General features: G+C 34.4%; 2 protein-coding genes across 2 annotated transcripts; one reads left to right on the top strand and one right to left on the bottom strand.

Annotated features, from left to right (window-relative positions):
- Window positions 1–15341: 15341 nt before the first annotated feature.
- LOC148945208 (protein CFDP2-like) lies at window positions 15342–16448 on the bottom strand. Its single transcript, XM_089098974.1, has one exon. It carries the CDS (start codon window positions 16446–16448, stop codon window positions 15342–15344), a length of 1107 nt encoding a protein of 368 aa, XP_088955100.1.
- A 15198-nt stretch (window positions 16449–31646) lies between these two features.
- Window positions 31647–70976, top strand: LOC148945207 (methyl farnesoate epoxidase-like). The gene is made up of 7 exons (XM_089099392.1): window positions 31647–31667; window positions 34003–34254; window positions 38500–38915; window positions 41881–42001; window positions 63059–63239; window positions 66444–66706; window positions 70676–70976. The coding sequence occupies exons 2-7, from the start codon at window positions 34050–34052 to the stop codon at window positions 70858–70860; spliced, it is 1371 nt and encodes a 456-aa protein (XP_088955518.1). The 5' UTR covers window positions 31647–31667; window positions 34003–34049; the 3' UTR covers window positions 70861–70976.
- Window positions 70977–72089: the final 1113 nt, after the last annotated feature.

Here is a 72089-nt window from a genome sequence, read left to right as displayed (position 1 = left end):
ATTTGACCTATCAAACAAGTACAAGTGGTACCACTATCGGAAACGTATGCCTGCATTGTCATGACAGTAAGGAATTAAACTTCTTAGGAGTACCAAAAAATTCAACTCTTATGATGATAGATATGCGAAATTGAGATCCCCGAAGATGATTGCACACAAAGAGAATGCCAACATAAAAGTAATAGTTGATGAAGAGGGGCATCTTCTTACTAGTGCTTGTTGTAACATGTTACCCAGTGTTAAACCATATCGTCAGCTTTCGTATATTAGCATTCAAATGAAAGCAAAAAGGAAAAGAAAGGCCTACTCTTCTACTAATGTCATAAACCATATCTTGTCTACGTGCCAAAACTGTTACATGTGTAAAAAATAATGTTTTAATATACAGTGAAATTGACGGAAAAATAAAAAGAGCAGTTGTAGAAAATATCACTAAGGAATATAAAGATGAATTGATAAAAAAAAAAAGTGCCAGCAAACGTTACTACCATTGATCAAACAGTCAATGAACCTAATAATACCAAAGACGAAACGCATATTCAACCTGTCGGTGATACACCCGTAACAATTGTGTATGGCTCGAAATGGAATAATGATTATTCTACTGATTATGAGCTAAGAGAAGACAATAGCTAGAATATCAAGAGAGAAGATGGTGAACTATTTTATGGAACAGATTCAAAATGTCCAAAGTTAATCATTGATATTAATAATGTATCATAATATATTTTTGTATTAATATTCTACATAACATTATTTCATTAAAAATATTACATTCTTATGTATTCATTATTTTTTAGAGTAAGCTAACATATCAAGCGATTAAAATGTCTATTAAAACATCGGCGATGTAAGAAAAGGAATTTGCGTACATCTATTGTCAGACACATTGGATAACATTGTCAAAATCTAGGTATCAGAATGAATAAATTCTTCATCAACATCCATTGTTGGATATGTCATTATGAAAAAATTGTAGGTAAGTAAGTAAGCAAGTAAGTAAGTAAGCAAGTAAGTAAGTAAGTAACAAAATCTTTCTTGGATTCACCTCTTTGATACACAATACTGAAATTTACACGCACACAGAGACAACCCACGCACACACACACACACACACATACACACACAAATAAACACACACACACATACACACATACACACACACACAAACATAAACACAAACACACACACACACAAAAAAAAAAAAAAACAAACAAAAAAAAACACAAACACACAAAAAGAAAAAGACAGACACACAAAGACACACACACACACAAACACATACAGACACACACACACACATACACACACACACAGATATACACACACACACACACACAAATACAGACAAATACACAGACACACACACACACACACACACACACACACACACACACACACACACACACACACACACACACACACACACACACACACACACACACACACACACACACACACACACACACACACACACACACACACACACACACACACACACACACACACACACACACACACACACACACACACACACACACACACACACACACACACACACACACACACACACACACACACACACACACACACACACACACACACACACACACACACACACACACACACACACACACACACACACACACACACACACACACACACACACACACACACACACACACACACACACACACACACACACACACACACACACACACACACACACACACATCTTTATCCACATCTTTTGTCATATACATCGGATAAAATTGAAAAAATCTAAGTATTAGAGTGGACAAATTCGTTTTCAACGTCTTTTTCGGATACATCAGATAACATTCATAAAATCGAAGTTCTATTCATTTTGACTTTATGCATCGTTACTTTAGTTAATTTAGTTAATTTGGGTTAATTTAGGTTCACTTAGAGTGGCGCGCCACTCTAAGTCAACCTAAATTAAACCAACTTTTGTATATCTCTCTCATTATGACTGTGTGTCTGAGCGGGTGTGCTGCCATCTATAACCAGTCTAACCTAAATTCAACGTAACCTTGCATCAAGTCAAAACAAATAGAGCTTGGATTTTATGAATGTTATCTGATGTATCTTATAAAGACGTAGAAAACGAATTTATTCACTCTAATACTTAGATTTCGTCAATACTTAGAATACTATCTGACGTAAGATGTCGATAAAAAAAATTGTTCACTCTGACATTTAGATTTTGTCAATTTTATCCAATGTATCCAAGAAAAGGATGTTGATATAAAATTTAATCACTCTGATACTTAGATGTTGTCAGTTGTATCCGACATATCCGAAAAAGAATGTTGATAAAGCATTTATTCACTCTGATACTTAGATTTTGTTAATTTTATCCTATATACCCGGGAAAAGTATGTTGATATAGAATTTAATCACTCTGATACTTAGATTTTCTCGATTTTATCCGACATATCCCACGATGGATGTTTATAAAGCATTTATTTAATCTGATACTTGGATTTTGTCAATTTTAACCAATGTATCCGTGAAAGGATGTTGATAAAAAAAAATTATTCACTCTGGCACTTATATTTTATCTATTTTATCCTATATATCCGAGAAAAGGATGTTGATATGGAATTTAATCACTCCGATAGTTAGATTTTGTCAATTTTATCCGATGTATCTGACAAAGGATGTTGATAAAACAGAATTGATTCACGCTGACCCTTACATTTTTTCAATTTTATGCGATGTATCTGGCAAAAGATGTTAATAAAAAGAAAAAAATTTTTTCACTCTAACACTTAGATTTCGTCAATTTTATCCTATGTATCCGAAAAAAGGATGTCTATATAGAATTTAATTACTCTGACAATTAAATTTTGTCAATTTAATCCGACATATCCGACAATGGATGTTGATAAAGCATTTATTCACTCTGATACTTAGATTTTGTCAATCTTATTCGATGTATCTGAGAAAAGATGTTGATAAAAAAAAAATATTCACTCTGACATTTAGATTTTGTCAATTTTATGCGACTTTTTAGGATATATCATATAACATTCATAAAACCCAAGTTCTATTCATTTTGACTTTATGCATCGTTACTTTACTTAATTTAGTTAATTTTGGTTAATTTAGGTTCACTTAGAGTGGCGCGCCACCCTAACTGAACCTAAATTAACCTAACTTTTGCATGTATCTCTCATTATGACTCTGTGTCTGAGCGGGTGTACTGCCATCTATAACCGGTCTAACCTTAATTCAACGTAAAGATGAATAAAGTCAAAACGAATAGAACTTGGATTTTATGAATGTTATCTGATGTATCTGACAAAGACGTTGAAAAAGAATTCATTCAATCTAATACTTAGGTTTTGTCAATTTTATCCGATGTATCTGACATGAGTTGTTGATAAAAAAAATTATTCACTCTGACACTTAGATTTTGTCAATTTTATCCTATGTATCCGAGAAAAGGATGTTGATATAGAATTTAATCACTCTGATACTTAGATTTTGTTAGTTGTATCCGACATATCTGAAAAAGAATGTTGATAAAGCATTTATTCACTCTGATACTTAGATTTTGTCAATTTTATCCGATGTATCTGGCAAAAGATGTTGATAAAAAAAATTATTCACTCAGACACTTATATTTTATTAATTTTATCCTATGTACCCGGGAAAAGAATGTTGATACAGAACTTAATCACTCTCATACTTAGATTTTGTTGATTTTATCTCACACACCCCCCAATGGATGTTGATAAAGCATTTATTCACACTGATACTTAGATTTTGTCAATTTTATCCGACGTATCTGAGAAAGGATGTTGATAAAAGAAAAAAAATTATTCACACTGACACTTAGATTTTGTCAATTTCATCAAATGTATCTGGCAAAAGATGTTGATAAAAAAATTTATTCACTCTAACGCTTAGATTTCTTCAATTTTATCCTATGTATCCAAGAAAAGGATTTTGATATAGAATTTAATCACTCTCATACTTAGATTTTCTCGATTTTATCCGACATATCCAACGATGGATGTTTACAAAGCATTTATTCACTCTGATAGTTAGATTTTGGCAATTTTATCGAATTTATCTGTGAAAGGATGTTTATAAAAAAAAAATTATTCACTCTGACACTTAGATTTTGTCATTTTTATCCGATGTATCTGGCAAAAGATGTTTAAAAAAAAATTATTCACTCTAACACTTTAATTTTGTCTATTTTATCCTATGTATTCGAGAAAAGGATGTTGACATAGAATTTAATCACTCCGATACTTAGATTTTGTCAGTTTTATCCGATGTATCTGACAAAAGATGTTGATAAAAAAAATTGATTCACTCTGACACTTAGATTTTGTCAATTTATCCGATGTATCTGGCAAAAGATGTTGATAAAAAGAAAAAAAATTATTCACTCTAACACTTAGATTTCTTCAATTTTATTCTATGTATTCGAAAAAAGGACTTTGATATAGAATTTAATTACTCTGACATTTTAAATTTTGTCAATTTTATCCGACATATCCGACAATGGATGTTGATAAAGCATTTATTCACTCTGATACTTAGATTTTGTTTATTTTATCCGATGTATCTGTGAAAGGATGTTGGTAAAAAAGTTTATGCACTCTGATACCTAGATTTTGTTAATTTTATCCTATGTACCCCGGAAAAAAGGATATTGATACAGAATTTAATCACTCTCATGCTTAGATTTTGTCAATTTTATCCGATGTATCTGAGAAAAGATGTTGATAAAAAAAATTATTCACTCTGACACTTAGATTTTGTCAATTTTATCCAATGTATCTGACAAAGAATGTTGATCAAAAAAAATTGATTCACTCTGACGTATCTGATGTATCTGACAAAAGATGTTGATAAAAAAAAATTATTCACTCTAACACTTATATTTTGACTATTTTATCCTATGTATCCGAGAAAAGGCTGTTGATATGGAATTTAATCACTCTGATACTTAGATTTTGTCAACCTTATCCGACATATCCGACAAAGGATGTTGATAAAGCATTTATTCACTCTGATACTTAGATTTTGTCAATTTTATCCGATGTGTATGTCAAAGGATGTTGATAAAAAACAAAATTTATTTACTCTGACACTTAGATTTTGTCAATTTTATCCGATGTATTTGGCAAAAGATGTTGATAAAAAAGAATTTATTCACTCTAACGCTTAGATTTTGTCAATTTTATCCTATGCATCCGAGAAAAGGATGTTGATATAGAATTTAATCACTCTGATACATAGATTTCGTTACTTTTATCCGACATATCTGACAAAAGATGTTGATAAAGCATTTATTCACTCTGATACTTAGATTTTGTTAATTTTATCCGATGTATCTGTCAAAGGATGTTGATAAAAAAAATATTCACTCTGACACTTGGATTTTGTCAATTTTATCCTTTGTATCTGACAAAACATGTTGATAAAAAAATTTATTCACTATGACACCTAGATTTTGTCAATTTTATCCGATGTATCTGGCAAAAGATGTTGATAAAAAAAAGTTTATTCACTCTAACACCTAGAAATCGTCTATTATATCCGATGTATCCGAGAAAAGGATGATGATATAGAATTTAATCACTCTGATACTTAGATTTTTCAGTTTTATCCGATATATCCGAGAAAAGGATGATGATATAAAATTTAATCACTCTGATACTTAGATTTTGTCAATTTTATCCGACATATCCGAGAAAGGATGTTGACAAAGCATTTATTCACTCCGATACTTAGATTTTGTCAATTTTATCCGATGTATCCGAGAAATAGATGTTGATATAGAATTAAATCAATCTCGATACTTAGATTTTGTCAATTTTATCCGATGTATCTGTGAAAGGATGTTGGTAAAAAAGTTTATTCACTCTGACACATAGATTTTGTTAATTTTATCCTATGTACCCTGGAAAAAAGGATATTGATACAGAATTAAATCAATCTCATACTTAGATTTTGTCAATTTTATCCGATGTATCTGAGAAAAGATGTTGATAAAAAAAATTATTCACTCTGACACTTAGATTTTGTCAATTTTATCCAATGTATCTGACAAAGAATGTTGATAAAAAAAATTGATTCACTCTGACGTATCTGATGTATCTGGCAAAAGATGTTGATAAAAAAAATTTATTCACTCTAACACCTATATTTTGTCTATTTTATCCCATGTATCGGAGAAAAGGATGTTGATATAGAATTTATTCAATCTGATACTTAGATTTTGTCAACCTTATCCGACATATCCGACAAAGGATGTTGATAAAGCATTTATTCACCCTGATACTTAGATTTTGTCAATTTTATCCGATGTATGTGACAAAGGATGTTGATCAAAAACAAAATTTATTTACTTTGACACTTAGATTTTGTCGATTTTATCCGATGTATTTGGCAAAAGATGTTGATAAAAAAGAATTTATTCACTCTAACGCTTAGATTTTGTCAATTTTATCCTATGCATCCGAGAAAAGGATGTTGATATAGAATTTAATCACTCTGATACATAGATTTCGTTACTTCTATCCGACATATCTGACAACAGATGTTGATAAAGCATTTATTCACTCTGATACTTAGATTTTGTCAATTTTATCCGATGTATCTGTCAAAAGATGTTGATAAAAAAAAATATTCACTCTGACACTTGGATTTGTCAATTTTATCCGATGTATATGACAAAAAATGTTGATAAAAAAATTCATTCACTCTGACACCTAGATTTTGTCAATTTTATCAGATGTATCTGGCAAAAGATGTTGATAAAAAAAGTTTATTCACTCTAACACCTAGAAATCGTCTATTATATCCGATGTATCCGAGAAAAGGATGATGATATAGAATTTAATCACTCTGATACTTAGATTTTTCAATTTTATCCGACATATCCGAGAAAAGGATGATGATATAAAATTTAATCACTCTGATACTTAGATTTTGTCAATTTTGTCCGACATATCCGAGAAAGGATGTTGATAAAGCATTTAATCACTCTGATACTTAGATTTTGTCAATTTTATCCGATGTATCCGAGAAATAGATGTTGATATAGAATTAAATCACTCTGATACTTAGATTTTGTCCATTTTATCCTATGTATCTGAGAAAAGGATTTTCATGTAGAATTTAATCACTCTGACACTTAGATTTTGTCAATTTTATCCGATATATTCGACAAAGGATGTCGATAAGGCATTTATTCACTCTGATACTTAGATTTTGTCAATTTTATTCGATTTATCTGACAAAAGATGCTGATAAAGCATTTATTCACTCTGACACTTAGATTTTGTCAAAATTATCCTATGTAGCTAACAAAAGATGTTCATAAAAATATTTATTCATTCTGACACTTAGATTTTGTCAATTTTATCCTATGCATCTGAGAAAAGGATTTTGATATAGAATTTAATGACTCTGATACCTAGATTTTATCAATTTTATCTGACATATCTGACAAAGGATGTTGATAAAAATTTTATTCACTCTGATACTTAGATTTTGTCAATCTTATCTTATGTATCTGACAAAATATGTTGATAAAAAGAAAAATTTATTCACTTTAACAATTAAATTTCGTCAATTTTATCCTATGTATCCGAGAAAAGGATGTTGATATATAATTTAATCACTCTGATACTTAGATTTGGTCAATTTTATCCGATGTATCTGACAAAGGATGCTGATAAAATACTCTAACACTTAGATTTTGTCAATTTTATCCGATTTGTCTGAGAAAAGATGTTGATAAAAAAATTACTCTGATACTTAGATTTCGTCAATTTTATCCAATGTATCTGGTAAAAGATGTTGATAAAAAAACATTTATTGAATCTGACACTTGGATTTTGTCACTTTTATCCGATGTATCTGACAAAAGATGTTGATAAAAAATTTATTCACTCTGACACCTAGATTTTGTCAATTTTATCCTATGTATCTGGCAAAAGTTGTTGATAAAAAAAAAGTTTATTCACTCTAACACCTATAAATCATCTATTTTATCCGATGTATCGGAGAAAAGGATGATGATATAGAATATAATCACTCTGATACTTAGATTTTGTCAATTTTATCCGACATATCCGAGAAAAGGATAATTATATAAAATTTAATCACTCTGATACTTAGATTTTGTCAATTTTATCCGACATATCCGAGACAGGACGTTGATAAAGCATTTATTCACTCTGATACTTAGATTTTGTCAATTTTATCTGATGTATCCGAGAAATAGATGTTGATATAGAATTAAATCACTCTGATACTTAGATTTTGTCCATTTTATCCTATGTATCTGAGAAAAGGATTTTGATATAGAATTTAATCACTCTAAAAAAATTATTCACTCTGACACTTAGATTTTGTCAATTTTATCCGATGTATCTGACAAAAAATGTTGATAAAAAAAAATTGATTCACTCTGACGTATCTGATATATATGGCAAAATATGTTGATAAAAAAAATTTATTCACTCTAACACTTATATTTTGTCTATTTTATCCTATGTATCCGAGAAAAGGATGTTGATATAGAATTTAATCACTCTGATACTTAGATTTTGTAAACCTTATCCGACATATCCGACAAAGGATGTTGATAAAGCATTTATTCACTCTGATACTTAGATTTTGTCAATTTTATCCTATGTATCTGAGAAAAGGATGTTGATATAGAATTTAATCACTCTGATACATAGATTTTGTTACTTTTATCCGACATATCCGACAACAGATGTTGATAAAGCATTTATTCACTCTGATACTTAGATTTGGTCAATTTTATCCGATGTATCTGACAAAGGATGCTGATAAAAAAACTCTAACACTTAGATTTTGTCAATTTTATCCGATTTGTCTGAGAAAAGATGTTGATAAAAAAATTTATTCACTCTGACACTTAGATTTCGTCAATTTTATCCAATGTATCTGGTAAAAGATGTTGATAAAAAAACATTTATTTTTATCTGACACTTGGATTTTGTCACTTTTATCCGATGTATCTGACAAAAGATGTTGATAAAAAATTTATTCACTCTGACACCTAGATTTTGTCAATTTTATCCTATGTATCTGGCAAAAGATGTTGATAAAAAAAGTTTATTCACTCTAACACCTATAAATCATCTATTTTATCCGATGTATCGGAGAAAAAGATGATGATATAGAATATAATCACTCTTATACTTAGATTTTGTCAATTTTATCCGACATATCCGAGAAAAGGATAATGATATAAAATTTAATCACTCTGATACTTAGATTTTGTCAATTTTATCCGACATATCCGAGACAGGACGTTGATAAAGCATTTATTCACTCTGATACTTAGATTTTGTCAATTTTATCTGATGTATCCGAGAAATAGATGTTGATATAGAATTAAATCACTCTGATACTTAGATTTTGTCCATTTTATCCTATGTATCTGAGAAAAGGATTTTGATATAGAATTTAATCACTCTAAAAAAATTATTCACTCTGACACTTAGATTTTGTCAATTTTATCCGATGTATCTGACAAAAAATGTTGATAAAAAAAAATTGATTCACTCTGACGTATCTGATGTATCTGGCAAAAGATGTTGATAAAAAAAATTTATTCACTCTAACACTTATATTTTGTCTATTTTATCCTATGTATCCGAGAAAAGGATGTTGATATGGAATTTAATCACTCTGATACTTAGATTTTGTCAACCTTATCCGACATATCCGACAAAGGATGTTGATAAAGCATTTAATCACACTGATACTTATATTTTGTCAATTTTATCTGATGAATCTGTCAAAAGATGTTCATAAAAAAGAATTTATTCACTCTAACGCTTAGATTTTGTCAATTTTATCCTATGTATCTGAGAAAAGGATGTTGATATAGAATTTAATCACTCTGATACATAGATTTTGTTACTTTTATCCGACATATCCGACAACAGATGTTGATAAAGCATTTATTCACTCTGATACTTAGATTTGGTCAATTTTATCCGATGTATCTGACAAAGGATGCTGATAAAAAACTCTAACAATTAGATTTTGTCAATTTTATCCGATTTGTCTGAGAAAAGATGTTTATAAAAAAATTTATTAACTCTGACACTAAGATTTCGTCAATTTTATCCAATGTATCTGGTAAACGATGTTGATAAAAAAACATTTATTGAATCTGACACTTGGATTTTGTCACTTTTATCCGATGTATCTGACAAAAGATGTTGATAAAAAATTTATTCACTCTGATACCTAGATTTTGTCAATTTTATCCTATGTATCTGGCAAAAGATGTTGATAAAAAAAGTTTATTCACTCTAACACCTATAAATCATCTATTTTATCCGATGTATCCGAGAAAAGGATGATGATATAGAATATAATCACTCTGATACTTAGATTTTGTCAATTTTATCCGACATATCCGAGAAAAGGATAATGATATAAAATTTAATCACTCTGATACTTAGATTTTGTCAATTTTATCCAAAATATCCGAGACAGGACGTTGATAAAGCATTTATTCACTCTGATACTTAGATTTTGTCAATTTTATCTGATGTATCCGAGAAATAGATGTTGATATAGAATTAAATCACTCTGATACTTAGATTTTGTCCATTTTATCCTATGTATCTGAGAAAAGGATTTTGATATAGAATTTAATCACTCTAAAATAATTATTCACTCTGACACTTAGATTTTGTCAATTTTATCCGATGTATCTGACAAAAAATGTTGATAAAAAAAAATTGATTCACTCTGACGTATCTGATATATATGGCAAAATATGTTGATAAAAAAATTTATTCACTCTGATACTTATATTTTGTCTATTTTATCCTATGTATCGGAGAAAAGGCTGTTGATATGGAATTTAATCACTCTGATACTTAGATTTTGGAAACATTATCTGTCATGTCCGACAAAGGATTTTCATAAGGCATTTAATCACACTGATACTTATATTTTGTCAATTTTATCTTATTAATGTGGCAAAGGATGTTCATAAAAAAGAATTTATTCACTCTAACGCTTATATTTTGTCAATTTTATCCTATGTATACAAGAAAAGGATGTTGATATAGAATTTAATCACTCTGATACATAGATTTTGTTACTTTTATGAGACATATCCGACAACAGATGTTGATAAAGCATTTATTCACTCTGATACTTAGATTTGGTCAATTTTATCCGATGTATCTGACAAAGGATGCTGATAAAAAACTCTAACACTTAGATTTTGTCAATTTTATCCGATTTGTCTGAGAAAAGATGTTGATAAAAAAATATTCACTCTGACACTTAGATTTCGTCAATTTTATGCGATGTATCTGGTAAAAGATGTTGATAAAAAAAACATTTATTGACTCTGACACTTGGATTTTGTCAATTTTATCCGATGTATCTGACAAAAGATGTTGATAAAAAAAATTATTCACTCTGACACCTAGATTTTGTCAATTTTATCCTATGTATCTGGCAAAAGATGTTGATAAAAAAAGTTTATTCACTCTAACACCTATAAATCATCTATTTTATCCGATGTATCCGAGAAAAGGATGATGATATAGAATATAATCACTCTGATGCTCAGATTTTGCCAATTTTATCCGACATATCCGAGAAAAGGATGATGATATAAAATTTAATCACTCTGATACTTAGATTTTGTCAATTTTATCCGATGTATCCGAGAAATAGATGTTGATATAGAATTAAATCACTCTGATACTTAGATTTTGTCCATTTTATCCTATGTATCTGAGAAAAGGATTTTCATGTAGAATTTAATCACTCTAACAATTAGATTTTGTCAATTTTTCCTAAGTATCAGTGAAATGGATGTTGATATAGAATTAAATAACTCTGATACTTAGATTTTGTCTATTTTATCCGATGTATCTGACAAAAGATGCTGATAAAGCATTTATTCACTCTGACACTTAGATTTTGTCAATTTTATCCTATGTATCTGTGAAAAAGATGTTGATATAGAATTTAATCACTCTGATACTTAGATTTTATTAATTTTTTCCGACATATCTGACAAAGGATGTTGATAACAAAATTTATTCACTCTGATACTTAGATTTTGTCAATTTTATCCGATGTATCTGACAAAAGATGTTGATAAAAAAAATTATTCACTCTTACACTTAGACTTTGTCAATTTTATCCTATATATCCGAGAAAAGGATATTGATATTTAATTTAATCACTCTGATACTTAGATTTTGTCAATATCCGACATATCTGACAAAAGATGCTGATAAAGCATTTACTCACTCTGATACTTAGATTTTGTCAATTATATCCGATGTATCTGACAAAAGTTGTTGATAAAAAAAATTATTCACTCTGGCACTTAGTTTTTGATAGTGCTAATTGACATTTCCGGCAAATTATGTTAATAAAGAATCTATTCGCTCTGATACTTGGATTTTATCAATTTTATCCCGAGCTCTCCAATAAGAGAAGTTGATAAAGATTTTATTCACTATGATACATAGATTTGGTCAGTGTTACCAAACGTATCTGTCAAAAAGACATTGATAAGCATTTATTCACTCCGATATTTAGATTTTCTCAATTTTATCATACATATCATGCAAAAGACGATGATAAAGAATTTATTCACTCTGATACTTAGATTTTGTGAATGTTATCTGATGTATCAGACAAAAGGAAGTTGATAAAGAATTTATCCACTCTAATACAGAGATTTTGACAATTTTACCCAACGTATCCAACAAAGGATGTTGATAAAGAAATTATTCAATCTGAATCTTAGATTTAGTCAATTTTATCCGATGTATCTGACAAAGATTTGGATTGAAAAATTTATTCACTCTGATACTTAGATTTTGTCAATGTTATCCCATGTTTCTGACAATAGATGTATGCAAATTCCTTTTCTTACATATACAAGGTTTTAATAGACATTCTAAACGTTTGATATGCTAGCATACTCTAAAAATAATGAACACATAAAAGTGCAATACATAATATATTTTTAATGAAATAATGTCATTTGGAATATTAATACAGAAAATATATTATGATACATTATTAATATCAACGATCAACTTAGGACATTTTGAATCTGTTCCATAAAATAGTTCACCATCTTCTCTCTTGATATTTTAGCTATTGTCTTCTCTTAGCTCATAATCAGTAGAATAATCATTATTCCATTTCGAGCCATACACAATTGTTACGGGTGTATCACCGACAGGTTCAATATGCGTTTCGTCTTTGGTATTATTTGGTTCCTTGACTGTTTGATCAATGGTAGTAACATTTGCTGGCACTTTGTTTTTATCAATTCATCTTTATATTCCTTAGTGATATTTTCTACCAATGCTCTTTTTATTTTTCCGGCAATTTAACTGTCTATTACAACATTATTTTTTACACATGTAACAGTTTTGGCACGTAGACAAGATATGGTTTATGACATTAGTAGAAGAGTAGGCCTTTCTTTTCCTCTTTGCTTTCATTTGAATGCTAATATACGAAAGCTAACTATATGGTTTAACACTGGGTAACATGTTACAACAAGCACTAGTAAGAAGATGCCCCTCTTCATCAACTATTACTTTTATGTTGGCATTCTCTTTGTGTGCAATCATCTTCGGGGATCTCAATCTCGCATATCCATCATCATAAGAGTTGAATTTTTTCTGGTACTCCAAAGAAATTTAATTCCTTACTGTCATGACAATGCACGCATAGGTTTCCGATAGTGCTACCACTTGTACTTATTTCATAGTTTAAATACTTCTCCTTGTCAGCATTCAATGCTATAATAACACTAGCATGTGAACACACTTTCTTAAAATGCTTTATCTTCACTTTTTCGAGACATGAGTTGTGTTCATCCACCCACTGCGTAAAAAATACGGATTTAATAAATGCAATAAACTAGGTAGTGTCGATAACCGGTCATAGAGTACCAGTGGGAAACCCGCATCGTGTCTCTGAGCAAGCATAGAATGCGATTGGTAGAGCCGTAAGTATATTTCATGTCATTTTAAGATACGTAAAAAAAAGTTGAATAATTTCGAAGTCCAAAAAAAAATTCAATCCATAAAAAAGTGCTACTACCAACATTATTTTTCTAATAGTAAAAGTCATGACTAACATATCTATACCATTCTCATTTTGAATTTGAAAAATATTAAATGTGATTTTCTTATGTTTTATGTATGTTTCATGTCATTCTAAGAGATGTAAAAAAAAGTTGAAAAAAATACCATGTTAAAAAAAATACAACTTAAAGAAAAAGTATAAAAAATGGGGGAAGGGGGCCAAAAAATTGGGGGAAGGGGGCCCCTTGGAGGTTGGGGGTATGGGAAGGCTTCTGAGGTTTAGGTCTTTGCTTGTTAGGGTTAATGGTGCTTACGGTCCTTGATGGCTCATACTCATAATCACCTCACTACTTGATTTCCAAGATTTCTAAGAATTGTTCTGAATTTCTTTATTAAAATTCTTTTCCTGGCATCTACATCTCTATTAGTATCAACTTTTTAGTATACTATAATGTTAGAGCACATTTTATTTTGACAACACTGTTCAAATCAAGGTTGTGCATTATACAGAACACATCGGAGAAGTAAAGATAGGTCAACTCACAAGGTCATCTTGTCATCGTTAACCATTTCCATAGATTGATGCTATTCAGAATTTATAATAAGTTGCCTGAGCTACCAACCCCTTTGGGCTTACCTTAACTGGTAATTAGTTTAACCCTTTTTTAGCATCTTCATACAATCCAATCACAAATTAAGATCATTCTCACCCCTATTGTTCAATCACCAATTAAGATCATTCATACAATCCAATTCGCAAATGCTATATCTTTTTTCACCCCCTATTATTCAATCACCAATTAAGATCATTCATACAGTTCAATTCGCAAATGTTATCACTTTTTTCGCAAATTGAGTTAGTTTACACGGATGTTATAACTTACACAGATGCTCAGAAAAATGCTCTCCCCAGCGTTCCATGCGTCCTTCTTCTGTTCGGATGAGTTCTCCGGACTTATCTTTCAGTGTGTCAACCGTTACAGGAGCTTTTCCTGTCGCTTCTTTCAGGAGTTTGAACATTTTCCAGCTGTTGTGGCTCCTGGACGCTTGTTCCAACTCATTCGCCAGATCTGACCAGTACTGTTCTCTGTCCCGTTTCAGTGACTGTTTAACTGCTTTGCGGGCTACTTTTAAGGGTTCTTTTGCACCTCCCACGAGGGGTCGCTTCTTCTCAACTAGTCCTATGGTGTGGTCAGAGATCCAGGCTCACTGTTTTTGTTTTGTTTGGCCAAGCACCACCTCAGCTATGTCATGTGTCGCAATTTTTATCTGCACCCATTCTTCATCGACGAGTGAGAGACAATTCAAGGTTTCGAACCGGTTGCTCAGCTTTAACTCGAAGTCGGCTTTGATTTCCGGACATCTTAGTTTCGAAACATCGAAGCGCTTCCCTGCCTTCTGTCGCTTCTGTCTACTAAGGTGGTGACGGACTTTGTAAGTGAGGAGATAGTGGTCGGATCCATTTAAAGATCCTGTGTCTGCTCCTCTGTATACCCGAGCATCTGTGCAGGAGCTCCTCCATCTTCTGCTGACTAAGATGTGGTCGATCTGGGCTGTTGTTACGCCGTCGTTCGAACGCCATGTAACGAGGTGGAGTCTCTTGTGCTCAAAGAGAGTGTTTGTGACGCATAGGTTGTTGTATCTGGCTAGCTGTAAGAGCCTTTCTCTATTGATGCATCTGTCACCAACGGTGTGGCGGCCAATAGCTGCTGCTGTGTCGGGGTCTACTCTGCAAAGCCGCGCGTTCCAGTCTCCAGCTACAAAGAGCATGTCACGCCTTGGTGTCTTGTCGATGATTCTTTGTAGGTCATAATAAAAGGCATCTTTGGCCGAGTCAGTACTGTCCCTTATCGGAGCGTACACGGTGATTATGGTTATATGGCTAATGTGGCCTCTCAGTCTGATCATGGCGATCCTTGGTGACACTGGCTCCCAAGAGTTGACGCATGATGCAGTAGGAACGTCTGTTAGAAACCCAACTCCTTGCTGGCCGGAACCATCATTGGGACCCGAGTTGTAGAACTGGAATGTGTCAGATTCGGAAACGGTTAACTTTTTGGACAGAACATCATTAAGTCTCGTTTTTGACTGACAACAAACGTCGATTTTATACTTCTGCAGCTCCCTTGCAAGGAGCAGTTGCGTGGATTCCAGCTTGCAGCTGCGAACATTCAACGCGCCAATATTCAGATGTTTTCTTGATCGGGCGGCTTGCATACTTGTCGGGCCAGGCACCACCCTGACCTGGCCCGCGTCGGCTATCGCGAACGCCGTAATAGTAGTATCTCTCTGCATTTGATCTTCAATATCCATTGGTGTTTCATGGGAATTGGCTTGACCAAAGGCTCTCCAGACCCTTGGCGCCCCGTTGCGTTAGCCATTCTATTTGTCGGGCTAGGCTACTAATAGAATGATTCACCACTCCACCGCTGTGAGGTGCAACTTAGGGCTCCTCCCGGCTCGCTAGGGACGGGGGCGTGAATCCTCGCTCCGAGGCCCCAACCATAGCTTGGGAGCACTCGTGCTTATCAGGCCCTGATTCCTACCTAAGAGGTCGGGAGGTTGGAGTGGACTAGGAGGTCGGGACGTTGGAGAGCTACACAATTAAAGTCTTACAAACACCAATATATTAAATTACATTATTAGAGGCGTGGTTCTGTCAGTACAGCGCTAGAGTTCAAATTAGATTATCATGTGTTCGATTCCAGCTTGGATTTTTTTTTCAATCATGGTTTGTCCCTTCTTATGATTCCTTTTCAGATAATCCACTATTTTTGTAAGTGTGATGCGCTCATTTCATAAGGTATATCCCGGGAAGGAAGATTTTAAACCTATTACTCATATCTAAGTGTTTTTGATTAATTTTACCATCCAAAAGTGCCATATAGCTCTAAAAACGGTACTTTTGGTACCACTTCTTAAGTGGAAGAGTATGGAATCATAAAACAGTACCGTTGCAATAACTATGGTCCAAATCCCTTAACTGGAGGTTTATAAGATCCCCTCCCATATACTGCACCTCCAGACCCTCTTAGTAAGTTTCATAAATCAACTAGTCATATTAAAAGTAAAAGATTATTGTGAAAACAAATTAACTAAAACTAAAAACTTTTCAACTAAACATCTACCAAAAATTAAGCTTGATTGATCAACAGTTTTGAATTGAACTATCAAACTTAACTCTGTGATGAAGCCTGTGTACTAGTTCTAACGGCAGTAATTGAGGGGAAGGAACGTCCTTCTCCCCTTAGTTTTTGCTCTTCCCTAGGTTTTGAAATCACCTTTTTTTGGTCAGTTAATTGGAAAAGGCACTTGTTTCATTTAGAAAAGTTGGGGAAACAACCGAAAGTGCACTTTGTGGGAATGTGCTACAGGTTAAATTTATAAAGAACGATTAAGTATAAATAAATATAAGCTTTTAAATGAGCCCTTAAACAGCTTTCTGTTGTTATGGATAATGAACTTTATGTTATAGACTGAAAGTTTTTCTTAGCTGTCAAGGTTGTTTGCACTATTTTTTAGAGCTGTCTTATCTCCCCCTAGATCGGTGATAATTGGAAATTACATTAAAAATACATTTTCAACTGAAACTAAGAAGGGGCATTAAAATTTAAAACCAACGTTCATTATTCCGTATAAATAAAAAGATAATGGCAGCGTTGTTTCTGCATTAAATTTAATCAAAAACGAACAAAGATTAATTTAAAAAAACAAAGTTTTTCCGAAGGAGGTGTAGAGCGAAGTTAAAACTTAAAACGGACAAAAATTATTACTTCACAGCCTTTTTAATATATATTAATAAAACTAGTACAAATAAACGCACTAATTATGTTTCCCTATGCTTTTATGATAATACAAAACTAGCGTTCTACTGAAAACACAAAATAATATAGGAGTTTTGGTACAATAAATGCAAACCAATTAAGGACACTTTTTATAGAATCTAAATATCATCAATCCCTTTTAAGATAAAGCAACAATCCATTTTAGGACAGTTTTTATTTTTGTACGTTTAATTTGGTATCACTTCTGCTCAATGGGTCAGTTCAATGACTGGCTCTCGTTTTGGTTCTTAAAGCGACATGTCATGATTAGTTTGTACACAAGTTCGAAGTAAGGCCATCTTGATAGTATCATGACTATAGACTAGCTTTAGAATTTGTATCATAGCTTCAAATTCACTCTTGTATAGAGAGAAATAATCGGATTTCCAGAGTTCATATTATGTCTTATTTGATCTTCATTTCAAGTGATAGTAAAGCATATTTCTTACGATTTAAGAGTATATATTACCCACTACTGGTATTATAGCTGGTGAGAGCAAAATGCTGCTTGATAAATCAATCCAATATTTCTATATGCTGTTCAATTACTTCGCGGCTATTAAAAAATATTTAGTTTTGCGCTTATGTTTTTAAGATAATTTTAATTGTATATTGAAAGTTACTAATGTCACAAATGGTGTAAGACTGTGAACAGCTTTATAGATACGTTTAGTGTTGTTAGGCTACATACTCACTTTTGACTCAAATCAATAATCCTGTTTTTTTATACTTGACTTTTGTGTTTTCAGTAAAGTGCTAGTTTTGTATAATCATAAAAGCATAGGGAAACATAATTAGTGCGTTTATTTGTACTAGTTATATTAATATATATTAAATAGGCTGTGAAGTAATAATTTTTGTCCGTTTTAAGTTTTAACTTCGCTCTTTACTTCCCTCGGAAAAACTTTGTATTTTTAAATTAATATCAGTTTAAATTTGACTATAGGACCATTGAAAGTAATATGTTCAGTATAAGTTCAATTCAAATATTTGAATTATAGCAGAAAAACGGGAATGCTAATTGAATTTTGAGTACAAAAAGATAATTATAAAAACAAGGAAATATATTTTTACTTTGAAATAAGTCGAGCTTTCTTGTCTGCAAAATGAACACGCAGAAATTTATTTAAGAAAATTATATTGTAACTTTTACAATTGCTTTTTTTAAAATACATTTTTTGTGAGTTTCTGTAGGTAGAAAATTTCTTAAGATTCTACCCTAACCTTAACCGTACTAACGGTGAAAATATATTGCCTTCTGAATTCAATGGTACAGGATTAAATACGAAATTGAACGTTAGCCCAATAAGTTTTATCAAACTGACCATAGTGTTAAATCAAGGAGGCACACTTGTGCCTCTATAAAGAGGCGACCCACCACAATGTTAAGCGATTTCAGGTCCTAGAGGTCGCAGAGAGACGGCGGTAATTGCATTTTGTAGCCCAAGCTCAAACTAAGAAACTTGCAAAATTTCATCCTCCTCCGACTTTATCTTCATGGGGTAAACTGGGCCGGAAGTTTGGACCCTCCCACCACAGCCCCCCTTAACGTTGTCCGATTGGGCTGAAATTTAGAGGTTAAGCTTTCCTAGGGCCCGGGAGCTTATCCTCGAAATTTCAGCTCAATCCGATCACTCCTTCCCTGTTTTCAAAAACCAAATATAGCCACTTAAAATTCATCTCTCTTTTTTTTTCTTAGCCACGCCTACAGGCCACAGTTGGCAACGGATCCGGTTGAATGAGGACTCATTCGAAGCAGAATTCGACCTGTTAGGGCCTTTTGATATTTTCAGACCGAAAAAATTATCCCCCGAATTTACATTTACGAAAAACCTCGTTTTCCTATATTAGCCCATGTTAATTTTTCCCTACACAACCCCCCCTTTAACGTTGTCGGATAGGGCTGAAATTTAGAGGATAAGCTTTCCTGGGGCCTGGGAGCTTATCGTCGAAATTTCAGCTCAATCTGATCACTCCTTCCCTGTTTTCCAAAACCACATATCAAGATTTTTGGGAATTTGCTTATGTCGAAAATACCTTCTATTTGCTAAACAACAATTACTATTGTGTTTGTATAGTCCAGCGGCTGAGACTTCAGACTTTCAGGCGGAAAACTCGGGTTCGATTCACCATCAGAGCAACTTTTTTATATACTTTGAAAAGAAACTCAGTTTCTTTTTTAAATTATTTGAAAAAAATTACGTTTTCTAAAGAGTTAAAGAGGCTGAGTTACAAGGTCGACCCTTAAAACGTACAGGGATTAGGAGGCACAGTTGGGGGGCTGTTAAAGAGGCTGAGTCACAAGTTCGAACCTTAAAACGTACAGGGATTAGAGGCACCCTGTACGACGTGATTTGAGTATTCAGGAATTAAAAGCCTTAACACAAGAATGTTCAAGAGCGGGGGTTTGGGGGCGGCAGCCCCCCAACTTTAACTCCTGACACGATCAGCTAACAGTTAGTCAAGCAATAATAAGTAATAAACTGTACAAAAACGTGCAGAAATTATTTGAAAAACTACGTTTTCTAAAGAGTTAAAGAGGCTGAGTTACAAGGTCGAACCTTAAAACGTACAGGGATTAGGAGGCACAGTTGGGGCTACCACCCCAAACCTCCCGCTTTCGCAGCCTTTAAATATAAAAAAATTTCTTTAAACTGAAAGTAAGGAGCGACATTAAAATCTTAAAAGAACAGAAATTATTCCGTATATGAAAGAGGCTGTGCCCTCCTCAACGCCTCGCTCTTTACGCTAAAGTTTTTATTGTTTAAAAAAAGAGTTGTGAGAAAGTCAAACTTTAGCGTAAAGAGCGAGGCGTTGAGGAGGGCACAGCCTCTTTCATATACGGAATAATTTCTGTTCTTTTTAAGTTTTAATGTCGCTCCTTACTTTCAGTTTAAAGAAATTTTTTTTTTATATTTAAAGGCTGCGAAAGCGGGGTTTGGGGGTGGTAGCCCCCCAACTGTGCCTCCTAATCCCTGTACGTTTTAAGGTTCGACCTTGTAACTCAGCCTCTTTAACTCTTTAGAAAACGTAGTTTTTTTCAAATAATTTGTAATTAAAGAGCGACTCAGCTCAATTGTAACCGAAACTCAAAAATGGAATGCTGATAACCGTTGATAAGAATTGGGTTTTTATGCATATTGCAAATATATGAATTTCATTACGTTTAATATCTACGCATCAAAGGCTCCAAGCCTCAGAAGAAAAAGGGATTTTGATGGATTAAGGGATTTTGAAAACAGGGAGCCTGATTTTTGAAAAAGGGAGAAACATCCCCCAAAATGTCAATAAATCATAAAGTAAATCAGACCTCTAGATTCAGCGTATTACAAAATGTTATTGTGAGGGTTATGATCTCCTATCTGCGCAAATGTGGAATTTATGTTTTTGCCAGAAGACTGATCACGGATGCGTTTCCATTTTTTGTTTTTTTGTTCTAGTGTCCTTTTTAAGAGACCGTAAAGATTGGAGGGCAACTAAACCTCCTCTCAAGACCTAATTTGTCTCTTATTTTGTTTTCGAATGTTATTATTTGAGATCAGTTTGACAAAAAAAAATCATCTCCTTCAACTACCTACAAAAAACAGTCTGATTGTGATGGTAAGTATTCAGTTTAGTTTATTAATAATTGATAACTTATGTCTTATGTTTCCCATAATGTTTAAGATATTACATTTTTATAAATAAAAAAAGTTTGTTAAAATTCTACGGTACTGTTCTATTAGATGTAAAACATGCAAGAAGTGAAGTTTGGTTAATGCTAATGAAATAAAACAGAATAGGATAAAAATACAATAGTTTTATAGATTTACACATTAGGGGGGTCAGAAGTAAAGCATAGCATATATTAAATACTTAACCTAACTTAGGTACCTTTTCCCCCCCTAAACCCCAAAAAACTAAAGTTTAAATATTGTAAACGCAGTTAGAAACTACTGTTTGCAATCCAATTCTCCGTTGAAAGAACCTGTTTGACTAGTTTCTTTTATCATCTATCTTGCTTGGCTTACAGCTAATAGAACAGTACCAATTCTACTTTAGCTACTCTTGGCTATCTTGGATAGGGGTTAAGATAGGAAAATGAAACTTTCAGGGATGGGTCTACAAGCTAAAGTAAGGGTACTTATGTACTATCTGGAACACACACGAAAAATGAAGTTTGGTCGATACTAACAAAGGAAAACGAAAGAGGATAAAAATATAATAGTTTAGAAACAAATTTCGGCTAAATATTTGCATATTAGGGAGGATGGGGGGGGGGGGTAAAGCATAGCACATATTAAATACCTAACCAAACATAGGAACCTTTTTTCCCCTAAACTCCAAAAAACAATAGTTTAAATATTGTAAACCCAATAGCAAACCACGCTTTACAATCCATTTCTCTATTGAAAGAAACCCGCTTGGAAAGAAACCCGCATCTTCCCTGTATAATATAACGCGTTTGTTCCAGATAGTACATAAGTACCAAAGTATGTCCCGGGAAGGTATTTTGAAGTACCTACCTCCACTCCTTCTCCCTCTAGAGGGTCCTTAAATTTGCCTACATGACAGGTAACTTATTGAAATTTTGACAAAACAACATTTTACCTTAATTTTCAGTTATCAGTTTCTTTTTCTCAAGGTTTAGTTTCAAAAATGCAATTCCCGTTACTTGAGTAGAGTTTTAAGCCATATCAATGTTTTTTTTCTCTTCAAATTTAGGAAATGTATTTGCATATGTTTAAAACCTTATAAATTGGGATTGAGCAAACTTTTGAAGCTGAAAACAATTTTGTGGTACTTCATCTAAGCAGAAAATTTATTTTGTAAGGTTTCAATTTTATAACACACAAATTTTATGAGGCAATCTGATGAGTAAGTCAAAGGTGTTCAGAAAAGACAGGATTCGTGGCATTATTATTGCAACCATTCAGCTCTGGAGGTAGAAAAAAACGGGGAAGTCTTTATTTTATTTGTGCCTCGATTTGATTTCATATTCATTTCAGGTCCTTGTGTCACTGTTTTTCTTATTGACAGATATTTCTTACTCAAGTGTCTTCTGTTGGTCTACTACTACGCCATTGATTTACTGATTTCCACCATGAAAATATTCAACTATTAAGAGGTTTCATATTATATGGGAGAAATTTGTTTTTGTAATTTTCTGTGTTTTTAAAATAAAGTAGATTATTTTTTTGGTATTTATTGATGCTTCAGAAAGACAAAGGGGAAACTGAATCTGAGAATTACATATTAGACTGTAGACCTAGGAAATTGAACAACGCTAGTGCTGCAAATCCAATAAAAGAACGGGAAATCCAGCAAACAAGATGGAAATCCAATAAGGATCATAAACTCCAAAATGTTGTTTTGCCAACAAACTGAAAATTCAATTCCGGTATGGGAATTCAACATTTTTGTTTCTCAACAAATTGGAAATTCAATAATGACCATGGAATTCCAAAATGGTCTCCAGTATTCAATTTCAGCTGTTGAAATTCCAATTTTGTTGTTGATAAACATTACAAACAATTTTTGTTAAATCTCAAACGATTTTTTTTTACAGCGTGGGGCTATTAGGCTAGCAGAACTTATAAAAGTGATGTTTAATGACTCATTTGAAAGCTATTGCTCTTATATACGTGTTTTTTTTTCGATTTTACAATAGTAAGTGCGATATAGCACTGAAAACAAAATTTATGGTGCCACTTCTTAAGTGTAAAAGCTTTGAAGTACAAAACCAGTATCATTATAATTCGTAGTTATGTTCCTGATCCCATAACTGGAGGTTCACAAGAACCCCTCCCGTACGTTCCCCTCCCAGTTCCCTTAGTAAGTTTCATAAATTGTCTGCTCATCAGTAAGCTACTGAATGTTTAATGGCTCAATTATAAGCTATTGCTTGTACTTACTAGGTTTTTAGAAATTCTACCATCTATTAGATTTCACAGATTTTAATGTTAACAAGTTTTTTTTAGGAGAATTTGCATTGAACTCTTTGTCATGGTTGAAGCATTAGCTGCAACCTAGTAAAGAGTGAGCCACAGCGCATAGTAACTAATAGTTAAAAAATATTAAAACGGCCAAGTTCAAGTTCTTTATTAATCAATAAAAAAATGTTTTGATAAAACTATCAAATTAATGACCCACGGGGAGAATAACTTGTGTGTGGGTTTATACACTCAACAATAAATAAATAATGCTATCTCCAGATACTGGAATAAAAAGATTGCTCTTCAACTCTCCATATGGTAACAACAAACAAAATCCGAATAAAAGCAAAATAACCAAATAAATAAAGTGAAATGAGGAGCATCAACCCCAGAAAATAAATAAAATTAATAATTACTGATTAAGTGATTCATTAATCTAATTTTATTATTAACCAACGATTTATTCAAATCTACAAAACTATGAAATTTATTCCAATTATATATAATACTATGCCTTGGTGAAAAACGGGACCTTTCAGATTTTATTAAAGCCTGGTGGACTACGGAACTGCCACGGGTCCAATATACATGCAAAACCTGATTATCATCCTGAAAATAATTATTATGCAAATAAAAATACTCAGGCAAAAGTCTTCCATTAGATCTTGACCTGTCAAGACGTTTTGTTTTGAAATAAATGACGCTTGCGGTTTTTAAGTGAAGACGCGATATCAGCCTTGTGAACTTTTCTTTATCAAGAACCAGTGCTAATCCTGGCTTAGGTGACCAGGTTTTAGTTGAAGATATAGCTTCTAATTCAAGGTCTGTCTCGTTTTTATTCCTTAGCCTAGAATGTCCCATCCTTGTAACGAATGCTACAGAAAATGTGGAACTGGGTCTTTCCATTGTTCTAAGTGCAATGCTTGGTTGCACCCTGCTTGTGCTGGCATAACAAAAAGTAATCGCCTTAAAAACCCTAATTGGTTATGCGTTCAATGCCGAGCGTCGATGGTTGAAAATGACGTGATTAATACCATTGATATTCAACCAGAAGTGGTTCAACCAATCGACGCTGTAAAATCCCCCATTATTTCGGATGAAGAAAATTCATCTATCTCCAACGAAAATCAACTTGAAGTGATTGTTCGAAGTGGTATTACAAATTCCCCTACTATACCTCGTGCTTCGAGAATGTCATTAATAGTTCTGATGGATCGATTGATTCTGCAAAATTAACCACAACCCATCAATCCCAAATTACCCCCCCAAATCTATTGTTCCAGTAAAGGTGAATCGACAAGCATTGCAGAAACGGCTAGTGTTTCGAGTCCGTCATCAGTAGTAAAACACTGCATATGTGACCGAAATATATGGTATTTTTTGTGAAATTTATTATACACTGTCTATTAAAAAGGATTTTATCCCTATTTTGAACTTTTATTTTATCGTCATGGAAAGGCAGCGTGGTCTCTGAAATTATCTAAATTTAAATATTTAGTTAATATTTAAACAATAAATATAAATCATACCTGTGAAGATAGCCAAAAAAAAGACGCGGAAATCGTCAATCTCAGGAAACGGATTACTAATCTTGAATTTCTTTATGATAGTTTATCTGATCTTTCCGAACGTCAGAAAAGTGATCTTTTCAAGGACAATGAAATCAAAATGTTAAAAGTCGGTTTTCAGCTAGCAATTTTTGATGCTATACATGCATTAAAATCTCATACATCGCCCAGCGTTTCTCCTTCAGCTGATACTTCTAATCCAAATATGCATTATCCAAATTCTTCAAGTTTGCGTTAAAACTGTAAAACCCTTTGAATCTGAAAACGTCACTATATGTAATCAAGCAAGTGCTAGTGAACTTCCCTCGTCAGAATTTTTTCAAGGGCTTAAAAAGGTTACGCAAACTAATCCTTCTGACCTTTTTTTAACTGAAGATAGTTTATTCTTGAAATCCAGTGGTAATGACACATCTTTAAAAATTGACAATGATGTCGAACTTACAAGCGGAAATTCTAGCCCAATGCAATCATATATTCAAAAAAATGAGTTCTGTGATCTTAAGTGTAATCAACCTAATGTATGCTTTAGATTTTTAGACAGTAGATGTATGTCTAGTAATGGTAAGTATCTACACATTTGTAAGTTTCATGTTTTTAGCCGTTGTATAAATAATCTGTGCAAATATCCCCATGTTGATATCTGCAAACAATTTTCAAGTGGAAGATGCTTTGGCTGTGCAAAATATCATATCAAATTGCCCATTAAGAGTCGTAGTTGTAGTGTAGTCGTAGGTGGCCATTAAGAGGCCACCTAAATTCTGCTAATCCTACTAAATATTTTTTAGACCATCGCTCACACACAAGAAAGTCCAAGAGCTATCCAGTACTTACCAATCGAGTACCTATCCAAAAGATACCCCCGTCTCCATATCAACTTCCCTACCCCCTTCCTTCTTTTCCAAAGATAAACCCACCCACCCCTCCGGCGGCGTTCCAACAATTCAAAACCATCTATAGATCATTCCCCACCAACATGCGTACCCACTCAACGGGGACTCTTCGTACCAGTCGCCTGCAAAAAAAGCCTCCTCTCTCTTGAGTCCTCCAGCTCACCCCAAACTCACCCGCTACTTAGTTACAGCTGTTTAGTCTCCGCTCGTACCTGCTCAATTAAATGCAAGTGTTTTTTAAAAATATGGATTTGATCCCCCTGTCCCTTGTTCTCACTATCCAAGTTTAGCCTCCGTCAAGAATTCCACTAGAACCTCTGACCCCATCTGTGATATAAAAAAGTAAAGTGTAAAACCAGTACCTTCACAAGTCGCTTTCGATTCCCCACACTTTTGTTGAGCAACGCCGAAAGCCTTAACTTTGTAAAACTTAATGAATTAGAAACCCTTTCTAAAATATATAGATTAGATGTAATCGCTATTACTTAAGTTCAAGCTCAAAATTTGCACGTGTTGAAGATTAACAATTTTTCTCAATTTATTAAACTCAGACCAGAAAACCACCCTCTGGATAAGAAAGGTGGCGGAATTCTGATCTTTGTCCGTAATGACTTGTACCCAAGTGAAATCTCAATTCCGTGTCTTGCTCCCTTTGATGATATTATGTGGGTGTGTGTTCGACCTAAAGTCTTGCCGCTTCCTTTTAATTTAATTGTCCTGTGTTGTTTTTATTACTCGCCTAATCAGAGATCTGCTGACAAAATAAATTTTATTAAAAAATTACATGCAAGTGCTGACTTTGAACTATCAAAATACCCAAATGCAGGAATTTTCCTGATGGGTGACGGATCAGTTTCCGTGTGTGCGCGCACGTAAGACACTTTAGACATTCAAACCAACAAAGACAAATTCTTGGACATGCAAACACCAACCCAGACATTGCAAACAAATAGAATCAGATACACAACAGAGAAATACAGACACTTTAGACATTCAAAGCAACAAAGACAAATTCTTGGACTTGCAAACACCAACCCAGACATGCAAACAAATAGAATCAGACACACAAACAGAGAAAGACGGACACTTTAGACATTCAAACCAACAAAGAAAAATACTTGGGCGTGCAAAAACCAACCTAGAAATGCAAACTAATAGAATCAGACATGTAAACAGAGAAAGAGAGACACTTTAGACATTCAAACCAACAAAGAAAAATTACTGGACTTACAAACATCAACCCAGAAAATAACTAAAATATAGTTAGGCACGAAATCAAATGAAATAGAATCTTTAAAGAATTCAACCAATAATGACAAATAATTGAACTTTAACATAACAGCCAAGACATGCAAACAAATAGAATCAGCTGTATAAACAGAGAAAGACAGACATTGTAGACATACAAACCAAAACATACAAAATTCTTGGACTTGCAAACACCAACCCAGAAATGCAAACAAATATAATCATACACACAAACAGAGAAAGACAGACACTTTAGACATTCAAACCAACAAAGACAAATTCTTGGACTTGCATACACCAACCCAGACATGCAAACAAATATAATCAGACACACAAACGGAGAAAGACAGACACTTTAGACATTCAAACCAACAAAGACAAATTCTTGGACTTGCAAACACCAACCCAGACATGCAAACAGATAGAATCAGACACATAAACAGAAAGACATACACTATACACATTCAAACCAACACAGAAATATACTTTGACACGAAAACAACAACACAGACATTCAAACAAATAGAATCAGCCACACAAACAGAGAAAGAAAGACTCTTTATAAATACAAAACCACAAAGAAAAATTCTAGGTATTGCAAACCCCATCCCAAAAATTAAAACAACTATAATCAGACAACAAACAAAGAGCAAGAAAGACAATTTGGATATTCAAAACAACAAAAACAAATACTTGGAATTTCAAACCCCAACCCTGATATGCAAACAAATAAAATCAGACACACAAATAGAGAAAGATAGACACTTTAGACATTTAAGCCAACCAAGATAAATTTTTTGACTCGCAAACATCAGCCCAGACATGCAAACAAATAGAATTATACACATAAACAGACAAAGATATACATTTTAGACTTTCAAACCAAAAAGAAAAATATTAGAACTTGCAAAAGTAAACCAAGACTCGCAAAAAAAAATAGAATCAGACACTTAAGCAGAGAAAGATATAAACTTTAGAAATTCAAACCAATAAAGAGAAATTCTTGGACTTGCAAACACCAACCCAGGCATTCAAACAGATATAATCATACACACAAACAGAGAAAGACAGACACTTTAGACATTCAAACCAACAAACACACATTCTTTGACTTTAAAACACCAACACAGACATTCTAAAATACATAATCAGACACACAATCAGACATACAGACACTGTATACATTCAAACCAACAAATACATATACTTGGAATTGGAAAAACCAACCCAGACATGAAATCAAATAGAATCAGACACACAAACAGAGAAAGACAGACACTTTAGACATTAAAACCAACAGAGACAAATTTTTGGGCTTGCAAACACCAACCCAAACATGCAAACAAATAGAATCAGACCCACAAACAGAGAAAGGCAGAGACTTTAGACTTTCAAACCACCAAATACAAATTCTTGGACTTGGAAACACCAACCCAGAAATGCAAACAAATAGAATCAGATACACAAACAGAGAAAGGCAGACACTTTAGACATTCAAACAAACAAAGACAAATTCTTGGACTTGGAAACACCAACCCAGAAATTCAAAAAAATAGAATCAGACACACAATCTGAGACAGATAGAAAATTTAGACATTCAAACCAACAAAGAAAGATTCTTGGACTTGCAAACACCAGCCCAGAAATGCAAACAAATAAAATTAAACGCACAAACAGAGACAGACTGACACTATCGACATACAAACAAACAAATACAAATTCTTTGACTTGCATACACCAACCCAGACATGCAAACCAATAGAATCAGACACACAAACGGAGAAAGACAGTAACTTTAGACAATAAAATCAAAAAAGAACAATATTTAGAATTGCATACATCAAATCAGACCTGCTAACAAATAGAAGCAGACACACAAACAGAAATAAAGACAAGGTATACATTCATAGCAAAAAATGAAGATTCCTGAACTTTCATACAACACCTCAGACATTAAATCAAATATAAGCAGACAAGCAAACAGAGAAAGACGGACACTGTCTACATTCAAAACAACAAAGACAAATTCTTGGACTTGCAAACACCAACCCAGACATGCAATCAAGTAGAATGAGACATACAAACAGATAAAGACAGACACTTTAAACATTAAAACCAAAAAAGAAAAATACTTGAACTTGAAAACACCAACCCAGATATGTAAACAAATAGAATCAGCCACATAAACAGAGAAATACAGACACTTTAGAAATTCAAACCAACAAAGACAAATTCTTGGACTTGCAAACACCAACACAGATCTGCAAAAAAAGAAAATAAGACACACACACAGAAATACATACACTTAACACTTTCACACCAACAAAGACATTTATTTGGACTCGCAAACACCAACCCAGACATGCAAACAAATAGAATCAGAAACACAAACAGACAGACAGACACTTTAGAAATTCAAAAAAACAAAGACAAAGTCTTGGGCTTGCAAACCCCAGCCCAAACATGCAAACAAATAGAATAAGAAACCAAAAACAGAGAAAGACAGACACTTTGGATATTCAAACCAACAAAGTCAAATACTTGGACTTGCAAACACCAACCCAGATATGCAAACAAATAAAATCAGACACACAAACAGAGAAAGACAGAGACTTTAGACATTCAAACCACCAAAGACAAATTCTTGGACTTGCAAACACCAACCCAGACATGCAAACAAACAGAATCAGACACACAAAGCGAGAAAGACAGACAATTTAGACATTCAAACCAACAAAGACAAATACTTGGACTTGCAAACACCAGCCCAGACATGCAAACAAATAGAATCAGCCGCACAAACAGAGAAAGACTGACACTTTAGACATTCAAACCAACAATGACAAATTCTTGGACTTGCAAATACCAACCCAGACATGCAAACAAATATAATCAGACACACAAACGGAGAAAGACAGACACTTTAGACATTCAAACCAAAAAAGAACTATATTTTGACTTGCATACATCAAATCAGACCTCCAAGCAAATAGAATCAGACACACAAACATACATACTGACACTTTAGAAATTAAAAGCAACAATTACAAAAACCTGAACTTGCATACAACAACCCAGACATGCAAACAAATAGAATCAGACAAGCAAACAGAGAAAGACGGACACTTTAGAAATTCAAACCAACAAAGACAAATTCTTGTACGTGCAAACAACAACCCAGACATCCAAACAAATAGAATCAGACACACAAACAGAGAAAGACGGACACTTTAGACATTCAAACCATCAAAGACAAATATTTGGACGCGCAAACACCAACCCAGACATGCAAACAAATAGAATCAGACATACAAACAGAGAAAGACAGACACTTTAAACATTCAATTTTTTCTCTCTATTTAGATTACGAGCGATATTAGAGAAATTTACTGTTGAGCAAATTTACAACTTTCCGGCAAAACACTTTCATTTTCTCAAGAAGAATTCACATGAAAAAAGAAAATGCTGGGCAGTAAATTAAGCTTGTTTATTTATTCCGAGATTACTTAGTTTACCCTTCAAAAGATGAGGCTTGAACTTTTCTTATGTTACACAATTTTATGTATTAGACTTTTGTCAAGTCATTATTTACAAGATAGTCTCTAATCAAAACGCAAAGATTGTAGCAGTGGAATTTTATTTTGAAAACAAGTACACGTTTGCATAACAACAGTTTTACTCAAATGAGACATTGAAGCTAGTTTCTGTATTAGTGTTTATATATATATATATATATATATATATATATATATATATATATATATATATATATATATATATATATATATATATATATATATATATATATATATATATATATATATATATATATATATATATATATATATATATATTATGTTTAAGAGGAGTAATTGCCAACCCAAAAAAAAATAAGGCAAAAAAAAAAAAAAAAAAAAAAAAAAAAAAAACAACTGTCGTCCTAATCCAGCAATTGCAGGACAAATGTGTGCTATGGAACGAGGCTTTCACCTTACCCATCTATCCAACTTCCCAGGACCAAACAGTATACCCGAACCATCAACCAAATAGAAATGTCCAAATCCATGCAAAGTCGTCATCAATAAATGTAAGTCGTTGTAAATTTACAAGCAAAAGCACCTTAAATCTAGCAAAATATTTCCCAAGTAGAACCTTCCATTTAGGGCTCCATCAGAAGAAATACCACCTGCCTTAACGGGTTTCGAGGCTTTACTTTCTTTACCCGGCACGGTGGAGCCTCTACCATAAGATCTATATGGTAACCCTATGTCAGGTAAAACTTGTGAAATACATACGCATACTTACTTATATGCATATATATATATATATATATATATATATATATATATATATATATATATATATATATATATATATATATATATATATATATATATATATATATATATATATATATATATATATATAAAGGCCCGGTGGTTTTCAGTGGACATACACCTGTCAATTTTTGGCAATAGTATTATTTTATTTATTTTTTTTTATATTTTTTTAATTTTTTTTTTTATTATTTTGTTTATTTGTTTTTTTTTTTTTTTTTAGTTTGTATTAGGTGGGTGTTGTTTTTGTTATTTTGGATTTTTTTTGTGGTTGGTTGGTTTGTTTTTTTTATATATATATATATATATATATATATATATATATATATATATAATATATATATATATATATATATATAAATATTTTGCCGGGGTGTAGGCGTCCACTGAAAACCATCAGGCTTTTGTCAGGTACCCACGCAAAATTGTAACTATGAAGAGTTCGAACTTTGGAGTTGGAAATCAAAGAAATTTCGGGAGTCGATGTCACTGAGGATGAACAAACTCTAATTTTATGTTTTTCCATGCGTGCCTTCAAGTAGAAAATTTGGTCAGAAATAAGAGTTCTCTGAAATTCCATTGAAACTCATTCCAGTATACTAAAATTTAAGTATTTGTAGATCCCGTGGAACCCTTTTAAGCTTTTCATGTTGGGGTTCAATTATCAAATAGGTGTTCCGAGGGGGTACTGTGACCTCCTGACTCTGAGTTTACACATAGAGTCCCTTTCTGGCTAAAAGTGATAATCCTAGATCTTATTAATGTCATTGTAATGTGACTTGTGACTTGATATTTTATAGTTGATATAGTCATTGATTACAGACGGTGTTTTATTATGTAACTATTGTGACCATTGCTTTTTCTACCCAAAATCTCAGTTTGAGTGACTGTTTCTGTTTCCATGTGATTTACAGAGTATATCTCACCCAGTAGATGAGGAATCTGTCCTTGCTAGCAAGGTTATAATGTCGCTGTCAATTTTAACAAAAAAACCTGCTGTATGTGCTGATTTCGATACGTGCATTGTCGATCAGATACTACCTTGACTAAGAAGGCCCTCCACTACCATATTTGACTAGGATCGAAAAAATGGAAAAAAGGGTAGTATAAAACATCATTCGACTCTCTCATGGCCACAAAGTGTCTGCTACTCCAGTAGAAGGTGAGATGCATCTTACTCGACATCTTCTTTGACAGAATACAAGAATATCACTATTGGCACTCTGTCATAGTTGGTTTGTTTAATGCCTGAAAAAGTTTCGAGGTGATCTTTCGAATCAAATACAAGTAAGTGCATGCCCTTGGTTAAGCTTTTGGTTTGAAAGTGTTGACTAGGGTGTTGCTAATAATATTTTTACATTCTAGATAAAATTATGTTATGCATATTGACGAAAGAAAAACAAAAAAAAATCTGGTCACTAATTCCCATATGGGAACTTATGATCAGAATTAACATATGTTTAGGAAGAATTTTTACTAAAATTTAAATTTTCTGAGGAGGGTTGTTTTACAACAGTGGCCTGAAATTCCATGGTCTTTCGAGCTTCAAATTATTTTTCTGAAACGGCTATACACACGGAAAATCACAATTAGTACACTTGGCAGTCAATGCCAGAGATGTTTCTTTGTGCTGAGATGTTACTAGCTAAAAGCATTTTTTTTTTTTGGGGGGGGGGGTGGCTTCTGGCCTGCTGCTCAATTATAACGACTGAGAGTGAGATTTTTGTAAAATTGAAGTAAAGTTGGTGTAAAATGGTCAAATTGTCCGTAAAATCACAAAAAGATTGGTAAAACCACAGCGCTGTGGCTGAACAAATCTGGCTTACCTTTCCCCTTTGCACGTGACGTCTTTGGCAGTATGAACGTCGAATTACACTGTTCGAAACCGCAATTCTTGGGTGGCGACAGAGTAGTCACTACAAGTATTCATCCAAGTCAAAATTTGGGATATCCAGACGTTTGCATTCTTATTAAGTTACTCCAGTTGTATTAAGTTACTTAAGTTACTTAATTGAGATTTCGCCGATGACAAATTATTTTTATTTCGATGCATATCCGCTTAATCCTCGGTTTCGATTTTTATAGGACCGAGAGGCATACCATTCGTTGGTTATGCCCCCTTTTTCACAAACATGGACCCAAATTATCCATACCTAGCCATGACTAAACTCGCAGAAAAATATGGTCCAGTTATTGGGGTTTATCTTGGTCAAGATGCCCATATTTTTGTCGCCAGTGCAGAAGCAGCTAAGGAAACTTATTTCAATGAAGATCTGAATGGCAAGCCTAATCATCCAGTTTTTCAGGAAAGGTCAGAGGATAAGAAACATAGTAGAGGTGAGTAACTTTTTCTAATTATTAAATCATTAATTAAAATAAATAATTTTAAATTATCCAGAGATCAGAAATGTTCATACAATTCTTTTAAAGACACCAAACGATTGAAACTTTCTAGCCGACTCAGGCAAAGTATGTGGCAAGTTAACACCTTGCGTTTTTATTAAAAGGCCGATGACGCTGCAGAGGGAAGGGGTATTCCTCCTCTTGCACAGAATGGTTACTGCTCACCTTAGATCTTAGTGTTGATTTTTGTTATCCTTAAAAATAGGTGATTTTTGACTTTTAAATATCAGTAAGAATAAAAAGTGTTGTGAAATCAACGTAATAATGCTTACTCTTATCCAGCTAACAGCTGAAATTGAAAGTGTGAGGGCTGCATGAAATTATATTTCAGATTAGATTGAATTTCTTATTTCTTCATTGAAAAAAAAAAAAAAAAAAAAAATCAAATATAAACATTAGAATCCAAAAGTCAGTCATTTACGGTGCAAAAAAGAAAGACAAATAAATGGCCAACTAGGAATTAAAAGCACAAACTAGACGAACTTGGAATTGTCATAAAATAAAGGGAAAGCAAAATTCAAAGAGCATAAAAACAAATGAGGAACCGGGAAAAAGAAAACAGATAGACGAGAATAAAGGAAAAATTAAAAAGTGAAACATTAAAGGGGCCAAAGAGAAAAGAACATGTGACTAAAGGACTGTTCTCCACCTAGAAGTCACTTGTTAATTAAGAGCTCCTGGGTTATGTAAATAACTGCAGAACATAAATCAACTTCAGAAGCAAAATGTTACTATTATAAGATAGTGATAGCAGAGTTACTATTCCTATCATAAGTCGTTATATAAATCAAGAATAAGATACGCATTTGTATAGGATACTTTGGAGCAGTTACTAATAGAACTAAAACGAAAAGAAAAAGCCCCTAACTGAACGGTCATCTTTTGAATAACAAAATTAGCAATTTAAAGGTTTGCCTCTCATATCTGCTCAATACATTTTTAAGTTGTTCGTAATCGGATTAACGACGCTTCTTGACTGCTAAAGTCCCTGCGTCGGCCCTGCAGTTTGTTGCCGAAGCCGTGTTCGATCTCTGGGTCCCGTATTACCAAGCTAAGGTCAAACCCAATGCGATGTATTATAAACAATTTTCGCCAATTCTTTAGAAGCAATTAAAATAATTAAAATGGCTCTGTTAGTCTCAATCTTTGATGAACCACTTCATTTATCTAAAGAGGTATACCTTCGGGATTTTTTAAATATTGTGGAAAAATCCCAGAGCTAAGTGATCTATTAACAATGTTAAGAACTGGATTAAAAATATAATGGAAAATATGTTAGAGACGAGAAACATGAGCAGAGCCATAGCAGAAACGTTAACATAAACACGAGCTACTTATAGTTTTATATGCTAAACAATATGTTTATTATATGCACACCTACAATTACGAAGAGATATGTAAAACCTGACAGGAAAAAAATATACCTGCTCCTCGGAAATAGAATGAACTGTGATAAACAAAATATTACCCGTAAGGTTAGATTAAAGACAACTTGCATCCACACGAATAGACAAATAAAAGAAATGAACTAAGGTGAAGTAGGGAATCGATGTCGTTATATAAACTAAAAATTAGCGAATTTGTGAAAAAAAAGGTGACCAAATATACAATCGTGATTCTTGCTAGAGTTATTGAAAACAACATTTAACGGAAAAAATTATTAACAATTATGCATCAAATCGACTTTCAAACCCTAAACGTCTTGTAGACCTAAACAGGGTTTAGAAAATAGACTTATACCATCAAAGCACTTGGTTATTTTCATTGTTTCAAAATGTGCAATGAAACCAGACTCAAGTAATGAGATGTCGTTGTCACTTAGCCATGTGACAAGGAAATCTCATTATTTGGGACTAATAACGTCAAGAGGGTGTTGGCTATCAAACCACAGAAAAGCCGTAAGCTGTTCCTATTAATCTTTGATGTCTCGTTGACTAAGTAGATAAACTGCAGCAAAATTGACTCCACGACAACTGAGAAAATATATTTGTATATGAAGTTTACGCATGCATGAATATTTGAATTAAGAGCTTATTGTTAAAGTGGATTTTAATAGTTTTGACTTCACAAAACGCCTATCCATTTTAATGTCTTTAGGTATGTCACAATGTTAGCCTCAAACTAACTGTGTAATATGTTCATAGTAGTTGTGATTTCAGACAGTCGCAATGCGATCTTTATAATTTTAAATGATTAAAATTTGATGACCTCAAGTGAAAAAGTCACAACATGTCTATACATGAGAAACTGGGCTAAGGGCTGCTAGATTTATCACCCGTCCCACTTTCGATCCTACGATGATATTAACTTTCTAAAAAATGTTTTTTGTTATGGATGTAGAGAGCAAACCTAAAACTTAAGACCAACAAATATTGTTGCTTCTGAAATCAGCAAGACATATCTACGAAACTAGCTAAGATAAATTGGCTCTTGCTATTTCCATATATTTATGAAATTTTTAAAACTAGCGCTTCACTGACTACACAAGATCAATGCAAAAAATAGGATCTTCTCGTAGGAGCAGAAAAGTCTATAAATAGCGTGCAGGAAATACGAGACTAGTTTATAAGGCTCTGAATAGTCTTTCACCAGCCATAATATTGATATTTTTAGTATACAATACTTTTTCCCTAAAAGACTCCAGCAAGCTGAGTTTTCAGAAAAGTACTAGGTTTTAGATTTTACAGATATAGGGAGATACCACGTGTCAGTTTATTTGAGCGGTATATTTTGCAAAATCTACGGATCACTAATTTCTTATGAAGTTTTAGCTATACTCTTTACTTCCATAAGAGAAATTTGTTTTTTTTAAATGAATATTTTTTTATTTTTTTTATCAACAAAAAAACCTTATAAAAAGGTCCTTGTCTAACTTTGGTGAAAAAACTAAAAAAATCAATTAGTTTCATAATGGTTTAAATAAATTTAAACTTCCTTAAACTTTCTCAAAAGATATGTAGCTTTGTATCATAGACAAAGAGTCCGAGGGGTATATTATTGCCGGTATCTTTGAGAAGCTGCAAATAAAATACTCAGTCACTTTCGTGAAAATACAAATAAATGATTTTTTTTAAAGTTAGGCTCTTTTTTCAAATGTATTGTTAAGTTTTCACTTACAAAGGGGCTGGGAGAGGGGTTATAGTAATAATGGGAAAGTAGGATAATAACCCCAACCCAAGTTAAAAAATTTCGACCACGGAGATTACAATGGTATCATTTCTTTGCTCCCCATTCTTTCCACTTCACAAATAGCACCAAAAAGTGTTATTTTTGGTAGCAAATGGCACTTTATGATGTATTACGCAAGAAGAATCTGTAAAAAGCACGTAGATGTGAGCAGTAACTTTCAAATGACCCGTTAACCATCTCTTCTACGATCTTGTAGTAGCTTGTTAGCCCTGATGAAAAAAAGAAAAGAAAAAATGAAATATCACTGCTACCCATGCAAAGTAAGGGAATTACTTTGTTGTTCAAATTGGAGGACAGTACGTCTCCATTTTAGGGTTTTTGAAAGTACTGACTCTAATGATGTACTTTTTATTTCAACCGCCCGCCATTTCTGAGGGGCTTCAGGCTTTTTATTGGTATCCTAAAAATTTGTTTTTTTTAGTAAACTTTTACTCTCAAGGACCTCATTTTTACGCATCCAAAATCCACCCATGACTCTGGTTTCTGAAAAATATAAAATGATCACTATTTGTGAAATGTTTGCTCAATATCTTTTGATTTTAAAATCTATATTGCAAAATGAGCCTGTGTTTTGTCACAAGTAACCTCAGAAACTCTTAAATACCAACTTTTCTGGATAGCGAACGCCATTTATGAATTATCTACGTGACTTCTATTGATGTTGGATTTATATATTCCGATGTCAGCCTCGAGTTTCTAGTCATCAAACTCAGAGGGTGGGGGAGGGGAAAATATAGAAATCTAGTAAAACCCAGATTTAGGGCGAAAGATCAAGGGTCGAAGCAGTTGTTCTAACTATCCGACGTAATCAGGGTTATATACTAGTCTACATGGAATCATCGCTCAAATTTGAAAGATCATAATTGCCGATGGTCTTTTGTAGCCCCCTCTTGACGGATAATAATCACATTCACATAATGAACTTGTATTCTCAGGGAAAATAGGTAACTCTGAATTATAGTATGGGTATGAAAGTACTTTGTTTTTTAGGCATAATGTTTTGGGATGGCCCAGCATGGCTTGAACAAAGACGATTCCAGCTCCGAGAGCTACGAGACTTGGGCTGGGGTAAGATTACGACTGAAACAGTCGCCCAAGAAGAAATTCGGGAGCTATTGAGTTTTGTGTCAAAAGCGTCGAAAACATCTAATGGTGCTGTTGATATGCATGGCGAATTAACTGTTTCTGTTATAAACATTCTGTGGACAATTGTTGCTGGTAAGCGCTATAACAGAGATGACGAGGAATTTCTCGAATTCCTCGGACAAATAACAGCCATGTTTAGGTCTGGAGTTAAAGTTACAAACTATGTGATACCCTTTCCTTTTTTAAGGCACATAGTTCCTGGGTTGGTTGGATGGAACGAGTTCAGAGATTGCAATCAAACCATGAGAAGATTTTTTAAGGCAAGTGATTTACGCTCTGACATTTTCCTGTACTCCGTTTATTTTGATTTATTCATGCTCGCAGGATTTTTGTGTTATTTTTCTTTGGAAGTAAAGCGCTGAAACCAAAAGTAAAAGCAAATTCATGAATTTATTAACCTTGTTTTTCTTGTAAAACGATCTTTTTTCAAAGAAGAATGTTTTCATGGGTGATTTCTATAATTCCTTTAACATACTTTTAAGGGTTTGACTTCTCTCCAAAAATATTTCCTACGTTCCCGGGGATAATGGCTACAAAATAAAGATGAGTCGAGGTACCTTTTAATTCTTGCTGCAACTCATAATCAAACTGTCTACTCTAATGACAGGAATAAAGCATTGGATGGCAAGTAGATGGCTCTTCAGGGACGTTTGTGGTAGAATATGCAAGCGGAAGGTATCAAAAGTGGTTGCTAGAAGAATGTTTGTTAACGATTGAACTGATGCGTGGCGTCAATAAAGTTAATAAAGCTGTCCCCAAAGCTAATAAACCGTTTTCCTTGCTTAACTTTGTTGACTTTACTGCTGTCGTAAGGTGTCGGAACTGTGAAGGTAACGTTAAAACGAGCATAAGTTAGATACAAAAATGTCAAATGAAAGAAAAGAGTACTTTGTCTTTTTTCCCTACTTCTTCAAACATGGATGCTCCAACAAAAGAGATAGTGCAATACAAAGCTTATTCTAGGTGGCGATGTTCCGAGAACGAAATGGGATTTCGCTTTAAGCAATTAAATTTTGTAAACTGAAAGTAATGAGCAACATTAAAACTTAAACAAACAGAAATTATCCCATAAAGGAGGAGGGCTGCCCCCCCCCCTCGCCCCTTTGCTCGTTATGCAAATGTTTTTTAGTGCTTAAAAAGCTTTTTGTTCCAATTAAGCGGCCTTTGTGTTTAAGTAGTCGTTGTAGAGGAATTGGGCCGAAATTCAGCGTATAGTGTAAAGAGCAAGGATTGAGTAAGAACTCCCCCCCCCTTATATAAGGAATGATATCTGTTTGTTTTAAGTTTGAACGTTACTCGAAAAAAACTAGTGTTCTTTTTTATTTAATTTCTGATCGTTTTTCAAATAATGCCGGAACCCTCCCCCTCTCTTTGGGGAATTTTCTTCCGAAAACCCTCTGGAAAGTTCACCCTCGAAAAATTTCTGTATATTTTCCAATAACAAATACTGCATGTAAACAATGAGCAAATTGCATAACTTGTGGCCCTTCTCCTCTCCCTTCGTGTAAAAATTTCCTTGGAAAGTTCCACCCGGAAATTCGCCTCAAACGTAAAATTCTAGCGGGGGTGGGGGGGGGAATTCCCACCTTCCTACGGAAAAGTCCTTCCGAAAAATTTCCTTTCCTCAGGGGCTATAGGAGTTAATAAAATCCCCAGAGGCATAGTTATTGGACCTTTCAGCCATGCTGAATCAAATGGCTATCTGAAAATTTTCATCAGATGTCATTGGGGAAAAGGAGACATGGGAGGGGGCTAGTTGCCCTCCAATGATGTGCGAACTATACGATATAATAAACCCAGGGGAAAACAAAAAATTAACAGTCATCCATGATCTTTCTTCTGGCGAAAGATGCTGCAGAATTCCACATTTTTATGGAGAGGAGCTTATAAACTCTAAAATAGAGTTCTCTTATATGCTGAATCTGAGTGGTGTGAATGTCATTATGATCGCTTAACCGTTTGGCGGCGTTTCTCTCCTTTTTTGAAAGTCAGGTAAACTTTCTCAGAGTCGTAGCTTTTGATAGGTAACATTAAACTTAATGAATTTTATATGTTTGTAATCAGCGTAAAAATTCAATCCTTTTGATGCATTAATTGTTGTGAAAATTCCTCTTTTTAGCAAAACGGTTACTACTGGACCGCATTTGAAGGCCATTGGTAAACAAAACAATTGTAATCCCGTTATCCCCGACTTGCTATATCTTTTGAATTCTAAATTCTTTCAGGAGCATTAATCAAACCTTAGTCTATAGAGTGTGTGTTGAAGGGGGGGGGGGTTGCAGTGTGTCTCATGAATGGGATAGTTTGTTCATTTCAAGTTTTACGTCGGTGTTTACTTTCATCTGAAAAAAAAAAATAATTCGTTATATAATGTCCAGGGACCAGATATTTTTTTGCGATTGCTCATTTGATTGATAATAAGGAAAATGCTTAAGTCTATTTCAGTGCGGATATAAAGAAAAGATTATATCCATACTGAAATCTTTAAAGATTCTTAATTTAATGTGCAAGAAAAAGAAAATATGTTAGCTGAAAATATTTTTTCGGATTTCTTTCATGTTTACCGTTGATTTTAGGAAGTATTCTTGTATCATTACTCATATAAGAGTAAACCAAACGCTTTGACGCGAAAATATTCAGAAATGTAAACAGTTGACTTCATCAGTCGCGCTTCTGAAAACCTCATTGACCATTAGGAAAAGAATGAAATAACACATTTAGGGAAACTGAAAACTTTCCTTGGAAACCTAAAGAGACATGGGAAACCATGTCGAATCAACTGATCGAAGCTGGATCAATCAACAGGGAGGAGGTTTGATTCTCCAGTTCATAATTAAATTGCGCAATAATTTGTTGAGTTGCAGCCGCCAAACTGTTAAGGTGTTTCAAGAAAACTCTTTCCAAACTTTCCCCTTTTGTACAGCCTTTCAGGTCCAAATCATTTCACGCTATGACAGTGGCCTTTGATGACAGTGGCGTCAGTTCCCGAAAATAAAGGTGACAAGGATTTTTTTTTCAGTTTTTTAAAAGTAGATAGAAAAAGATGTTTTTAATATCAAAGGGAATTTTCTAATTTTTTGCTTCTCCCCATTTGGTATCACTGATTAAGGAGTATGATATCCAGGACAATCATGGGCACGTAATTTAGAGGGACACTCACAATTTATGAAGTTTAACTTGAGATTAAAAAATTTTTTTTTAGTGGTTGCACTTTGATAATTTCAGAAAGCAATTGACGAGCACAGGCAAACACTTCCTGAGCAACCAAGAGACTTTATTGATGTATATCTAAAAAGAATGATTGACGAAGAAAAGAAGGGTACTGCTGAACAAAATGGCTTTTTAGGTGAGTTCCTGTTGGCTATTATGTTATAAGAATTCATCAGCTACCTACATGGTTGGCTATTGTCAGTTACTTGTAAACAAAACTTAAATCCTGCTTCTAATACCGTTTATCAGGGATGGCCTTGAGGGGATAGTTTCTGTCCTGACAACTGCCTAAACGTAAACAGTATCAGAAATACTAAGTTATAAACATATTTACAAGTGAGGATATTCTATTGGAATGAATGTATTGTCCAAGTTATTGACATTCGAATTTCGCAGCTTGCTTCTGGCATGGTGTTTCAGACATATTAACAAGTTTTCACTTCGATTTATGTCATGAGATCACCATGGCAGTTATGTCAATAAAACCTAGCGAATGACAAATCTTCACTTCTAAAAATAATCATGTGAAGTTATACAACGTTATACATACGTGTGAAGCTCACCTTTTTTCTTCTTATGTTTGCCTTCGCCATGCTCTTTGGCTAATTTTCTATAAAGAACCCGGAAAACATTAAAGGCTTGTAGTCTACTCATATCTTAAAAACTAAAACTAAAAACGAAAAAATCCTGAATAGATACGCAAATATAACTTTGGGATTTTAAGTAAATATTTTTCTGTGCCATGAATGCGTTCTGATTTGCTAAATAACTTATGTAAGAGCTGGGTGCATTACTGATTTATCAAATATCTATGTTAATTATGTTTTGTCGCCCATTAAATGGATCAGCGCCCATAACGGCCGCTTGACCAAAAAAAGAAACGCTCATGCCAGCAGAGTTGCCTTTTACCCAGAGGTTTAATAAAGATCTCTTTCTCTCTTCCTCACTTTCTCTCCAGGCAGCGCAATAGCGCTGCCTAAGTAAAGAACGATGTTAGCACAATTTATTATTTATTTATTTGTTTTTTTTAGACGAGGGCACTTCGTATCGAAGGGGTTGTCGTAGAAACTTCGAAAAGAGTTCATTCGATTGGAAATTAAAAGGGCTTGTGCCCTTTTTAGTAGATGGAAGGCAACTAACACCCCTTTCACGCCCACCGTTTCCCCAAACACATCCAATCAAAATTTTGAGATAGCTATTTTGTTAAATGTAGTTGAAAAATCTTGAAATTATGTCTTTGATGAGGAAACTCCCCCCACAACCCTCAAGGCAAGGGTTTTAAGTTATGCCCTGGGCGCATATAAGATTTTTATTGAAAGTGTTGTCGTAGAAACTTCAAAAAGGCCTCATTCGACTGGAAATTCGAAGGGCTAGTGCCCCTTTTAATAGTTGAAAGTGATTGGAAGGAAACTAACCCCCCTTTCACGCCCACTATTTCCCCAAACATATGCAATCATAATTTTGAGATAGCGATTTTGTTCAACATAGTTGAAAATTCTTGAAATTAGATCTTTGAGGATGATAACCCCCTCAGAGCCCTCAGGGCAATGGTTGTAAGTTAGGCCCTGGGGGTATATAAGGATTTTATAGAAAGCATTGTCGTAGAAATTTCAAAAAGGGTTCATTTGATTGAAAATTGAAAAAGCTAGTGCCATAATTTAAAGTCAAAGCGATTTGAGGGCAACTAACCCCCCTCTCACGCTCATCTTTCCCCCAAACATATCCAATCAAAATTTTGAGATAGGGGTTTTGTTCAACGCAGTTGAAAGTCCTGAAAATTAAGTATTTGAGGATAACAATCCCCACCACAGCCCTCAGGGTAAGGTTGTAAGTTATACCCTGGGGGCATCTAAGGTTTTTATAGAAAGGGTTGTCGTACAAAATTCAAAAAGGGCTCATTCGATTGGAAATTTAAAGGGATAGTGCACTTTTTAATAGTAGAAAGTGATTGCGTCCCCCTCACGCCCAGCATTTCCCCAAACACATCCAATCAAAATTTTGATATAACCATTTTTTTAACGTAGTTGAAAGTTCTATAAATTAGGTCTTTGAGGATGACACCCCATCCCCACAGCCCTCAGGGCAAGGGTTGTAAGTTATGCCCAGGGGGCATATAAAGTTTTTATAGAAAGTTCTGTCGTAGAAAATCCAAAAAGGGCTCATTTGATTGGAATTTGAAAGGGCTAGGGCCCTTTTTAATAGTCGAAAGTGATTAGAAGGCAACCAACCCCGCTACCGCCCCACCATTTCCCCAAACACATCCTATCAAAATTTTGAGATAGCCATTTTGTTCAACCTAGTTCAAAGTTCTGGAATTTATGTCTTTGAGGATGACAAACTCCCACACCCCTCAGGGCAAGGGTTGTAAGTTATGCCCTGGGGGCATATAAGGTTTTATAGAAATTGTTGTAGTAAAAAATTTAACAAGGGCTTATTCAGTTAGAAATTGAAAAAGCTAGTGCCCTTTTTAATAGTCGAAAGTGATTGTAGGTTAACTACCCCGCCCCTCCTCTCGCACCAACCATTTCTCAAAACACATCCAATCAAAATTTTGAGATAAGCCATTTTTTTTAACGTAGTTGAAAGTTCTGAAAATTGGGTCTTTGAGGATGACACCCCTCCCCCCACAGCCCTCAGGGTAAGGATGGTAAGTTATGCCCTGGGGCATATAGTGTTCTTATAGAAATCGTTGCTGTAGAAAACTTCAAAAAGGGCTCATTCGATTGGAAATTAAGAGGGCTATTTCCCTGTTTAATAACCGAAAGTAATCGGAGGGAGAATCATCCCCCCCACGCCCGTCATTTCCCCAAACCTTTCCGACCAACGTTTTAGTATGGTCAGTTTGTTAAACGTAGTTGAAAAGTGTGGAAATTATGTCTTTGAGGATGACAACCCTCCCTCCATAGCCCTCAGGACAAGTGTCGTAAATTATACCCTTGGTGCATGTTATATAAGGTTTTTATAGAAAGTCTTGTCCTAGAAGCTTCAAAAAGGGCTCGTTTGATTCGAAATTGAGAAGACTAGGGCCTTTTGTACTAGTCGAAAGTGATCAGAGGAGTAGGGAGCCAGGTATTACTCGTGACAGTACAAAATTTATGCATGTTGTCATGGTTTTTCTCACTGAGAATGATTTTTCATGTTTTTTCTCACTGTTTGATGGATGTAAACATAAGTTCACATCAACAGTTGCTGGATGTTTCTTGGATGTCAACAACAATTGCTGAGTGTTTCTTGGATGTCAACAGCAATTTTTGTATGCTTTTATGATTTTTCTCACTGAGGATGTTTTTTCATGGTTTTTCTCACTGAGGATGTTTTTTCATGGTTTTTCTCACTGTTTGATGGATGTCAACATAAGTTCAACAACATTGCTGAATGTAGACATCTGGTTATTGGATGATGGTTATGGGTATTGGTCAATTTATTTATTGTTTTCTTGGATGTTAACATAAGTTCAACAACAACTTGGATGTAGACATCTGGTTATTGGATGATGGTTATGTGTGTTGGTCAATTTATTTGTTGTTTTCTTGGATGTCAACATAAGTCCAACAACAACTTGGATTTCAACAACAATTGCTGTTGTTTTCTTGGATTTCAACATAAGTTCACATCAACAATTGCTGGGTTGATCGAGTCTAACGGGACAGGGTCAATAACACCTCTTTCTAGGTCAATTCATTTGTTGTTTCCAAATATTATTGATCGAGTCTAACGGGACAAGATCACGTGTCTCTTTCTAAGCCAATCAGGGAAGTTACGTAAGGTTTCCTTACATCACAATTCACCCTAAGTCTAAGTTCATTAAGTCTATAGTTAGCAGCGTGATAACATGAATGAACAAATTGAGTTACAAATATCCTTTTTTGTGACTGTTCTATTTGCAAAGTTCATTTTCATGATTTTGAGTATTCTCATGAACCTACTGCATGTTTTGACAGCATAAAGGCAGGGATAGATGAGAAAAATCTGGAGGAAATGAGGAGAAAAATCATACATGATACGGAGAGGAATTTATACCGATTGCAAGTAAGCTGGCATAAAACAAGGTTTGATATGACAGAAAAGGAAGATCGAAAGAAGAAACAGAGAAAAGAGGGCTTTCTCTATAGAGATATCTTAAAATATAATATAAAAGACAGCAATGAAAACCCAAAGAAAAATGTGCATAGTGCAAGATATAACACTGAATATTATCATGAATATGATCTAAGAGAAGAGAAAAAGTGGACCTTTAAGAGACAACATAAGAGGTTATTCTATGGAACGGATTTTAAACATCGAAAACCGGGATGGAAGAGCTCTCATATCTCTTTTAACGATAAATCTAATTATTGATATGCATAATGAGTTTTATATTGTAATCATACAATAAATTTGTTAGTACTATATTAATTTTCTCATACTAGATATGTATAGAATAAGGAGGCCTAGGTCAGGTGTAGTGTTTGAGCAGTTCCGCAACACGAAAAAAACTTATAATAAGTCTGTAAGTGATCTTAAAGCTGCCGAAGCCGAACTTGCTTCCCAAGAAGCAGCAAATAATCCTGTATATATGTGGAAGTCTTTTAGACAGTCTAAACCAGTGACAAACCCTGCTAGTAACATACCTGAGGAGCAGTGGGTAAAACATTATAGTGAAGTTTTTGGGATTAAACATGCCCAACTAACAACCGAAAGTGATAGTGAGCTCTCACGAGCTTTTGCGTCCCTCTTGAGCCAACGGAACTATTTTACCGTCTCAATAGGCGAAGTGCTCCAGGTTATTAAGCAGCTGAGAAAGGGCACGGCTCCCGGGCACGACGGAATTGTGACTGAACACCTCCGCTGTGGCTCACCTCTGCTCATTGAGCACTTGACGCTGCTATATCAAATGTGCCTTGATTCTGGTGCAGTCCCTAGGTCGTTTGCCCTAGGTATTGTGTCTAACGTCTTGAAGAAGGAAAAAATCGTAACCTCTGCTCTAGCTATAGGCCTATAACAGTTTCTAGTACATTAAGCAAAGTGTTAGAGAGACTTCTGTTACCTGAGCTGTTACGAAAGTGTAAAATTGACAATCGACAATTCGGGTTCCGTCGCCACCTCGGTTGTGCATTTGCACATCGCCTTCTTACGCGTATAGTATCGAAAGCTCAGAATCAATCACGGACTCTTTTAATTTGTGCAGTAGATGTGTCCGCGGCGTTCGATTCGGTAATTCATTCAAAGTTAATTTTGAACCTGCTGCACCAAGGTGTGAACCCACATGTAGCGGCCGTCCTATGGCACTGGTATTCGAGTAGCCTTATCCGTGTTAAGTTGAGTAGTGAACTCCTGTCGAAACCGATTAAGCTTCACCGGGGACTGCGTCAAGGGTCGGTTTTAAGCCCTGTACTCTTCAATTCACTAACCTCGTCGGTAACAAAAAAGATTAACGGTGGTTTTAACACTGAATGTATGGATGTGAGCCTACTGTGCTACGCAGACGACATATTACTGGTGAGCACATCGCTTTGTAACCTTCAAGCTAATATCGATCTCCTAAGTCGAGGTTATACTAATATTGGTCTGGTTATTAACCCTGCTAAAACAGAATTTCTTGTATTTGAACCCCCGCGTGCGCCGTCTGAAGTTGCCCGTCGCGAGGCTACCCGTGTTACCGTTGCAGGGCAAGTAGTACTTCCAAGCCACAAGTTGAAGTACCTAGGTATCACATATGGAAGCGACCTCAGAAGCTCGCGTGCTCTTTTTGTTGACCAGGTTCTGTCGGGTTTTCGGTCTGGGTATGCTAAACTTGCAGCCCTGAAGTTTAAATTTAATAAGCATATCCTTGCTAGGTTGTATCGTGCCGTCGCTCTTCCCTTTGCTCACTACATCTCACCCGTTTGGCATTGGCTATCGAATTCGGATATGTTGCGAATCCGTTCAGGCTTTTGCAAATATTTAAAGTTTCTGCTTGGTCTGCCACTTTACCTCCGTAACACTGGTCTGCTAGAAAAGTATCATATACCTGATCCTGTTGAGTTCATGCCGAATTTTTGAAAAACAAGCTCTCGTGAAACACAGGGCACTATTATTTGATTTCCCAGCGACTTTCTTGCTTGATAGTTGAAGTGTGATTTGTTTGTATTTAGTAGATTATTATGTTCGGTTGATTTGTGTTCGTTTTTATTTTCTCTTTTCTTTTGTTTTGCTCCGCTTCTTCATGCTTCTTTTTTATAGCGGGTTTGTAATAAATTATTATTATACCAGCAGAGACTTCTGTACATGAATAGTTCAGTTTCATTAAATCACTCCATAGAGTAGGCCTACTATCAGTCCACAGCCAAGTTTTTTATCAATGATATAAAAAAATCATTCTTCTAAATATTTTTATTCAATTGTCAAATCAATATATATATATAATACTTTTTAAATATATGACCTCATCATCCTCCACTAACTCGTCCTCAATGGTAATTTCTTCAATTTGAGGTGACGGTATTGTAAGCAGTTGAATGCTATCATCATCATCATTGTCTGTTTCGATATTTCTCAGAGTGGGCATATTAACATATAGACGATCATCATCTTCGATAAAAAGTCTCCCTGAGGGTCCCCTTCTCACCAAATCATCTGATGTATACGATAGTCCAGATGATGTATAATGAACTTCTACCACGTCGTCATCATTATCTGAACTAACAATCTCAGATTTACACAAAAGAAGCTCCTCACTTTCTGTGAGCTCCCACTCGATCCATACATCCTAAGAAGGTCGAGAACACTATGATTAAAAAAAGCTCAGTGGAATGGTATGGTCTTCTTGAATATACTGAGGGGTGTTCTATAAATGTAATAAACAGGGTTACTTAATATTTTTCATTATATCCATAATTTTTTATGTCTAAAATTCATCAGTTAGCCAGATATGGTTTTTTTTTATTTTTTACATACGGGACGAGATTTAATGTCTTTGATAAAAACCTGTATGAGATTTAATGTCTATGATAAACTCCAGGAAACAAACACCCCCGAAAATCTAAAAAACATAGATCTGAAAACCCAAAACGGCTCATTAACTATTCTAATTCATGATTTCAGGTAAGTCAGACAATGAAATACTAAAGTAAACTAGAGACTAACCTACTGAAAAGCGGCCAGTATAGGTACAGTATGCCGAGAGAGAAAGAGATCCCTGAAAAGCAGCCTGGGAAACAGGAAAAAGCTTTTTACTCCTATGCTCCATATCTCAAAAGTTGTAACGCACCGTTTACTTCATTTAATATGCAATTCATATTTTCTTTATTTTTCTGTTGAGATGATATTGAGAACCCTGACATACTTCAGAAGAGGTATCCCCCCGCCCCCTATACAGCGAGAGAGTTCTCTTCTGAATTTTCTTAAAGAAGAGAAAAAGTTAGCTAAATTCTGAATTTTACCAAAGAAAATGAAAAAAATCTTCCACTTCAGCTCTCAATTTCACAAAGACATAAAAAATTTAAAGCTCTGTTCTAAATTTACCTATGAGATTAAATTTTATCGAACCAGAGAAATGTATTTTCTATAATTTTCTTATAAAAACTAGAGTTTACACACGAAAATCTAAAAATTCTAGATCTGAAAACCCAAAACAGTCAATTAACTATTCTAATTAATGATTTCAGGCAAGTCATACCACAAAATACTAAAGTTAAATTTTCAAATAATAAACTCCAGGAAACAAACACCCACGAAAATCTAAAAAACGTGGATCTGAAAACCCAAAACAGCTAATTAACTATTCTAATTCATGATTTCAGCCAAGTCAAACCATGAAATACTAAAGTAAACTAGAGATTAACCTACTGAAAAGCGGCCAGTATAGGTACAGTATGCCGAGAGAGAAAGAGATCCATGAAAAGCAGCCTGGGAAGCACTAAAAAGCTTTTTAATCCTATGCTCCATCTCTCAAAAGTTGCAACGAACCGTTTACTTCATGTAATGTGGAATTCACATTTTCTTTATTTTCTTTATTGAGAACCCTGACATACTTCAGAAGAGGTATCCCCCCGCCCCCTATACAGCGAGAGAGTTCTCTTCTAAATTTTATTAAATAAGAGAAAAAAGTTAGCTAAATTCTGAATTTTACCAAAGAAAATGAATAAAAAGCTTCCACTTCAGCTCTTAATTTCACAAAGACATACAAAATTTAAAGCTCTGTTCTAAATTTACCTATGAGATAACATTTTATAGAACAGAGAATGATTTTCTTACAAAAACTAGAGTTTACACACGAAAATCTAAAAAATCTAGATCTGAAAACCCGAAACAGTCAATTAACTATTCTAATCAATGATTTCAGGCAAGTCAAACCACAAAATACTTAAGTTAAATTTGAAATAATAAACTCCAGGAAACAAACACCCACGAAAATATAAAAAACGTGGATCTGAAAACCCAAAACAGCTAATTAACTATTCTAATTCATGATTTCAGGCAAGTCAAACCATGAAATACTAAAGTAAACTAGAGACTAACCTACTGAAAAGCGGCCAGTATAGGTACAGTATGCTGAGCGAGAAAGAGATCCCTGAAAAGCAGCCTGGGAAGCACTAAAAAGATGCTTATTTTGGGTCAAATTAGCGACAGTAAATCCTTTGAATTGCAAGAGGGGATGGGTTGTTAGTTATAATAAATAGTTTCATATAGTATTTGTTTTCGATTTTGGGTACTCAGTGTTTATATGGGGGAGGGTTTACACCCCCCCCACAAAGAAAATCTCCACTATGCGATGTTTATAGTCCTTAGAAAGCATAAAATACGCTCTTTTTTCCACTACCTAAACCCCTCACGCCTCCTCCCACCATTCATCACAATTTAATTCTTTCAATTGTAGTTATTACTCAAAAAGTTTAATTTTCACACACGTTTAAAACCATTAAAATCTTCACACTTGCGATTTAACCTAACCTGTGTGTGAATAAGTCTCAAAAGGGGAGCTTCGTAAACAAATCTTCTCGCATGCGCGTTGTCTAAATTAACAAAAACAAGGGTGGCGGCTAGACACGGAAATGATTAAGGCTACATACAAGCTTTGCGTAATTCTAGACGGTTTGAAAAAGGGATGGTAAAATTAGAAATGGTAAAATTAGATCTATGGCTCTTGCACTCTAAACGAAATACATCCTTTATTAACAGAACGGAAAAAGATTGCTTTTGCAGACAATTATACCTAAGGAGAGGAGTGTTCTATTTTCAAATGACTTTGATGAAAGCAAATAATGTTTTAGTTAAATCTTCAAAGTTTTACCTTCCCGAAAAGGAAGCGATGTGGCAATTTAAATGCTCTTTTTTCGAATTCATGGATTTGATCTACTCTTTAGATGATTAATAGTTTAAGAGGCTTTCATAAAAATCTTTCTTTCACTAATTTCCTTTCTTCAGTAAAACAAAAACACACACACACAAAAACACAAAACACACACACACAAAAACACACACACACACACCTGCAAAAACACACAAAAACAAACAAAAAAAAACACAAACGCGATAACAAAAAACACAAACAAAAAAAAACACACACACACAAAAAAACACAAACACAAAAAAACACAAACACACACAAAAAAACAAAAACAAACACACACACACACACAACACAAGCACACAAAACAAAAAAAACAAACACAAACAAACAAACAAACAAACACACACAAACACAACAAACAAAAATAAACACAACAACAAAAGAAAAAACACAAACACAAACACAAAAAAAAACACACACACAAACAAAAGCACTCACACAAAAACAGACAAACACAAAAACAGACAAAAAAACACACACACACACAAACACACACAAAAACACACACGGACAACACACACAAACAACAAAAACACACACACACAAAAAAAACACACACACACAAAAACACGCACACATACAAACACGCACAAAAACAAACAAACACACGCACACAAAACACAAACAAAAAACCACACACACACAAAAACACAAAACACACACACAAAAAAAAACACACACACACGCAAAAAGACACACACACACACGCAAAAACACGCACACACACACAAACAAAAGCACACACACAAAAACAGACACACACAAAAACAGACACAAAAAGCACACACACAAAAAAACACACACAAAAACACACGCACAAAAACACACAAACAAAAAACACACACTGATGATAAAGCCTTTCGGTTGTGGAATTGAAATATGATGCAATTCGAATATCCCTAAATCATACGGTCTTCAAACTGTTAGCAAGAAATCTAAAGAGGTAAAAGTAAAATATAAGCTAGAACGTTTTCTATGCAATTATATCCCCACTAGCAGGGGAATCTTCCACCAAAAATTTAATTTTATGCTAATAACCCTTTGAAAATTGAATTCGCGTTTGAGCTTGGTATTGAGTTATTGTTTGAAATTAATCCTTATAAACTATTTCATTAGCTTAGAACAGATCTTCATAGAAGGAAATTAAATGTTCTAGTGCCTTTTTTACGTACTCGAAAGATTGGAGGTTACCCCTTACTTAAACCTCGTGCTTTATGCACTAATTTTGACTTTTTGTCACAATTCTTCAAAAATCTACTTCCAAAGGCCGTCGAATTTGAACGAGAAGTATTTTTTAAAGAGTTTTTAATACTATAGCGTAAAGAACGAGGGTTGAGAAAGGGGCAGTTCCCCTAAAATGCAGAATAATTACTGTTTGTTTTTAATTTCTATGTTGATCATTACTTAAAGTTGAAAAAATGCTGTTGTTTTTAAAACTAAGATGATCAGAAATAGAGTTCTAAAATGATTTAAACTTAAAACGGTGTCTGATTAACGTTTAGGCTTCGGATCTTACTTTCTTTATTGACAAACCAGGCAAAGAAGAGAGCAAACGAAGCAAATAATCTTTGTGCTTTATTAAATTTAAAAACAAATTTTTGTAAGTGAAAGTAAGGAGCAATATTTAAAAAAAAATGATAATATCAAACAAAAAATCTTACAATGTTTGATTTACTCATAGCAATTCTTTGTTTAACGAATCTCTAGTTCAAAACAGACTGCTCTAATCAAACAGTTCGTGGTAACGAACTGTAAGTAAGGAGCGACCCGGCTCAATGGTAACCGAAACTCTAAAAAACGGAATTTTGGTACCAATAGATACATCAAAAGAATAATATTTTAATTCTGATTTCAAATATATAAGTTTCATCAAGTTTAATACTACCCATCAAAAGTTACGCGCCTGAGAAAATTTGGCTGATTTTCAAAAAAAGAGGGAAAGACCCCATAAAAGATGCAGAAGCTTAAAGACGTTCTTACCATTATACTTAGAGTATTCTAAAACCCTCCTATAGAGGTTCTAAGATCCTATCTACAAACGGGTGAAATTTTACATTTTTGCCAGAAGAAAGATCACGGGTGCGTGGGTATTTGTTTTTTTTTCCCAGGGGTAGTCGTATTGATAAAATGGTCCTAGAATTTAGTAGAAGGGCTCATTGGAATGGAAATTAAAAGTTCTAGTGCCCTTTTTAAGTGACCAAAAAAAATGGAGGGCAACTAGGCCCCCTCCCACGCTCATTTTTTTCTCACCCAATTAAAATTTTGAGCTATTCATTTTGTCCAGCATATTCGAAAATTAAAAAGATATAGATAGTAAAATTAATTAATCCCCCACAGTTCCCAAGAGACGTGCTGAAATTTATGAACATTGCCCAGAGCGTACATAGTGTTGTCGGTATTGGGACGTATACAGGCATTTTCAGGAAGAATTTTTTTCTGGTGGAGGGGGGCTGGCGGAGGGGTTACACGGGAGACTCTGTCCATGGAGGATGTGTCTTTGGGGCAAGTGATATTTCTATGAAGGGGGCGCCAGATTTTCAATAATTATTTAAAAAACGATCAGAAATTAAATTAAAAAACACATTTTTTTCAACTGAAAGCAAGAAGTAACATTAGAACTTAAAATGAACATAAATTATTATGTATACGAGGAGGTGTTCCCCCAAGTCAAAAACTCTCGCGTTACACAACAGTTTTTTTTATTGCATTCAAGAGATATATCTATTATAATTAAACAGCTTTTGTGATTCAGGGGTTTGTGAATTAAATTTTTTTTTAACTTTTAACGTAAAGAGCGTGGTATTGACTAAGAGGAGAACCCCATCATATACGTAATAACATATACGTAATAAAAAAAAACAATAAAAAAAAACAAGCGATACGGCTCAATAGTAATCGAAACTTTTAAAAACGGAACTTTGATGTCAATAAATGTATCAAAAGAATGGGCTTATAATGCTGATTCTAAATATATGAATTTGATTAAGTTTAGTATTACTCATCAAAGGCTACGAGCCTGAGAAAATTTACCTGATTTTTAAAGAGGGGGGAAACATCCCCTAAAAGTGAAAAAATTTTTAATGAAAATCACACCGTCAGATTCAGCGTATCAGAAAACCCTATAACATAGGTTTCAAGCTCATATCTGCAAAAATCTGCAACTGTGTATTTTTTGCCAGAAGAAAAATATACGAATATAGAAGTTCGTTACGTAAGTTAATTTCTAAATTACGTCAGAACCAAATTTAGAGACAGATATTTAGTAAAAGAAAAGTAAATTTTTTATGCAAATTTTGTTTACTTATTCAATGCCGGCGAGCCAAAATAAAAGCTGCATTAACTAAAAAACGATCAGAAATTAAATAAAAAAAAAAGTTTTTTAAACTGAAATTAAGGAGCGCCTTTAAGACTTAAAACGAACAGAAATTATTCCGTATATGAAAGGGGCTTTCCCCTCCTCAACGCCTCGCTCTTTACGCTAAAGTTTTTATTGTTTAAAAAAAGAGTTGTGAGAAAGTCAAACTTTAGCGTGAAGAGCGAGGTGTTGAGGAGGGCACAGCCCCTTTCATATACGGAATAATTTCTGTTCGTTTTAAGTTTTAATGTCGCTCCTTGCTTTCAGTTTAAAAAACTTGTTTTTTTTATTTAATAAACAATAAACATGAACTTATATTGCATAGGAAATTAACGTTCCAACAACTAGATTAGTCTATGTTATTAAACAATTTGAAAAACATGCAAATGTCCCCTCTCACTATTATATAGAACTCTTCAGGACGAAACCATTATAAAAATCAAATAAAATATTATCTTTAATTCCCAGCGCAACTTATTTTTCGATCCAAAATCTACGAGCTTGAAAAAATTTGTCTGATTTTCGAAGACAGAAGGGGGGGATTTTGGTATGGGGAATTAATTTTACATGAAGAGGGGGGTTTCCAAGGGTGAACTTTTCAGGGGGGAATTTTAAAAATTTTTCCCAAGGAGACGGAACGGACTGAATTCGAACTTTAACGTAAAATTCCATATTATTACCTAGAAATACCAAAACCATAGGTTAGATTAGCTTAGGTTAACCTAGTGTAAGTTAACCCAAAAATGTTACGTGCGCACACGTAACCTAATGGCCCCATCCCCCTCTGAGCCCTCCAAAGGGTCCCCCTAAGGCCCACCGGGCCCCCCAAAGGCCCCCCGGGCCCCCCAAAGAACCTCTCTGGGCCCCAACGGTTTTGGTATTTCTATGTAATAATATGGAATTTTACGTTAAAGTTCGAATTCTGTCCGTTCCGTCTCCATGGGAAAAATTGTTAAAATTCCCCTCCGAAAATTCCCCCTGAAAATTTCACCATTGGAAACCCCCCTCCTCATGTAAAATTAATTCCCCGTATCAAAATCCCCCCATTCTGTCTTCGAAAGTCAGACAAATTTTCACAGGCTAGAAGATTTTGGATCGAAAAATAAGTTGCGCTGGGAATTAAAGATAATTCTTTATTTGATTTTTATAATGGTTTCATCCTGAAGAGTTCTATATGATAGTGAGAGGGGACATTTGCATGTTTTTCAAATTGTTTAATAACATAGACTAATCTAGTTGTTGGACCGTTACTTTCCTTTGCAATATAAGTTCTTGTTTATTGTTTATTAGAGCAGTCTGTATTGAATTAGAGATTCGTTAAACAAAGAATTGATATGATTAACTCAAACATTGTAAGATTTTTTGTTTGATACTATCATTTTTTTTTAAAATGCTGCTCCTTACTTTCACTTACAAAAATCTATTTTTAAATTTAATAAAAAATTAAGATTAGTTGCTTCGTTTGCTCTCTTCTTTGCCTGGTTTGTCAATAAAGAAAGAAAGATCCGAAGCCTAAATGTTAATCAGACACCGTTTGAAGTTTAAATCATTTTAGAACTCTATTTCTGATCATCTTAGTTTTAAAAACAACAGCATTTTTTCAACTGTAAGTAATGATCAACATAGAAATTCAAAACAATCAGTAATTATTCTATATTTTAGGGGAACTGCCCCTTTCTAAACCCTCACTCTTTACGCTATAGTATTAAAAACTCTTTAAAAAATGTATCTCGTTCAAATTCGACGACCTTCGGAAGTAGCTTTTTGAAGAATTGGGACAAAAATTCAAAATTAGTGCATAAAGCACGAGGTATAAGTAAGGTGTAACCTCCAATCTTTCGAGTACTTAAAAAAGGCACTAGAACATTTAATTTCCTTCTATGAAGATCTGTTCTAAGCTAATGAAATAGTTTATAAGGATTAATTTCAAACAATAACTCAATACCAAGCTCAAATGCGAATTCGATTTTCAAAGGGTTCTTAGCATAAAATATTATTTTTGGTGGTAGATTCCCCTGCTAGTGGGGATGTAATTGCATAGAAAACGTTGTTCTAGCTTATATTTTCCTTTTACCTCTTTAGATTTCTTGCTAACATAGTTTGAAGACCTTATGATTTTAGGGGTATTCGAATTGCATCATATTTCAATTCCACAACTGAAAGGCTTTATTTTCGGTGTGTGTGTTTTTTGTTTGTGTGTTCTTGTGTGTGTGTGCGTTTTTGTGTGTGTTTGTTTTTTGTGTCTTTTTGTGTTTGTCTGTTTTTGTGTGTGTGCTTTTTTTGTGTGTGTGCGTGTTTTTGCGTCTCTGTGTTTTTGCACGTGTATGTGTTTTTGTGTGTGTGTTTTGTGTTTTTGTGTGTGTGTGTTTTTGTGTTATTGTTTTTGTGTGTGTGTGTTTTTTGTTTGTGTTTTGTGTGTGTGTGTGTTTTTGTTTGTGTTTGTGCGTGTTTTTTTTTGTGTGAGTTTGTGTGTTTGTGTGTGTGTGTTTTTGTGTGTGTGTTTTTGTGTGTGTTTGTTTTTTGTTTGTGGGTGTTTGTGCGTGTGTGTTTTCGTGTGTGTTTTTGTGTGTGTCTGTGTTTTTGTGTCTGTTTTTGTGTGTGTCTGTTTTTGTGTGAGTGTTTTTGTTTGTGTTTGTATTTGTGTTTGTGTGTTTTTTTGGGTGTGTGTGGGTTTTGTGTTTTTGTGTGTGTGTGTTTTTGTTTGTGTGTGTGTGTTTTTTGTGTTTTGTGTGCATGTGTTGTGTGTGCGTGTGTTGTGTGTGCATGTGTGTTGTTTTTTTGTGTGTTTTTGTGTGTTGATGTGTTTTGTGTTTTTTTGTGTGTGTGTGTGTTTGTTTTTTTTGTTTGTGTTTGTGTGTTTTTGCGTGTGTGTGTGTTTTTGTGTGTGTGTTTTGTGTTTTTGTGTTTGTTTTTGTGTTTTTTTTTTTTTTTTTACTGAAGAAAGGAAATTAGTGAAAGAAAGATTATTTTGAAAGCCTCTTAAACTATTAATCATCTAAAGAGTAGATAAAATCCATGAATTCGAAAATAAGAGCATTTAAATTGCCCCATCCCTTCATTTCCGGGAAGGTAAAACTTTGTAGATTTAACTAAAACATTATTTGCTTTCATCAAAGTCATTTGAAAATGTAACACTCCTCTCCTTAGGTATAATTGTCTGCAAAATCAATCTTTTTCCGTTCTATTACTAAAGGATGTATTTCGTTTAGAGTGCAAGAGCCATAGATCTAATTTTACCATTTCTAATTTTACCATCCCTTTTTCAAACTGTCTAGAATTCCGCAAAGCCTGTAGCCTTAATCATTTCCGTGTCTAGCCACCACCCTTGTTTTTGTTAATTTAGACAACGCTCATGCGAGAAGATTTGTTTACGAAGTTCCCCTTTTGAGACTTATTCACACACAGGTTAGGTTAAATCGCAAGTGTGAAGATTTTAATGGTTTTAAACGTGTGTAAAAATGAAACTTTTTGAGTAATAACTTCAATTGAAAGAGTTAAATTGTGATGAATGGTGGGAGGAGGGATGAGGGGTTTACGTAGTGGAAAAAAGAGCGTATTTTATGATTTCTAAGGACTATAAACATCGCATAGTGGAGATTTTTTTTGGGGGGGGGGAGAGGTATACCCTCCCCCATATAAAAACCGAGTACTCAAAATGGAAAACAAATAGTAAATGAAACTATTTATTATAACTAACAACCCATACCCTCTTGCAATTCTAAGGATTTACTGTCACTAATTTGACCAAAAAGAAGCATCTTTTTAGTGCTTCCCAGGCTGCTTTTCATGGATCTCTTTCTGTTTCGGCATACTGTACCTATACTGGCCGCTTTTCGGTAGGTTAGTCTCTAGTTTATTTTAGTATTTCATGGTTTGACTTGCCTGAAATCATGAATTTGAATATTTAATTAGCTGTTTTGGGTTTTCAGATCCACGTTTTTTAGATTTTCGTGGGTGTTTGTTTCCTGGAGTTTATTATTTGAAAATATAACTTTAGTATTTTGTGGTTTAACTTGCCTGAAATCATTAATTAAAATAGTTAATTGACTGTTTTGGGTTTTCAGATCTAGATTTTATAGATTTTCGTGTGTAAACTCTAGTTTTTGTAAGACAATTATGAAAAATACATTTCTCTGGTTCGATAAAATGTAATCTCGTAGGTAAATTTAGAACAGAGCTTTAAATTTCTTATGTCTTTGTGAAATTAAGAGCTGAAGTGGAAGCTTTTTTTTCATTTTCTTTGGTAAAATTCAGAATTTAGCTAACTTTTTTCTCTTCTTTAATAAAATTTAGAAGATAACTCTCTCGCTGGATCGGGGGCGGGGGGATACCTCGTCTGAAGTATGTCAGGGTTCTCAATATCATCTCAAGAGAAAAATGATGAAAATATGAATTCCACATTACATGAAGTAAACGGTGCGTTGCAACTTTTGAGAGATGGAGCATAGTAGTAAAAAGCTTTTTCCTGTTTCCCAGGCTGCTTTTCAGGGATCTCTTTCTCTCTCGGCATACTTTACCCATACTGCCCTCTTTTCAGTAGGTTAGTCTCTAGTTTACTTTAGTATTTCATGGTTTGACTTACCTGAAATCATGAATTAGAATAGTTAATGAGCTGTTTTGGGTTTTCAGATCTACGTTTTTTAGATTTTCGTGGGTGTTTGTTTCCTGGAGTTTATTACTCGTGACCTCTTATGTTGTCTCTTAAAGGTCCACTTTTTCTCTTCTCTTAGATCAAATTTATGACAATATTCAGTGTTATATCTTGCACTATGCACATTTTTCTTTGGGTTTTTATTGCTGTCTTTTATACTATATTTTGAGATATCTCTATAGAGAAAGCCCTCTTTTCTCTGTCTCTTCTTTCGATCGTCCTTTTCTGTCATATCAAACCTTTTTTTATGCCAGCTTACTTGCAATCGGTATAAATTCCTCTCCGTATCATGTATGATTTTTCTCCTCATTTCCTCCAGATTCTTCTCATCTATCCCTGCCTTTATGCTGTCAAAACATGCAGTAGGTTCATGAGAATACTCAAAATCATGAAAATGACCTTTACAAATAGAACAGTAAAAAAAAACGATATTTGTAACTCAATTTGTTCACTCCTGTTATCACACTGCTAACTATAGACTTAGTGAACTTCTATTCACACACTAATAAAAACAAAATCTCAAGGGCGAATTGTGATGTAAGGAAACCTTACGTAACTTCCCTGATTGGCTTAGAGAGACACGTGATCTTGTCCCGTTAGTCGATCAATAACATTTGGAAACAACAAATGAATTGACCTAGAAAGAGGTGTCATTGACCCTGTCCCGTTAGACTCGATAATCCAGCAATTGTTGATGTGAACTTATGTTGAAATCCAAGAAAACAACAGCAATTTTTGTTGACATCCAAGTTGTTGTTGGACTTATGTTGACATCCAATAAAACAAGAAATAAATTGAGCAACACACATAACCATCATCCAATAACCAGATGTATACATTAGTTGTTGTTGAACTTATAATATACCCATAACCATCATCCAATAACCAGATGTCTACATTCAGCAATGTTGTTGAACTTATGTTGACATCCATCAAACAGTGAGAAAAACCATGAAAAAACATCCTCAGTGAGAAAACCCATGAAAAAACATCCTCAGTGAGAAAAATCATAAAAGCATACAAAAATTGCTGTTGACATCCAAGAAACACTCAGCAATTGTTGTTGACATCCAAGAAACATCCTGCAGCTGTCGATGTGAACTTATGTTTACATCCATCAAACAGTGAGAAAAACCATGAAAATACATTCTCAGTGAGAAAAACCATGAAAACATGCATAAATTATGTACTGTCACGAGTAATACCTGGCTCCCTACTCAGAGGGCAAAAGACTCCCCACCCCAGCGACGTCCATCCTTTCTCCAAACATTTCCAATCAGAATTTTGAGATAGCCATTTTGTTTAACATATCAGAAAGGTCTGGAAATTAAGTATTTGATGATAACAAATCCCCCCCCCCAGCCCTCAGGGCAAGGGTTGTAAGTTATGCCGTGGGGACATGGAAGGTTTTTATAGAAAGCGTGGTCGTATAAACTTCGGAGGGGGATCATTGGATTGGTAATCAGATGCTATAGTGCTCTTTTTAAGAGTCAAAGTGATCAGAGATCAGCTACCCCCCCCCCCCACCATACACGTCGTAATGTCCTGAAATACATCTAATAGACATTTTGAGATAGCCATTCTATTCAAATTAGTGTAAATAACATATAACAATGCTTTTGGGGTTGAAGCATACCCCAGAGATTAGGGGCAAGGGTTGTAAGTGTTGCCCAGGGGGTATTTAAGGTAATAACAGAGACAAACTCAAAACGAGCAGAAATTATTATGAGTAGGGTTCTAAACCCCTATGCCTTCTAAAAGCCAAAATAAAATTTACACTTATCTGAAAAAATTCTTTTAAATGTTTTAACTTTTATAACTTTAATAAATAAAAAATTAATTGAGATTCTAAAGAACAAATATCAGCATATATATATTAAACTGACAATGTACATTTTCTTCAGTAAATTCATTTGAATTTTTTTCACTAACAAGTTATATTCTGGCTTTTAGAAAGCATATGGGTTTAGAACCCTACTCATATTAATTTCTTTTAGAAAGCATATGGGTTTAGAACCCTAACTCATATTAGTTGTATGCTTGGTAGATTATTTGATTCTTCTTTTGTTCATTTTTGGTTTAATGGAGTTCTTTATTTTTTTTAAAAACCTATTTTGTGGAAAAAGTTTTTTTCAATTAATTTTATATACAGAATAATATCTTATAGAAATACGCTGACCTTGTTTTACAGCCAGGCACGCACACGCACCGATGGACCATGTATCCATTCCTCAGTGAGAAAAACCATAAAAACATACATAAATTGCTGTTGACATCCAAGAAACACCCAGCAATTGTTGTTGACATCCAAGAAACATCCAGCAACTCGCGATGTGAACTTATGTTTACATCCATCAAACAGTGTGAAAAACCATGAAAAAACATTCTCAGTGAGAAAAACCATGAAAACATGCATAAATTATGTACTGTCACGAGTAATACCTGGCTCCCTACTCAGAGGGCAAAAGACTCCCCACCCCAGCGACGTCCATCCTTTCTCCAAACATTTCCAATCAAAATTTTGAGATAGCCATTTTGTTTAACATATCAGAAAGGTCTGAAAATTAAGTATTTGATTATAACAAATCCCCCCCCCAGCCCTCAGGGCAAGGGTTTGAAGTTATGCCGTGGGGACATATAAGGTTTTTATAGAAAGCGTGGTCGTATAAACTTCGGAGGGGGATCATTGGATTGGTAATCAGATGCTATAGTGCTCTTTTTAAGAGTCAAAGTGATCAGAGATCAGCTACCCCCCCCCCCCACCATACACGTCGTAATGTCCTGAAATGCATCTAATAGACATTTTGAGATAGCCATTCTATTCAAAATAGTGTAAATAACATATAACAATGCTTTTGGGGTTGAAGCATACCCCAGAGATTAGGGGCAAGGGTTGTAAGTGTTGCCTAGGGGGTATTTAAGGTAATAACAGAGTCAAACTTAAAACGATCCTAAATTAGACCGAGAAGTGTTCAAAATCTACATGCTTTCTAAAACCCAGAATACACTTCGCACTTTACTGAAAAAAAATTCTTTAAATGATGTCATTTTTAGAAATTTAGGAATTAAAAAATTAATTGATATTTTAATGAATAAAAGTCAGTGTATGTATATTAAACTGACAATGTACATTTTTTTCAGTAAATTCATTTGAATTTTTTTCACTAACAAGTTATATTCTGGCTTTTAGAAAGCATATGGGTTTAGAACCCTATTTATATTAATTTCTTTTAGAAAGCATATGGGTTTAGAACCCTAACTCATATTAGTTGTATGCTTGGTAGATTATTTGATTCTTTTTTTGTTCATTTTTGGTTTATTGGAGTTCTTTATTTTTTTTAAAAACTTATTTTGTGGAAAAAGTTTTTTTCAATTAATCTAATATACAGAATAATATCTTATAGAAATAGGCTGACCATGTTTTACAGCCAGGCACGCACACGCACCGAGGGACTATGTATCCATTCCCAAGCTGTTAACCTGGTTTCTTATAATTGTTATTGACATTTTTGGGGTTTTGTCGAATTCCCACCTCCTGAAATAAATTTCTGTGTATACACCTAATTTCAGTTCTACAGGTTGCATTCGGATTGAAGAAAATACTTATCGATTTTGAAAATATGTGGTAAAATGTCTTTTAACTCTTCCTCAGAGTTTCAGTTTTAAATGGAGGGGAAGGGAACAAGAGCCAAAAATCATCTAGTGGCGTCTAGATTCTAGGAACTCCCTATTTTTGCCAAATTCTAAGAATTCGTTGTTTTTCTGACGCACATCCTATGAAGTTTTTAACCTTTCGGAAAGGGCTTTGGCCAACAGACTCTGCCAAAAACAGATTAACTCTCTCATGAAGTTTTGCCACTAATCTTTTTATTTGTAGAGGACCAGCTGATTGTTTCTATTATTGATATTTTTGGCGCTGGGCCGGAGAGCACATCCAATCAAATTGGGTTTTTGCTGATTCACATGATTCGAAATCCAGATGTACAGCAGAAAGTACAGGAAGAAATCGATAAAGTTGTTGGAAAGGATCGCCTTCCATCATTAAACGATAGACCAAGGTATTTTACTAAATCTTCTTAATGACCCTTTTTTGTTGCTGTAAATTAGACATCAGTATTTCGAAATATAGTAAGAGACAGAGTTAAAATAGTTTCAGTTTTATTTTTATCTGAAACATAATATATGAAAAAATATGCATTAAAAATAAGCGTCATAATGGGATCGGGGAATTCTGCAATTGTCTATTCTGAACACAGTTGACAAAAAAAAAACAGGTTAGATATTTTTTAATTATTCCCCATTATCGCCCAATTTAGTTTCACCTGTCATCATTGTGATGATGATGATAATAATATTGCGTGTCATGAGGTAAGGTTGTATAAGCATTTTCGGTATGGATGATGTTAAGATTACATGTAAGTTTGCAGTCTGCGCTATTGGTGAGTCTTTGGCCACTGAGTCGTCAATGTGACTAGTTGTAGCATTGTAGCCCGCTGTTAGTTGCAGATCACTGTTGCTGCATTGTTGCAAGAAGGATGCCTGCTTCCCCCCGTTATCTATTCAGTAAATATGATTGTGTCTATCTCTGTTTGAGAAGTAGTTAAATATTAGTCTAGAACGAGAGTTTGCAAACTATTTTGTGTTTAATTTCAGTCACGTTTTCAAGATAAGTGCTCAGGAAAATCAATAAAACGATGTAGTTAACGTGATAGTATATTCTATCGATAAGGTACCGATAGCATTAGTGCATGAACAAATCATTTTGCAGGTAAACTCGGTGCTTCGGTACTCGAGTCGGGCCTCTATTGATTCGATGTCACAAAAGTTACATGCTGACATTGGTACAAATGAAAATTGAAGCTATCTGAAATCGGGAACGCTGGTTGCTAATTTCAGTGCTCAGGAAAATCAATAAAACGATGTAGTTAACGTGATAGTATATTCTATCGATAATGTACCGATAGCATTAGTGCATGAACAAATCATTTTGCAGGTAAACTCGGTGCTTCGGTACTCGAGTCGGGCCTCTATTGATTCGATGTCACAAAAGTTACATGCTGACATTGGTACAAATGAAAATTGAAGCTATCTGAAATCGGGAACGCTGGTTGCTAATTTCAGTGCTCAGGAAAATCAATAAAACGATGTAGTTAACGTGATAGTATATTCTATCGATAAGGTACCGATAGCATTAGTGCATGAACAAATCATTTTGCAGGTAAACTCGGTGCTTCGGTACTCGAGTCGGGCCTCTATTGATTCAATGTCATAAAAGTTACATGCTGACATTGGTACAAATGAAAATTGAAGCTATCTGAAATCGGGAACGCTGGTAGCTAATTTCACTGCTCAGGAAAATCAATAAAACGATGTAGTTAACGTGATAGTATATTCTATCGATAAGGTACCGATAGGATTAGCGCATGAACAAATCATTTTGCAGGTAAACTCAGTGCTTCGGTACTCGAGTCGGGCCTCTATTGATTCGATGTCATAAAAGTTACATGCTGACATTGGTACAAATGAGAATTGAAGCAATCTGAAATCGGGAACGCTGGTTGCTAATTCCAGTGCTCAGGAAAATCAATAAAACGATGTAGTTAACGTGATACTATATTCTATCGATAAGGTACCGATAGCATTAGTGCATGAACAAATCATTTTGCAGGTAAACTCGGTGCTTCGGTACTCGAGTTGGGCCTCTATTGATTCAATGTCATAAAAGTTACATGCTGACATTGGTACAAATGAAAATTGAAGCTATCTTAAATCGGGAACGCTGGTTGCTAATTTCAGTGCTCAGGAAAATCAATAAAACGATGTAGTTAACGTGATACTATATTCTATCGATAAGGTACCGATAGCATTAGTGCATGAACAAATCATTTTGCAGGTAAACTCGGTGCTTCGGTACTCGAGTCGGGCCTCTATTGATTCGATGTCACAAAAGTTACATGCTGACATTGGTACAAATGAAAATTGAAGCTATCTGAAATCGGGAACGCTGGTTGCTAATTTCAGTGCTCAGGAAAATCAATAAAACGATGTAGTTAACGTGATACTATATTCTATCGATAAGGTACCGATAGCATTAGTGCATGAACAAATCATTTTGCAGGTAAAGTCGGTGCTTCGGTACTCGAGTCGGGCCTCTATTGATTCAATGTCATAAAAGTTACATGCTGACATTGGTACAAATGAAAATTGAAGCTATCTGAAATCCGGAACGCTGGTTGTTAATTTCGGTGCTCAGGAAAATCAATAAAATGATGTAGTTAACGTGATAGTATATTCTATAGATAAGGCACCGATAGGATTAGTACATGAACAAATCATTTTGCTAGTAAAACATTAGTCAATAATATAGACGAAAGAAAACAAGAAACAAATGTTTGTTGATGAACTACCTCAAAGCCCCCCTCCCTCCCTATGAGCCAAACATGTAAGGTGATAAAAATGAAACGTTTATTTCTTCTACAAAATATCCTTGGGTGCTCTAACCAAGGACAATTGTAGTTTTTTTTTTTTTTTTTACAAAAGGTCCCAATCCTCAGAATAGTCCCACCAATCAGGAGGAGAGGAGCTCTCTTCTACCCCCTAGATTTGAAGAAAAGTTTTTTTTTATCATCATTTAGCAGAAAAACTTAAAAAAAAGTCCCATTATAGATCTTGAAAAATATATTTTGTTTGTGTCTTCAATAAAAGAAAAAGATTAAAAGAAACATGCTTACCCCCTTCTCACAATCTCGTGAATCGGTGCTACTGCTCGGAACCAAATTGAAAAATTACCAGACCTGAAATCTTAGGGCATCAGAATCAGAAAGCCGCTATCCCAACTTTGGATGCCTTTGGGCAAAATTTAGTTTCTTATTCCTGCTAGTTATCTGTCCCAAAATATGCGAACTACTGCCTCGATTTTAATCGCAATGAGCACAGACCCAGATACCGAAGTCTCAATTTTAGTGTATGGCACTAATATCTAATGGAAAAGGCAAAAAAAAACGAAGTGGAGTTAATAGATTTGGTTTATAACTGGATCATACAAAAAAAACAAAACGGAATCCGAATCCTTTATTCAAAATGCATCACACATGTTATCATTTTCAAATACTTTACAATTTTGACAAAGTAACAGTTTCACTCTTGACCAGCCTTTGTAGCAAGGAGTTGAGGTGAAGAAATCCCAATTAGTCTTTTTGCTTATATAAGTTTGGTTCTAGCTTGTTCCCATATTCTCTATATCACAATTTCTCTTCTTTCAGCATGCCATATACGGAGGCTGTCATTATGGAAGTTATGCGAATGAGTAATATTGCAATGCAAACTGTTCCAAGACGGGCTATGCGGGATACTACTCTTATGGGATATTACATACCAAAAGAAGCTTTTGTTCACATAAGTGTATGGGCAGCACATATGGACAAGACTTACTGGGTCGACCCAGAGAACTTTAGGCCTGAGAGACATATTAGGGAAGACGGAAAGCTGAAGAAACATGGATTTAATCTAATGCCGTTTGGATTTGGTAATTATTTGTTGTGCATGATTGCGCAAAATGTGCGCCCACACATTATCATTGTTGCAGCAGAGCCTGAAACCAAGTAAAATACCAAACCCTGCCCCGTTGTTGGCGAAATGTTAAGCGTGGTTTTCTAAGATATTGTCTAGTAAGAAAAATTTTACGACGGGTGTTGGTTCATGAATAGTAAATATTATTCAGATTTATTAATATAATTGTGTGTAATTGTTGAAACAAAATTTTGTGAATCACAAACAAAAACCAGAAGCCCATGGGAATCACTTCCAATCAAATTAAAAGCACGCCATTGAAATAAACCTTGTCGAAAACACTAAACCGGAGATTTACATTCCCCGTCTTGAACAACAAGGAAAATCACATTTTGCATGGTTAGCACCAGGGGCAAGTCTCCGGCATTTTTATTTGGAAGGGGGGAGGGGGCAAGTGGAGTCCATATCCGGATAGTGAAGGGGCATGGGATATATAATAATTTTTTATCCACATTATGGGGGGGGGGGGGGGTAACTTCCCCCATTCCCCCCCCCTAAACGACGCTCAGGATTAGCACTGACCTTTCCTTTTTTCCCGTTTCTTCCCAAGGGAAATCATATCGAACCAGCACTCGCAGAATTTTGGAAGAGGGCTAATTTGAACGGAAATCGTGGTTTTTAGTGTCCCTTGAGTAACAAAATAGAATGTGGCACGGCAAAGCTTTTTTTCTGCCATTTCGCGCCATAAAATCTGTTTTTGCCTGAAAGAGGGTCAAGACGCCAGAAAATTTAAAGTCTAAGAAGACGATCGATTTTTAATGGTCCAGAATTTTTACTTACTGTTGTATAGTTCACCATCTTGGAATTTGAAGAATTGTATTTTAAGATAGGTAGCACAAGTATCGTGTCTCTCCTTTTTATTTTTCCCCTGATGTGATCATACAGAATCAAAGATCGTAGAAAGTCATATAGAGGTTTATTTTAATGGAAGTAAATGGTTCCATATTTATTTTAATGGAAGTAAAAAGTCATATAGAGGTTTATTTTAATGGAAGTAAATGGTTCTATCGCCTTTTTACAGTCAAGAAAGAGACTTTGCCACAATAAAGGGCCATTTTCTTCCAGAAAATAATAATCTTGGATAAATGAGGACAAAATGGCAGTAAATGCAAGTTCTGAGATAAGAAGTCAATTGGAAACTGTTTAAAAGATGTATATAAAATCAATCCCTCACCTTTATCCTCCTCCAAAATTTCAAGCTTCTTTTGAAGCTTTGGTACAAGTTGTCCTCCTCTACACGCTTCGGGCATTACTTCTCAATCCATGCTCTAGTCTTATGAAATATGTAGCCTTGCTCCATCCCTTTCCCCTCTGGAGGGTAATGAGCATTCATGGATTTTGACAAACTTTGAGATTTTCCCCATGAGTTCCATTTATTTTAGTATTGAATTTTGTGTACAAGCACCTCTTGGGGGGGGGGGGGTTAAAGATGGCAAAGGTTTATGCATAGATAGGTAAGAAATAAACAGACCAACAAATTTCCCCAATCCCTTCCATGTGTACATGTCTCGTAAAAGGCATATCATCACTCCACAGAGAAAAATCAGATTTTTTTTATTTTGATGAAAGTCTGTGAAAGGAATTTATGCAGGGAAACATAGATATAAGTGGCGCATTGTGCGCAAGTTTTCCTGATACAATGCACTAAGCAAGTCAGCCTTATGTGTTGTAAAGAAACATAAGGCGTCTCATGGAAAATATTGCATAAATAACTGAGATTCTCATCTGCTACTTCCCTAAGATACCCGTGATAATATAAACGTTGTAACTATTATCTGTTTGACAAAGTAATGCATATTTTGTGGAAAATCTTAAGAGAATTCGGAAGTAAAAACCATATTTATTACCCGATTTTATCACTAACACAGGTTGACTTTTATAGTTTTTTTTGCCAAGTTGAACAAATATGTTTTCGTTACGTTTACTATTTGTAATAAAAATTCTAAAAACAAACACAAATTAATTTTAAAACCAAGTCTTTCTGACGGAAGAAAAGAGTGAAATCGAAACTTCAAAAATCATATCATAGTGTATGCGACATATATCTACAAAACTAGCTCAAATAACTCTTGAAATTTCCCTATATTTATAGAATTCGGAATAACTAGCGCTTTACTGAAAACTGAAAGTGCTGAGTTTCTTAGAGAATCGAAATTATGTGCTAAAAGTTATCGAGTTTATATCTGGTGAAAGACTATTGAGTGCCTTATGAATGAATCTTTTCTTTTCTTCAGGCTATTTAAAGACTTTTCTTGCCTTAAGAGAGCATCCAGGTATATTGGGTGGGTTTTGTGTACTCGAAAAGCGCTTGTTTTTCATAATTCAACGAATGCAGGGACATGTTACGTGTCAATTTATTTGAGCTGGTTTTCCAGATGCATGTTAAATAAACTGCAAAGCAATAATTTTTGTTCGTTCTGAGCTTCAAATTTGTTCTTTACTTCCATCAGCGCTCTCACACATTTCACGTATACCAGCTGCAATATCATATATTGTTTAGTCTAACCCTCAGGGGCTATATTGCAGCGTGCACTACTATGCAAATACAAATAGATTTGGAGGCGGAAAGGGTCCCTCATAGTGATTGAAATTCCTGGTACGATTCTGATTTCAAACAAGGTATAAAATTACTATAATTTGTGAAATATATACTAGATGCGTTTTGATTTTTGACGACTATATTGCAGCATTAGCATCAGATTTACATTTATGAGTAACGACGAAGACTACACTGCTTCTCCATTATACAAATAACAAAAGGCAAACAACGAGGAATTGTTTTAAGACAGTGGAATGAGTATTTTGGTTCTCGTTAGCAGAGCATAGATAAAAATAAAATAAGACTAAAAATAAAATGTGCGACCATTAAAAATAACAAAACGAAATTAAAGCTGCCCCATTATCATCACCTAAAGAAAGATCAACTAAGACTAAAAAACAAACACGACACAAGGCAAGTCATTCAGATAAAAACTAGTCAGGAGTTTTTTTTTGTGCAATTCTTGCTTTTTTGGCAGCTAACCTAAAAGGTCTTTATGATAGAAATTTAAGTATTGATTTTGCAACCTAATATTTTAAATCATTTTTAATTAAATTTGTGTATGAATACTCTCCCGAATCTCTATTTAAAGAAATATTGTCTCTTAACTTAAGTTCAATTTCTATTGCCTCTCGAACAACTTCTTGAATACTCTAATAATTATTAGTGAAGTTGGTGTTTTAAAAAAGAAATGAATGGTTAGGGTTTTCGAAAATGTGGCTGCTTAGAGCCGAATAAAAAAAATAAATATTCTCATAGCATGAAATTCTAAAATCTCTAAAAATCTAGCATAAAAAATACTAGTTCTCATATCATAGCGTAAAATTCTAGAATCAGAACTTTATGCTATGAGACCGCGGAAGAAAAACATAAAATACACATCACTCTTTGCAAAATCAAAAGTAGCGTGGTGACTCTGGTAATGCGTTATAAGCTATTGCGAAAATAGTTTAGTTACAAATTCTTAATGCTCCTTAGGCTACTATGACAAAAATTCCAGACCTACATACACTTTGTACAGGCCATACACGCACAAACAGAGACAAAACAGGTTTCAAAGTAGCTAAAAAGTTGCTAAATACAAAAGTGCTACTGGTTTTACTTTGCTACGGTTATTCCACCTTATTCATTTTATTATTAAATATAGGTTTGTCTGAAAGGACTGTAATCCTTTGAAATCAAAGATTACCTAAAACAACGTTTTTTTGTCATTTTTTTTTCAGTATTGCCGTCACATTATTATTTGTTTTGAATTCTTTAGTTGTTCCCGTTGGGAACATCTCTACCAGCCAGCTAGCAAAGTGAGCAAACTGATTCTTTCTGTTTCGAATTTTTTCCGAATCAAACTCAACTTTGATTTCACTTTAGAACACTTATTTCTTGTAGGCAAGCGCAGTTGTGCTGGGGAGGCATTGGCTCGGTCAACTGTGTTCTTATTCTTCACTTCTCTTCTACAAAGCTACAGCTTTTCTTTGCTACCAGGACAAAGCCGACCAACAATCAAGCCCGACCCAGGATTTACGCAGGCGCCAAAACCTTTTACTGCTCTTGTCACACCTCGTCAAAAATGAATTTCTATTTTTAATATTATGTTTTCTCATGTTACTCGTTTGGATATCTAGTCATTATTGCTGACTATTTTATTGCCTCTTTATTTAAGCACAAAATATAGTTTGCTGTAATTGTATAGGCTTATTTTTTTAAGACACATAAGTCCTAGCAATATGGAGGGGCATTCCAAGTCCTCTTGCCTTCTATACTTGATTTCTTTTGAGTAGTTAAAATCATCTTAATAGTCAGAACAAGTAATTTTCGTTCAATAATTCTATAGGAAGTACTATTTCTGTTAACAAATTGCAATTTTCAACGAACCTAGGTTTGCAATTGACTTATAAAGGGCTGGGCACACGTAGCTGATTTCGGGAACTGATTTCCAAATCAGTGCCGATTTTTAAAAGAAATCGGTGTCGATTTGAGCTTGAAAAATTTTCTAGTTTTCGGTGCGGATTTACAAAATCAGCGCCGATTTTCATCATGATCATCACAAAAAAATAGGGATACAAATAAATAGTCAAACAGAGATGTCTGTGGTGAAAGACCCCGCTACTGAGCTGAGAACTAAACTGAGAACCAAGCTGAGATCAATCATGCAACCGTTAATAAACTCCAGTTGACTATTTGTGTCCATGATTTTTTGTTTTGAAAATCTCGCGCAATAAATTTTTCTTTTAACAAGTTTTTCTTACCGCTATTGTCTGTCCACTGATGTTGAAATCGGTTCCCGAAATCAGCTACATGTGCCGAGCCCTTAAGGGTTGAAAATTTTGACGCTATGTCTTCAGTTTTTAAACAAGCTCACCTGACCAATACGCAGATTCGCAGTGTTAATTAGTGTCAATTTCAAAATAAATTATTGGATTCTTAATGTGACAGCCCCTATTTTTTCTCATCATAAGTTGGCGCTTAACACCCAAAACCCCCGAAACTTGTTTGTCATCTCCCCTCCATTTTAGGAATTTTTGAGGTTCTACAGGTCACAATATCTTCTTCTACTATTCAACTTCTGGGTCAAATCTACCATGCGAAGCAATGTCAGATCGTTTAAATTCATAGTTTGTTTTGACAGCTTGCGGATCAGTGTTGTGTTTACAACTCAAGTGGAAAAGGAAAACCAAAAACCTTTAAAATGAAAAGATTGCTGTGCTTCCCGTCCTAAAAAAAAAAAACAGCACAAGCTCCTCCAGAAGGCACCCGAACACAGACTAGACCGAATAAGTGTTCTTAGTTTAACAAAAAGACA

Source organism: Artemia sp. Qi Xiang Cuo, chromosome 13, assembly GCF_049724085.1.
Source record: "Artemia sp. Qi Xiang Cuo chromosome 13, ASM4972408v1, whole genome shotgun sequence".
Classification (NCBI taxonomy): Eukaryota; Metazoa; Arthropoda; class Branchiopoda; order Anostraca; family Artemiidae; genus Artemia; species Artemia sp. Qi Xiang Cuo.
This window is presented reverse-complemented; position numbering and strand designations above follow the sequence as displayed.

Bases quoted from the DNA above. Each gene is read 5' to 3' on its own strand.
- LOC148945208 (XM_089098974.1), bottom strand. From the start codon at position 16,448: ATGGATATTGAAGATCAAATGCAGAGAGATACTACTATTACGGCGTTC.
- LOC148945207 (XM_089099392.1), top strand. From the start codon at position 34,050: ATGGACCCAAATTATCCATACCTAGCCATGACTAAACTCGCAGAAAAA. The intron at 34,255-38,499 runs GTGAGTAACTTT...TTTGTTTTTTAG, and splicing joins GGATAAGAAACATAGTAGAG to GCATAATGTTTTGGGATGGC. The intron at 66,707-70,675 runs GTAATTATTTGT...TATTTCTTGTAG, and splicing joins TCTAATGCCGTTTGGATTTG to GCAAGCGCAGTTGTGCTGGG.